The 72,089-nt window shown below is 40.1% G+C and overlaps 2 protein-coding genes across 3 annotated transcripts in view; both read left to right on the top strand.

Moving 5' to 3' along the window:
• PSMA4 (proteasome 20S subunit alpha 4) overlaps positions 1 to 3,055 on the top strand; it is a 7,034-nt gene extending 3,979 nt beyond the window's left edge. The window contains exons 6-9 of the mRNA XM_081227087.1: positions 1 to 24; positions 487 to 617; positions 1,412 to 1,535; positions 2,651 to 3,055. The exon at positions 1 to 24 is cut by the window's left edge and continues 65 nt beyond it. Of these exons, the coding sequence (XP_081083213.1) occupies positions 1 to 24; positions 487 to 617; positions 1,412 to 1,535; positions 2,651 to 2,805 (434 nt within the window). The 3' untranslated portion in view covers positions 2,806 to 3,055. The remainder of the gene's footprint in view (positions 25 to 486; positions 618 to 1,411; positions 1,536 to 2,650) is intronic.
• A 15,113-nt stretch (positions 3,056 to 18,168) lies between these two features.
• CHRNA5 (cholinergic receptor nicotinic alpha 5 subunit) lies at positions 18,169 to 70,870 on the top strand. 2 transcript variants are annotated; one of them, XM_081228549.1, is made up of 6 exons: positions 18,169 to 18,396; positions 57,136 to 57,287; positions 62,009 to 62,053; positions 63,617 to 63,726; positions 65,376 to 66,207; positions 69,252 to 70,870. In XM_081228549.1, the coding sequence occupies exons 1-6, from the start codon at positions 18,270 to 18,272 to the stop codon at positions 69,411 to 69,413; spliced, it is 1,428 nt and encodes a 475-aa protein (XP_081084675.1). In that variant the 5' UTR covers positions 18,169 to 18,269; the 3' UTR covers positions 69,414 to 70,870. The 2 variants fall into 2 exon arrangements, with proteins under 2 accessions (XP_081084675.1, XP_081084676.1); XM_081228550.1 differs by lacking the exon at positions 18,169 to 18,396 and having other exon boundaries at positions 57,187 to 57,287; positions 65,376 to 66,077; positions 69,252 to 69,401.
• Positions 70,871 to 72,089: the final 1,219 nt, after the last annotated feature.

Raw genomic sequence — 72,089 nt, 5'->3', positions numbered from 1 at the left:
AACAAGCTTATACGCAGTTTGGAGGTACTGAAACTTTTGGAAATTTTATTCCCAAAAGATAAAACGTTTTATGAGTAATAACCTTTTTGAGATGGTAAAATGAAATTGAAAATGAAATAAATAGACACTTTTCATACATTCTCACTTCATGAACTAACTGGCTTCCACTATGTAGACTGTCAAACATTTTATTAATAGACTATTGAAAGGCCAAAATAACATTTTCAAATCAGGAAACAAGTTGCTTTTTACATAATGATGAAATTTAGCGCTGGTCCTCTTTGTCTTTATTCCCTCTCCTGGCTGCATCCAAATCCTAGAAACAAAAGTGGAATTTTTGATGGAGCTTATCTATGGTGGCCAGAACACGGAACGGTTTATGAATGCTTAACTTCACAGAAAAGGAGTTAGCCACTGAGCTCAAGTAACCATAGTGATACTAAATTTAGATTGTGGTATGTTTAGCTTTTTTTTTCTCTGTTAAAGGAAAACGTCCCTTTGGTGTTTCATTGCTTTACATTGGCTGGGATAAGCACTATGGCTTTCAGCTCTATCAGAGTGACCCTAGCGGAAATTATGGAGGATGGAAAGCTACATGCATTGGAAATAATAGCGCTGTGAGTATTTTTGTGTTGCTATAGAATGTAGCAAAGGGTCTAGTAACTGCCATAGTGTTTTGTTTGTTTGTTTGTTTGTTTTATTCATTTATTTATGGCTGTGTTGGCTCTTCGTTTCTGTGCGAGGGCTTTCTCTAGTTGTGGCAAGCGGGGGCCACTCCTCATCGCGGTGCACGGGCCTCTCACTATCGCGGCCTCTCGTTGCGGAGCACAGGCTCCAGACGCGCAGGCTCAGTAGTTGTGGCTCACGGGGCTAGTTGCTCCGCGGCATGTGGGATCTTCCCAGACCAGGGCTCGAACCCCTGTCCCTTGCATTGTCAGGCAGATTCTCAACCACTGCGCCACCAGGGAAGCCCCGCCATAGTTTTAAAGTAGTGATGAGTGTAAACATTTTAAGGTAGCTGCAACAGCCTTAATGTGATATAAAAATATCTGTGATTTCTATTGGTGATGAAGTCACAGGTACTACTAATACTACTAGGGTTTATTGCCTACAGTAATAACGAAAGGAAGTGCTAATTTTCAGTTAGAAGTTGTGAAAATAAGATCTAGTTCCCCCGTCTCCCACATACTAGTTCACAGACCCCCTGAATTCTATCATGGATACCTGGGATTCATTCATAGATCATCAACATCCCTCCTTTGCACCCCTATCCCATGTCAGCCCTCCCTGCCATCAAAATTGTTTATGTTGGTTATAATGCCAATAATAATTCAGGCATTATTCATGTTCCTAAAAATCACAAAAATTTAAAGGAAATTCTCTTATGTTGATTCTTCCTTATGTTTTATAGGCAGCTGTGTCAATGTTAAAACAAGATTACAAAGAAGGAGAAATGACTTTGAAGTCAGCTCTTGCCTTAGCTATCAAAGTCCTAAATAAGACCATGGATGTTAGTAAGCTCTCTGCTGAAAAAGGTAATTTATGTCCACTCCTCTAATTTGTTTGCTTAGTGAGGGAATTGATTGAGTAGGCCTTTAACATGTTATCATAGTGCACTGAAACAGCAGCCTTATAAGTTAGGTGACCTTACAGCTATTTCCTAAGACTTGACCAAGGTCAACACTGACAAGTTCTGGAGCCACCGTCGCACACTACATAACAAGCTTAAGGACTTGAGCCTGAATGTTCTCAATATTCATAGTTAAATCTGATCCATGCTGTTTTATCGACTTCTTGACAATGATATCTGTGCTCATGTGTACATATAATAAAGAATATGAAAGTAATTATATGGTTATATATGTTTGGTGTCCTTTATCAGAGGTATAACATTTGCATGAGTTGTACCCTCTGTTCTTCTGAATCTACTGATCTCTTATGTTAAGCCCATGTTTGCAATTGTAAATGCTTTATTTAACTAAAGTTATATGACCATATAAAACAATATTTGTAAATAATGTTTTTCAAAAATTGTCGTAAATTAACGTATTGATTTAGTTTAGGATAACTTAGCTCCTGGTGTTGCTTTAAAAAAATGCCATTTACTTGCAGATTGTCCTCTTGTCTACTTCTACCTAATTTCAAGGAGGCACTACTCAATTTTCCCTTCTCAAAATTTCTCCTCCTTTTGGCATTAGTCTGCTTTTCTCATCCATAGTCATGGGAGCTGCTTTTCATGCTTTTGTTTTGAAAAGAGATTTGAAAAGTTCATGAAAAATAAGTGTAAGTACTGGTTAAAGATTTTGGCTGAGCCTTCAGAGGTTCTAATGAGGAAACTGGTTCTTTCTGGTCAGGCCAGCTAGAGCAATTGGCTGGTTGTGCTTTTTCCACAAAAGTAACAGAACAGCAGCTCAGAAAGTTAGTATGGATGAAGATAAAGATGATATTAAAGTAAAAATATTCATAAAAGCATTACAATATTGAAGGTATTTTGTTTCCATGAAAGTATTCATGAATACATTAAACAGAACACTTGGAAAAGTGGTGTACTAAGGCTCAAATGGTATGAAGAGATTAAACTGTGGTTGCTTATTAAGTGTTTTGGCTAAGTATGGCTGCCTATATTACAAGTGTGTGTGTTTGCTTCTAGTGGAAATTGCCACACTAACAAGAGAGAATGGAAAGACAGTCATCAGAGTTCTCAAACAAAAGGAAGTGGAACAGCTGATCAAAAAACATGAGGAAGAAGAAGCAAAAGCTGAGCGTGAGAAGAAAGAAAAAGAACAGAAAGAAAAGGATAAATAGAAGACAAAATCGGGGATTTTATAACTCATTTGGGGCACCATTTCAGTGTAAAAACTGTCCTATTCTTCCACATTGAGAAAGCTTTGACTTTTTTTTTTAACTTGTCTAGTGGGAAAATAGGATGGTACCAACTGAATTGGGTCCTTGTTATTGCTGTCCAGGTGAATATTGTAATGATGATTACCCTTTATGGACATCTTAATCACCCTCCCCCTTTTTTTTTTTGAATAAAACTTGGAAAGAATGGAAATGGTGAAGGAAAAAATTCTCTAGCAATAACTGTTAAAGATACCAGGATTAATAGGGCTGTGGTCTTTTCACGCTTTATGTATACTGTGGCTACTCTTGCAGTTACTTTTTTTTTTGGCTGCGTTGCATCTTCATTGCTGCGTGCGGGCTTTCTCTCGTTGGCGCCGAGCGGGGGCTACTCTTGCATTGCGGTGCCTGGGCTTCTCATTGCGGCGGCTTCTCTTGTTGCAGAGCGTGGGCCCTAGGCCACAGGCTTCAGTAGTTGTGGCACGTGGGCTCAGTAGTTGTGGCTCGCGGGCTCTAGAGCACAGGCTCAGTAGTTGTGCCATACAGACTTAGTTGCTCCGCCGCATGTGGGATCTTCCCGGACCAGGGATCGAACCCGTGTCCCCTGCATTGGCAGGCGGATTCTTAACCACTGCGCCACCAGGGAAGTCCCAGTTGCTTTTAAATAAGATGTTAAAATGGACAGAAATGTAAACATCATAAAAAGAGAAAGGTGGGAACTGTGCAATGAAGATTTTCTATTCATTGTTCCCCTACCATCTTGGAGAACCTGTAGCCCAATTTGAGCACAACAGAGAGCTGTCCTTCTCCTAGGCCTCATATGATATTACCCTATCAGAAGCCTATCTAGTGAAATAAGAGTCGTTCACCAACCTTTGATACTGATGGATGTTCATACTGGACTTAAAAATTGTGTGTGTGTGTGTGTATGCACATACATACGTGCAAACATAGTAAAACGTGAAAGGTAGAATTAAAATGAAAGCCCTGTGTATCCACTACCCAGCTTCAGAAACAAATTAATCAGTACTTTTGAAGCCCCCTGTGTGTCCCTTTCAGGCCTCATTCTTCTCTGTTTCCCTCTACCCCCGAGAGGTGACCACTGCCTTGAGCTCATCATTCCTCTAAGCTACGGGTTTTCCCCTCTGGTTTTCTGCCCCTCTACTCCAGGTGGTCCTGGTAGGTCTGTCTATCAGATAATCCCACTCCTTTCACAAAGGTGAGCGCATCACTCAGTCTGGCCAGATTACCATATCTGTCTTCAGGGATGGGTTTGAGAATGAACGTGTGGGCTGAGCCAAACCAGACTTGATATGTGGATGTGAGGAAAGAATACTGAGGGTCCTGCATTAGGACCAGCTCTCCCAGTCGTCAGGCCAAGCCATGTGGAAGGTTATGCAAGGGAAACTAAGGCCACAGAGGAAAAAGAACCAAAAGATGAGAATAATAGTTCAGTTTGGCCAAAGGGAGCTCCGCCGCTGAGCTTTGCTTAGGATACTGTCACTTAGAAGAGAAGCCTCTGATGGAAGTGCTCCAGGGCAGTGCTACTTAAAAGTGTGGTCTGTGGAGCATCACCTGGGTGTTTGCTAGAAATGCAAATTCTAGCGTCCCATCCCAGGCCTCCTGAATAAAAAACTTGGCGTAGAGCCCAGCAATCTTCTACCAAGCTCTGCATGTGTTTCTAATTCATGCTGAAGTTTGAGAAGTGCTTTGCTGCATATTGGAATCATCTGAAAAGTTTTTAAATTTCTTTGTACCCAGGCTATACCCCATACCAATTAAAGCAACCTCTGCAGTGGACCCTGGCATTACCATTGCTCGAAATCTCCCCGGGTGATGGACAGCCAGGGATGAGAACCAGTGCATTGAGCCATAGCAGCGTTGTCAATCAGATACGGGGTCCCAGCCTAATCCCTCATTAAGTGCTCTTAAGGAATAGCAGTGTCTTGGAGTTTTCTGCACGTGGTGGTGTTCAAGCTATTTCCAAGCCCCTTTGACATAGTGCTTTTTGAATCTTCTAAATTTCTCTTTATACAGTTGATTCTTGTTCGTGGTAGCCATGTTCTGTAAAGTCAGCATGAATGCTGAATTAGCAAATTCTGAGCCATTGCTCCTAGTGAAATAACATGTTAGGTTCCTTTGAGCCTCTGGTTACAACACTTTCATCAACAGATCAATACATAACCTTGTTTTATGTGTGTTTCTGTTTAGAGACATTTAATGTACGTTGGTACTTCATTATATTGAACTCATGGCCAACAGCACTTTAACTCATACCTAAATGAAGCTTAATTAATGCATATATTTTCTATGTAAGGCACATCACAGCCGCCTTGTGTTTAGGAACACTAGCAAGCACTATACTGAAGGGACATTTTAAAAAGTGAAATCACTAACAAAAAGCACAAAAATTCAAAAAGCATAGCACAAAAATGACCAAAAGAACACTTATTTACAGTATGAGCTGAAGCAAGAAGGCAGAGTGGCCCCTTGTTTGACTTCAGCTGGGAAAATGGACATCAGGCAACAAATATTTCCATGGCTCTGTGCCTGTCCACAGTGACCAGGAGAGCGCTGTGAGTATTGGTTTTGGGGTTAAAGGCAAACTTGCAAATGCAGAATCTGTACATAATGAGGGTTGACTGTATGTCATAAAATGACCTTTCAGTCTCGCTATGCACAGAAGTAGAGGTAGATGGAGAAGTGAACTGCTAAATCCTGTTGGCTTTATCTCCAGAATGTATCTGGAATCCAACCATTTACCACTGCAGGTACACTGATCCATGCCACCATTCTCTCTCACTTGGACTATTGCTACAGCCTCCATCTGCTTCCTTCCCTTCAGCCAATTCTCAACACAGCAGCCTTTCAAAATGTAAGATTGTGTTCCTGGTTTGCTCAAAACTCTCCAGTAGCTTCCCTTCTTGCTCAGTAAAAGCCAGATTCTTTACACTGGTTTACAAGGTGCCCCATATTCTGGCCCCTCTGCTACCTTCTCTTCCACCTTGTGCTCTCTTCCTCACTCTGTGTTCATCAGATGAGCCCCCTTGTTCCTTGAAATAACAAGCCCTCTTCCATCCCAGGGTCTTTGCACTTGCCATTCCCTCTGACTTGGGAATACTCTTCCCCTGGGAACATCAGTATGGCCCACTCATCTCGTGCAGGTCTCTCTTTCAATGTCACCTTATTTGGCTACTTCCTACAGAAGAGCAGTCTATTCCCCACACACTCACATTCTCCTTCTCCCTGCCGAGTTTCCTCCATAGCACTGAACACCATCTGGCCTGTTTACTGTCTGTCTACCCCACTGGAATATAAGCTTCCAGAGCAAGGACTTTGTTTTATTCAACAGCTATTTTCCAGTACGTAGAACAGAAACTGGTACCTATTAGGCAACAAATAAATATTGATGAAGGAATGAATAGTGGCTCTTGATATGGTGGAGTGAAATCCTAAAATACACCTCCTTTCCATCCAGGTCAGTAGAACTGGTGGGTTTTCCATATTCTGATCACCACTTCAACACGTGCTTCGGGTTGTGACAGCTTCAAAGACTGTAGTGGGTAAGACAGCATATTTTACCACCACATTAGAAGTAAGTCTTCAGAACTTCACCCAAAACATGGGCAAATTTTGACATATTCACCCTTTTGTTGAACTGATTTCATACTGTGGGGGAAAAGTAGAAGGTGGGGTTGCAGCATGGGCTATTCTATAACTGGGTTTTTTTCCTGCTCTTGGGCTGACTGCTAGCCTAGATTCTCACCCAGCTTCTTTTTCCTCTGTTCTCTGGTGTATTTTTAGCCCTAGATTGCAGACCCCTCTGGTTCCTGATGACGCATCCCAAATGTAAGTTTAGCAATCCTCATCTGAACAGGGGCACTCCTCCACCTACAGCAGGCATTTCTTCCTCTCACCTGGGCAAAACTTGTGGGTTCTCACAGGGGCACTACAGGTACAAGAGCACCTTAACAGAAACAAATAGGAAACCAAAAGGCTAAAAGTTTCAAATCTTGAGTCAAACTTTAAAATCAAAATCTTGAGCTGATTTCATTTTGGTGAGTTACAAATCACGTTTTTAAAAATAAATCGTGGAAAAAAATCATGTTCCTGCATATAATTTTATTGCTGGTGTTTTTCTTAATCAGAAAATAAGACTCGAACTTCTACAGTCCAGCACTTTGAAAGTTCCATGAAAGTATTTGATTTAGCAAATACTACATTCTGGAAAAAAATCAGAAAGTGGATTCATTTCTTTTTTTCTTTATATTTACCATGTTCCTGGTAATTTTAGGTGATGTGGATTCATGGATTAGTAAGACATGTCCTCAGTTCTTTTCTTTTTTTAATTGAAACTGTATTTTAATTGAAATACAGTTGATTTATAATGATTTATAATGATTTATAATGATTCAGGTGTACAGCAAAGTGATTCAGTTACATATATACATATATTCTATTTCAGATTCTTTTCCATTATAGGTTATTACAAGGCATTGAATATAATTCCCTGTGCTATACACTAGGTCCTTGATGTTTATCAATTTTATATATAGTAGTGTGTAAATGTTAATCTCAAATACCCAATTTAACCCTCCCCTCATCCTCAGTTCTTAATGTGCAGTCTTGCAGGAAAGGCAGGGCTGTCATCAACTACTTAACAATGTGGAGAATGTGCTAGACTCCAGGTGGCTGTACACTGAGGTTAGGGAGTAAAGGCAGAAGGAACTGCTTGTGTAAAGGCCTGGCAGTGGGAAAGCTTCACATTTTTATGGAAAATCAGTCTCTGAGCAGAGCTAGAGCATAGCTCGTTAGGGGAAGAAGAGGAACAAGAGATGAGGTTGGACACATATGCTAAGGAGAGAAGACAGCTTCACAGATCTTGGAGTTTGTGCTCGATACAATGCAGAGGCTGCTGAGATTCTTAGTAAATGAGAGAAACAATTAACACTCGAACTCTTCGAGTCCAGAAGATGGATTAAGTAGGAAGAGACATAAGGCAGGGAAACCAGATAGGAGGCTACCGAAATAGTCAGGCAATGAAGGATGAGGGTCTAAGAACAGAGAGGAGGGAGGCTCCCACACAGTGAGGGATGAGAGAGAGGGAGTAGAGGATGACTAGGGTCTCTAACTCAGGTAAGTAGTTGCAATCTAATTTAAAAAGACATTAAGTGAATATGATGAACTACTCTTAAAATTTCCTAACGTCTTTTTTCTTATTGCTGTTTTGGCTTAAAACCAATATCCCTGGGAGGGAAGCATTCTGAAAACAATATTGCACATTGCACAGTGAGTAAAACCATGTCAAATGCTTTATTTTTCTTTTTCTTCCAGGTATTGTTCATTTGTATTCTTTTGTGCAGTGTCCATCTCCTTTGCTCAGTTTTCTATCGGAGCATTTAACTTCTAAAAAATTCATTTTTGATGCAGGGATACTGAAGGCTTTTTGTGTTTATGCAGGCAAAACTATCAATCATTTATAGTTCTTGTTGTTAGTATCATGCATATAAAGTTGTTCCTCATGCCAAAGTGTATAACATACTTGTAGTAAATTTGTGGTTTTATCACTTTTATCATGTGCAATTTTATTTATTTATTTATTTATTGTTTGAATTTAATTTATTTTATTTTATTTTTTATTTTATTTTTGGCCACATTGGGTCTTGCTGCATGCGGGCTTTCTCTAGTTGTGGCGAGCAGGGGCTACTCTTTGTTGCGGTGTGCAGTCTTCTCATTGTGGTGACTTTTCTTGTTGTGGAGCATGGGCTCTAGGCACTTGGGCTTCAGTAGTTGTGGCGTGTGGGCTCAGTAGTTGTGGCTCGCAGGCTCTAGAGCACAGGCTCAGTAGCTGTGGTGCATGGTCATAGTTGCTCCATGGCATGTGGGAACTTCCCGGACCAGGGCTCGAACCTGTGTCCCCTGCATTGGCCGGCAGATTCTTAACCACTATGCCACTAGGGAAGCCCCTATCATGCGCAATTTTAATATATAATTGGTATCTATTTTAAAAAGGCACTATTTAAGTTAATCGTGCAACTTTAATTCCATTGTTCAGGCTAATTGGGAATTGTCCCTTCTTCTTTTTTTTGGCTAGATATTGTTTTAATGAGAATTATAAAAGACCAAAACCATTTTTTTACAAACTGCCCTTTTTTTAAACAAATGATTTGCTTTTAATTACAAATACTCTGTAAGACGATGCCTTCTTTTGCAAAACCAATAAGTACAAGAATAAATTTTAAACAGATGTTATTTGTCCAAGATATTTGGGGGGAGGAAGATAGCCTGATTTTTTTTCCGGTATTAAAAAAAATGAGTCTTCCCTAAACTTTCAAAGAAAAAGTTTGAAGTTATGACTCAACTGGAGAAAAAAAAGAGAGAAAGACCATCTTATAGCTGCTTTAAATAGCTTCTGATAATTCTTCTGATGTTACCTTTCCTTTCCAGAACTCATATCTTCACAAAATAGTTGAATTTAAAATATTTCTAATGAACTGATTAATGGGGGAAAAAGAAAATGAATGAATTCAGAATGACATGAAATAAGATAGTTATTTGCCTTTCTTGGTTTATTTACTTATTTATTTTTTGGTAACAGCTTTATTGAGATATAATTCATAGACCATACAATTCACTCATTTAAAGGGTACACATCAATGACTTTTAGCACAGTCACAGAGTCATACAACTATCACCACAATCTTAGAACATTTTCATCATCTGGGAAGGAAATCTTGTACCAATTTGCCATCACCCCCAGGTCCCTCCTCAGCCCTACACAACCACTAATCTACTTTCTGTCTATACAGAGTTGCCTATTCTGGGAATTTCATATAAATGGAATCATATACTATGTGGTCCTCTGTGACTGGCCTCTTTCATTTAGTTTAATGTTTTCAAGGTTCATCCACGTTGTACCGTGTATTGGTATTTCATTTCTTTGTTTACTAGGTGAGAGAAATAATAGAATGAATTCATCTCCTTTTATTACTGAATAATATTCCATTGTGTGATTATACCACATTTTATCTATTCATCAGTTTGGGGACATTAGGGTTGTTTCTGTTTTTTGGTTATTATGAGTATTGCTGCTTGAATACTCATGTATATGTTTTTGTGTGGACATGTGTTTTAATTTCTCTTTCTCTATATACCTAGTAGTGGAACTGATGGGTCATATCTTGGTTAATTTTTAATCCATATTTATACTATACATTCATATTAACAATTCAGATTTTAAAAGGAGTCTACTTTCCCCTATTTTCTCCTGTAAGAGCCCAATAAAAATGGGAACTGGATTGACCCCTTGAGTAAACGTACATATATGAGTTCATTAGTTATCCTTGAAGTAGGTCTCACAGTTGGAGAGGATTTTGGCTTCCTTTCATCCTGGCAGGAAGAATGTCTTCTCTAAGTTCCTTTATGCCTAACACTAGGAAAGGTCACGTCTTTGATTCTGTACCCAAGAGCCTTATATAATAACATTCCCTGAAAAAGTCAGTCCGAATGACTTTGAGAGAATACAGAATGAGAGAATCCGGGGTAAATTGTCTTCTGAGTCCTAAACAACCTAACAACTTGCTTTTCCCGATCACAAAAGCAGTACATGCTCACTTTGGAAAATACACAACAAATAAAATAATAATTGCCCTTACTATCTTGCCCAGAGTTAGCCACTGTTAACTTATTTCACTGGCCCAGTTTAGCTGCAGAATAAGTGTACTGGTAGACTCTGGCAAATTACAGAAAAGCTATTTTATTTATTTATTTATTTTAGGTTTAATGTGAGTTTTATTTATTTATTTTTAAATTAATTTTTATTGGAGTATAGTTGCTTTACAATGTTGTGTTAATTTATACTGTAAAGCAAAGTGAATCAGCTATATGTATACATATGTCCCCTCTTTTTTGGATTTCCTTCCCAGTTTGGTCACCACAGAGCACTGAGTAGAGTTCCCTGAGGTATACAGTAGGTAGAAAAGCTATTTTAAAATAGTCTTAAATGAGAATTTAAAATACGTTTTTTCCTTTTCATTGCTCTTCTAAAGCATTTTGCAGCCTTAGAACACCCTGTTTCTCAATACAACAGAGTAGAAGCTATCATTTGTTGAGTACACAAATGTGTCAGTTACTGTATATTTATCAGTGCTAATTCTCACTGTAACCGTGTAAAACATTTAGTATAATTGTAGCACTGAGGGCCTACAATGTGCTCAGTGATTTAGAGGCAAACTTTCTATTTATGTAGCTGAGAAAACCAAAGCTCAGAAGAGGTGAGTCACTTGTGCCAAGTCACACAGCTCCAGTGCCACCACTGCAGTGCAAGCCATTGCTGTCATCCCTGGCCTGTGCTTCTATGGGAGGCTCCCACACTTGTCCCTCTCCAGCCCTTTTCCCCTTAACTTCTAGAGTGTTTTCAATTTGTTGAAAACTAAAGAATACTTGAAGTCACCTGTAAGGAAAAGGATATATTTGATCCTTGGTTACATCAGATCTTCTCAGTCACTGGTGAAGCAGAGTTGAAATTGCTGTTGTGCTTTTGATGCCCATTTGATCTCTCCAACACTCTGCGAGATAGTAGATTGGGAAATACAGAAAGGTCTTGACATATTGGGGAGTGCAGTCTTTGGTCTTTGGTGTCAGATAAACACCAGTGTGAATCCTTTCTCTGTCACCTCCTAGCTATTCATTCAACAATTATTTGAGAATCAGCTATTTGTCAAGTTCTCAGGATGATACAGTGAACAAGATAGGTAATGTCTCTGCTTTCATGGAACTTACTGTCTAGGGGAGGAAAGCAGAAAATAAATAAGATTATTAATCAGGCGTGTTATAGAAGAGCAAGGAGAGATTGTGTCTCGTGTGAGACAGCTGTGGAACTGGAAATTACCAAATGATTTCCAGTTTTGAGAGACTTGGATCAGGTGGCTTAGAATTAGGTTAAAGAAAATCGATTCTCTGGAACAATCAGTGCCATACATTAACTTTCAGAGGGAGTTTTTTGTATTGCTAAAAGGTTGCTCATCTGGTCTTATGCGTATAGAAAACTTGACATCAATTAGTAATCACTAGCTAGATGAGAAAGTGAACCTTGCTAAATAAATTAGAGGAGCAGATAATTAGAACAGAGTCCCAAACATAGTAGAGAAACAGCTCCATTTTGGTTTTAATTTATCCTCACATCCCTAGACGCCTTACATGGCAGCTTACAAATTACAAATGGAAGAGAAATATATTTAATTTTGAATTTTTTGAATGCTTTTGAGGGTCATAACTTCTTACTATCCCTTGATTGAGGTGGGAGTAGTCTAGGGACAATTAAATTGGCAATCAATGAATTAAATTCTAAGAGGACAATTCTCCTGGTGCATAGCTACAAATTTCTGGAGCATTTGTGGTCTATACCTGCAGTATAATTTGTCCTTTGGATTTATTTTTGGTATATGTGGCAGTGTCTATAAATACCTCTCATTTCTAGAATAGAAAGAGAGTGAAATATAGGCTGTATATTTGATAAGAATATTTAAATTCTACCTTTTGCACGAGTCAAGCATTTGCAATTGCGTTTTGTGGTCATTAAGTAAGGGCATAAGTTTCTTTTTAAAATTTATAATAGTATGTCACCTATGAAGAACATTTCATTTAATGCAATCAATATTTACATATTTCTAATAAATTGTGTTGATCTAATACACAAATGTTGAGCCTTTGCATAGTAATTGCAAATCTGCTGAAGGAATTTATCTACAGAAATCCGTATTTGTGGGTTTTTTTACTGTAGAAATTATATTTTAGCAGCTTTATGGAGCTGTCATTGATGTATACAAATTTGATGTTTAATATACATATACATTGTGAAATGATCACCACAATCAAGCTAATTAACATATCCATCACCTCTACATAGTTACCATTTTGTGTGTGTGTGTGTGTGGAGAAGATTTAAGATCTATCCTTTTGCAAGTTACAAGTACACAATAGAGTATTGTTCATATTTGTCTTTAAAAAAATTCTTTCATAATGTGATTCATCACTTCCAGATATAAAAGTTTTCAACATTTAGAGGGCATGGGATATTACAGTGTACTTTCTTAAGGTGGAAAACAATATCTTCATTTATAACAAGAGCTGGTACTTATTCAGGACACATTATAATTTATTTTGTTTTGTAATGAACTGCCATTTCTTTGTTCTCTTGTGTTTTTCTATTGGTAATTGGGTCTGTGACATTGTGGTGTATATATTTACGCATATATGCTATTATTAAATTCTGTTGAGACAGCTCAGTTTTATACATGGTTTATACTTTTTGTGATATTTGATCTTATGTGCTATTTAACTATTACAATCTAATACAAATGTGGCCAATTAATTTTCTTTTAAAGCTCTCTGCATTAAAATATGTCTGCTCTTTTACATTTTGATCACAGCCAATGAAATAGCCCCTGAAAGGGACCTTTTATTTTTATATCATTTCTTTTGAAGAATTGGATTTTAATATCCTGTCAATACTTGCTTTTTTTCCCCTTTAATCTGTGAAAATGCATTTAACTTCAACAGTAAAATTGACAGCATCCATTTTTATCTTTAATTACCTTTTCAGTTTGTCTCTCCAAGGCTCACAGCAGAATTTATCACCAAGCCATAATGGAAAATGCTGAATGGAAGATTCAGAGAATCTGCCTAGCTCTGAATTTAGCTCAGTTGACCCCATTATAAAAGAGAAAAGTGAACAACAACATTGACATAAAAGACAACTCATTAGGTCATACCACTTGCAAACGACAATGTTTATTTTTGATTCCTCTTATTTATTTGGCCTCCTAATTCCCTTCTCATGTGCTCTTTTTTAACTCCAAAGCACCAACTCCCCTTTGCTTAAGGGTTTTGTAAGTGCAAAAGCACATCAGAGAATAACTGACACACAAATAATAATAGCTGCCAGCTATTGAACACTTGGACCCTGCAGCTGAGTGCTTGCTTTACCAGCTTTATGTCCTGCAAGGCAGGTTTTAAGGCTCTGGTTTAAAGATTAGGGATGGGGTCTACAGAGAGAGATTCAGTTTAGTTTGAAGTCAGGCCACCTGGGTTTGAATCCCTGCTCACCATTTTCTCCCTCACTAATGCAGAGATCTTGGGCAAACTACTTAACATTCATTTATTCATCCAACAAACATTTTGAGCATCAACTGTGTGCTCCATATACTGGGCACCCACCGGTGGATAACAGACACAGCTGTTGCCCATCTGGAGCTAATTTTCTATAGGGGGAATCAGGCACACTAAAATTAAGTCATTAAAAATTGTGACTAATGTGGTGAGGGGAGGGGACAGGGCACACTGATACAGAGTAATAGGCAGAGGGAGTGGAAGACCCGGCTTAGGTTGGTTTGTCTCTCAAGAGGTGACCAATAAGCTCAGTCCTGAAGGAGGAGTAGTAATTAGGCAAAGCAGGGGAGGAGGAGGGCTGGGGAGAGAATAGGGCAGGCAGAGCGAGCAGTTCATGTCAAGGCAGGACCATGCTGGCAGGTTCCAGAGACTGAAAGGGGCCAGTGACCCAGGAACACGGTGTGTGTGTGTGTGGGGGGGGCGGCGGGGGGGACATGTCAATGCAGGCAGCAGGGGCCACTCTAACGGGTGGCAAGGACTTGGGATTTTGGGTTTTGGGGTTTTTTTTTGCGGTACGCGGGCCTCTCACTGTTGTGGTCTCTCCCGTTGCAGAGCACAGGCTCCGGACGTGCAGGCTCAGCGGCCATGGTTCACGGGCCTAGCCGCTCTGCGGCATGTGGGATCTTCCCGGACCGGGGCACGAACCTGTGTCCCCTGCATCGGCAGGCGGACTCTCAACCACTGCACCTCCAGGAAAGCCCTGTTTCTGTTTTAAGACGATCACTCAGGCTGCCCTCAGAATGTGCTGGAGAGTGCAGGTGGAGTCTAAGCTAGAGATAAGCATGGACTTGACTATAGTAGTAGGAGAGGAGGATTGAGATATGGATTCCAGATAGATTCAAGGTAAACAACACTTAAGGTTGAATTAGACTTGGTGGGTGAAGCAGAGGGAAGAACCAGTGATGACCTCCAGGTTTTTCACTTGAATAATTAGTTGGATGGTGGTACCATGGATTGAGATGGGGAGACTAAGAGGACAAAAACGTTTTGGGACATAATTAACTGACATGTCCAAGTGACGATGATGTCACATACACAGAGACACAGAGTTGAGATTAGCACCTGAGTGTGAATCTGGTCATTGCCAGTATGTGGAAGGTATTTAAAGCCAGGGAAATGGATAAGATCACAGAAGTGGGGGGAGTAGGGTGGAGGCAGGGGCAGAGTGCACAGAGAAAGAGATAGGTCCCAGATTTCAGCCTGTGGAATTCCCAACATGCAGAGTCTGGGTGAAAGAAGAGGAACCTGCCAAGAGCAGTGAGAAGGAGAGGTCAAAACAAAACAAGGGTAATAAAAGTACCACACTTCTAATACTGCTGGAGTTTTAATGTGCTAGTATATTAAAAAGTGCTTAGATTATTATATTCTCCCACTACCTAGCAAGGTTAATATGATAATTATTATATTCCACTTTCTATGGCAAGGCACTGACTGGCTAGTGGGTATTATAAAGATGAATAAGACATAGACTCTAAGCCTAGGACCTCATTATCTAGTAGAGGACATAAGATGTATAGAGAAATGGACCAAAAGATGGAACGTGGTAAGTGCTGTGAGAGAAATAAAAGTGTTCTGGAAGTTCAGAGAAGGGAGAGGCTGTGTCTGGTGGGGGAACCAGGGTAGGCTTCAAGGGGCAAGCGGCATTTGAAATGGGTCTTGAAGAAAGGGTGGGTTTGGATATTCAGGGAAAGGGAGGAGTAGGATGGGCGAAGGCAGGAAAGTGTAACAAAAATTCCATAATCTTCAGAGGAAATGTGGTGTCTGGGATATGGGTGCACCGTAGACTGTATGACAGTCCCTTTGGTCAAATCTCAGAAAGTTGGTAGACAGATGCTACTTTAGGGAACCCTTGTAGGTGGTGGCCACAGCAACAGCACCAGTTTCCATTGTCATTTGATCAGCCAGCGTTTCCTAGCAGTGTGAAAACGCCTGTTATCCGAGTCAGGTGCTGCCACCATATCCAGCAACCGAGAGTAATTGGTGTATCATTCTAGAAAAAACCATCCAAGATGCATACATTATATTCTATAATTATTTGCTTGGATTTTAAAGTGACCAACAAATTATACACTTTGCCTTTCACTTAAGAACAGTAACAACAAGTATTATTTTTTCACAGATTATGTAAATAACTGTTGTTCTCATGGTTGTTTTTTTATAATTTTACCCCTTTAATCATTTTATAAAAATTATTTATTTATTTGTTTATTTTTGGCTGCATTGGGTCTTCGTTGCTGTGCGCGGGCTTTCTCTAGTTGTGGTGAGCAGGGGCTACTCTTCGTTGCGGTGGGCGGGCTTCTTATTGCAGTGACTTCTCCTGTTGCGGAGCACGGGCTCTAGGCACGCAGGCTCAGTAGTTGTGGCACACGCGCTTAGTTGCTCCATGGCATGTGGGATCTTCCTGGACCACGGCTCGAACCCGTGTCCCCTGCATTGGCAGGCAGATTCCTAACCACTACACCACCAGGGAAGTCCGTTCTCATGGTTATTGATATAACACTCTGGGGAGACCTAGGAGTCCCAATTATGCTTGCCATGGCTCAGCTAACAGCCATTTAATTCTATTTTTTCCACTGACAGGTGCTGTGACCTTCAACAGTTATTCAACCACTCAGTTTCAAATCCCCTAGCTGTAGAAGCAGAATAACACTTTACTTTCTCCAAATACCGTTAGGGTGAATTGCATAAGTGTCTACATGCCCCATAAATTCTTCAGAGAAAAATAGAAATAAGGGACAATAAGTACTGTCTTTCCTTCCTATGTAGAAGTGTAATTAGTGACAACCTGGTTATCATTTTCTGTGGCCCCTTTCTTTCCCTAAGTCCAGCTTAAGCAGACTAGTTTCAATGGATATTGTTTCCATTTTCCTGGTGGTACTTAGTCGGGGAAAAAAGTCTTAACTAATTTTCACCTTTGGATTCTTTGCAACCAGGTTTAGTTTTTAAACAGATTCAGAGTCTGGAGCTTGGAGTGATATTTCTGCTTACAAGGAGTCTTAGAGGTGTCAAATCCGTAAAGCTTTCTGTGAAGAATCAGAGAAACGCACTGCCATTGAAGTTCAAAGATGATTTGCCTGAATCTCTTCAGCCAGATGAAGCTTTCTAATCAATTACGAATAGAAGGGATGAAATGTATTATCTAGTGCGATTTGAGATGGAATTCTAGTAGTCATTATCAATCACCATCGGAATTGCTAGTGTCTGCGGCAGATGGAGTCACTAACATTTGCTAACGTTAACTGATGGCAGCATGGAGGGCGTTGTCCGCATTTGAGACACCGGCAAATCATTTCTGTGGATGGCTTGAATGAGTGTCAGAGCTGGACCTTCCAAGTCCTCTAGCTTATCCTCCTCCTTTTAAGGGTGAAGAAGCAGGCCCAGAGAGGGAGGGTGACTTGCCCAGTGTCGCCTCGCTGGTCTTCTGTTGGGGATCACTTGGCTCTCATAACAGCGTTTTGAGGCAGGCAAGCTGCGACTGGTATTTACCTCGCAAGGAAGAATTTAGTGGGCAGCAGTGTTGAGTGGAGAGAGCTTCAGCCAGGAGCCTAGGAGTAAGTGCCCTTCCACTATGTTTCAGCCTCCCGCCTGTTTCCTTTGCGTCTCTCATCAATAACTTTATTTATGTTTACTGGTTTTCTGTCTGCTGAGAGCAGTCTGTCTGTCTGGTTCCCCTCTTGGTGCTGGGCACGGAGCAGACATTAATTAATGGTAGTTATCATAGGTGTGCAGCGGCTTGCCCAAGGTTACTCTGTGGTTAGACTAAGGACCCGCCTGTGATGCCATCCTCTGGCCTTGCCCTTCCTGGGACTCTGAGCTCCAACATCTCACCCGCCAGGTGTCGGGCCTGGAGGCGGGGCCAGAGTGGTGAGGAGGGGCCAGGTGTGAAAAAGGTGGAGCTAGAATGGATAGTGTGGGGCCAAAACCCGGGCCTGGGGAACGACGGGGCGGAACGGAGGCGGGGCTATGAGTGGAGGGGCGGGCCAGAGACGACGAGGCGGGGCTGGGTGGAACAAGAGGTGAGAGGGGGCGGGGTTTGGGCGGGGCTAGGCTTCCCGAGCGTCTTCTCGCGCCCAGAGCCCTCCCAAATCCGGCGGGCAGTGGAGGCTTACCCCGGCTCCAGCTGAGGAGCCGGTCAGCCCCTCCGCAGCCGCTGCTAGCCTTTGGCTCCAACCCACACTCCCGGCTCGGTCCCTCGAGTCCGCGTTCCTCACGCGGCCGTCGCGAGACGGCTCCCTGCGTTCCCGCGCGGGTCCCGGGCAATGGCTGCGCGGGGGTCGGAGCACAGGGTCCTCAGCCTCGGGCCCCGCCCGCTCCGCTTCCTCCTCGTTTTTCAGCTGGTCGCCGGGCGCTGGGGTCCGGAGGGCGCGGGAGGCGGCGTGCCCGGAGGTGAGCCTGGGCGGCGGAGGGCGGTGCGTCTTCGGAGCGGGCGGCGGGGCTCAGGGCCGCCGGGGTGAGCCGGGCGGGGACCGCGGGGAGGCCGGGGCAGCTCCACGCCGGTGCCCGGAGAGCGGCGAGGCCGCGGCCCGCACCGAAAATCTTGTTATACGGAGGGCGGTTATATTTTTCTCCTGGGGGCTTGGGGGTGAGGTTTCAGTTTAAATGCTCAGATGTGTTCATTTAAATGCAGAGAAAAGGCCTCTGTGAAATTTGTTCCATGACCCGCATCACTGGAGACTGCTGGGTGACTTAGTGTGTACTTCGATACAACTTTTTCAATGAAGGATGCCGTCGTTATCCAGCAAGTCTTTCCTTTCTTGGTTTCAGCTGGGCTTCCCGCGTAGTTACTTTATTCACAGGCAACTATGAAGGCTCCTTGGACTTAATACTAGGGATTAGGATTTGATCTTCTACCCCTTGGCCCCGTCCTCCTCCCCAACTCACCCCTTAGCATTTGAAGTCTTCCTTTTTGCCCGAAGATGAAACATGTTAGCTGTAGAAGGCTGGGCAGCGGGCTAACCATTTGCATCCTAAATTCCTCCTTATCATCTTGGAATAGAGCTTTTTCCCAGCCTTCTCTATTTCAAAATGTTTTGGACAGGAATAGAAACAACAAAAGAAAATGCTTAGTACTTTTTAAAATTCAGAGCTTCAGAAAGTTTGAGTCTGCCCTCTCAACACATTGAAGAAAAATGCTACTACTTATGGAGCACCTATGGTGTGATCTAAACATAGAAAAGTAAGCCTCCTTTAAGCAAGAGGTAAAAGCTGAAGTTCACTACAGCAATATTTCAATTTTTATGAGTGAAGAAACTTTATTTGGGTATAGCAGAACCTTTTCTTGTCTTTCCTTCCTTAAGGTTTTTAAACTCTCATTCCTGATTCTGGGAAGTGATAATCTTGAAGGCTAGAATTATTTATTGCAGGGTGTATTGCTTAACGAAGACTGTAGAGAAAGAACGTGGAGGATGATTTAAACAAATAAATCCTGTGCAGAGAGATTCATAGTTTAACAGAAAGAAAGGAATGTGATTTTGGAGCCAGGCAAACCTGGGTTCAAATTATGACTCTGGTGTATCTTGACTTGGACAAGCTTGTCTCAGCGGTCCTCCTTCTTTGAAAAATGGGGATAATACTGCTTACCTCTGAGTCATTTTCAGGATTAAATAATAGGCGTGAAATGCCAGGCACTCTGCCTGGCACTCTAATAAACAGTAGTCTCTACTCCTTTTGGTGAAAGTGGAACTTTTTTCATCTGTTTTAATATAAAACATTGTAGCCAAGATTAATTGGTGTAAATAGCTATCTGTTCATGCTTGGTGTACAGTGTTACATCCAAACAATCAGAGCTGATTAATTCCTTTCTGCCCCCACTCTTCTTAGTGAATACCTCTCTTATAATAACCATCTTGTTGGATTACATTTATATATTTTTTTCTCTTGGTCCCACATGAGCTCCTTAAGAACTGTGATCTTATGTGTATCTTTGTATCTCTAAGGCCTAGTTTATTGCAGCAGTCCAATAAATGCTTGTGGATGAATGAATGGAACAGTAAGATCTCTCTGGATATCAGTTTCCTCATCTGTAAGAGGAGGGATCATGAAAGGCTTCCCTCTCAGACTCTAAAATCCCAAGATTCTGGTGCTCTTAGTAAGTGATCATTTGAAGAACAAAGTGATGTTGAAAGAATGATGGAATTGCACACTTGCTCCTAATTGTTAATATGCTTTTGTGTAAAACTGCTGAAGTACTGTCTGGAATTGGGAGACCTGCCATTAATTTGCTGTGTTTCCTTGGGCATCTTGCTTGACCTTGCTGAACCTTTAGTTCTCCATTTTTAAAATTAGAAGGTGGTTGTAGATGGATTTCAGGTCCTTCCAACTATAATTAATTTTATATTTACATTTTATTGTTTTCATATTCATCTCAGGATCTTAATAACTCTTCCTTATGGTTTTCTGTGAGCCAATCTCTAGGAAAAGAAAATGTCTAGTCTGCCAGCAGCTATACTTATTTGGCTGGTGGAAGGTTACAGAGCTGTGAAAGATACTCAGGAGGAAATTTTGTCTGTATCAAAGTATAGATAACTAACCTAGTATATTAAGATAATACGAGCCTTTTAAACTGACCTGACCATGATTACAAGAGTGATTTATGGAAATTAGATAGTCATCAGTCAGTTATATTTCTTAGCTGTGTAGTTGTGTGACATTTTCAATGGTTGAAACTTTATTATTAGTATATGTAGGGGCTGAGTTCTGTTTCATTCAAAGGAAAATAAAATAATTATTTCATAGAAAATGAGAGCTATGAAAGATTCTTTTTCTTCTCACCTTTAGTCATTTTCATTAACATCTTAAGAAGCTAATAGAAATACACATATAGCGACTGTCCTCTCTACTTTTGTTATGATTATATCCGAAAGAGTATCTGGATGCCTTATGTAAGGATATAAACTTTTCATGCAGTTTAATTTGAAATTTAAAATTATTTTTGTTTCCTTGCAAATACTACGTATGCTTTATGAGCTAGACTAAGCACCTGGAAGATAGGGTTTTATTTGTGTATCTCCTGATACGTTTCAGATGAGTTTGTAAATGTAGCCTATGGATGGAACTTCGAAAAAGTTTTCAGTCATTTCTCAGAATAGGGTTTTTTTTTAACCTATAATCTACAAATTAGATCTAGTAGGTAATTTTTATAATTAGGATATGAGATTGTAGTACAGTAATTTAAGTACAAAACATTTTTCTTCTAATAGCATTATTTTTCTCCCCTAAGAATTGCAATTAAATTCTTTCAGATGTAATTTTAAGTTTAATATTAAATAAGCATGTCTTGACAATGAGAGTTGGTAAATACTGGAATAGTTTTGGAAAAAAGTTTACAATTTGTTTCTTTAGAAAACTGCTCTCCAGAACAGCATAGGTATCGTTTTATAATGACAATATAAAACTAGTCTGCTCTGTGACTAAAATTTTAATTTAAATGTTCTGTTTCCATTTTGGGAAAGGATGATATTATTTCTCCTGTGTTTAACTCAGTGACCTCATGTTCTTTTCTTCTAAAGAAGAATTATAAAATATAGCCTTTTACCAATAAAGATAGGAATTAAATATGAATATTTGAATTCTGACAAAAAGGACAATATGAACTTCTGATATTATATTTCTTTTTATTTTACGATCAACAGTGTATATATGGAGTTGGGCAAAACTGCTTTTCCTCTCAGTCAGTGCTTCTCAACCTCTGACGTTTGGGGCTGGATATTTCTTTGTTATGGGAGATTGTCCTTTGCCTTGTAGGTTGTTTGGCAGGATGCTTGGCCTCTATCCACGAGATGCCAGTAGCAGCCACCAAAAAATACCTCCAGATATTGTCAAATGGGCCTTTGGGGACAAAATTGTCTCCCTCTTCCCCACCCTTGAGAATCACTGCTCTAAGTCTTGTAGACCAGGGCCCCTCAAACTTTAATGTGCACAGGAATCCTCTGGGGATGTTGTTATAATGCAGGCAGTGGTTCAGAGGTGGGGCCTGAGGTTCTGCATTTCTCACAAGGCCCTGAGTGATATGGATGCTGCTGCTCAGAGTACCACACTTTGAGTAGCAAGGTTGTAGACAGTTTCCCATTCATATGAATTGGATGGATTTTTAAGAGGATCCATTGATAGTAACTATGGAAACAGAGAATTTACAGTGAACTATAGCCCAAACAGGATAAGGCCAATAGAAACTAAGCACTATCCCACCAGCCTAACAAATAGAGCTGTCTTCCCATTTCCATGTTTCCTTCCAGTCCCCACTATTCATTCATATTTGGACAATCCTAAGGAGGAAATTTGCAAGAGTCTTTTTTAAAAAATATTTTATGTTTATTTATTTCATCTTATTTGTTTTTGGCTGCGTTAGGTCTTCGTTGCTGTGCGTGGGCTTTCTCTAGCTGCTGCCAGCGGGGGCTACTTTCGTTGCGGTGGGCAGGCTTCTCAGTGTGGTAGCTTCTCTTGTTGTGGAGCATGGGCTCTAGGCGCGCGGGCTTCAGTAGTTGTGGCTCACGGGCTTCAGTAGTTGTGGTGCATGGGCTTCGTTGCTCCGCGGCATGTGGGATCTTCTTGGACCAGGGCTCGAACCTGTGTCCCCTGCATTGTCAGGCGGATTCTTAACCACTGCGCCACCAGGGAAGCCCTGCGAGAATCTTAATCAAGGTCACACAGGCTATAGTGAACTGAGGCAACTTCATGTTCCATCAGGTGTTTTAGTTCATGACACTGTAAATATACTAGCTCATAATATGTATTTATTGCCCGTTGAGAGGTGTCAAATTACGATAGTGAACTCTGCATTTATTCAGTCTGATGATGCTTAAACTTTTAAAGTGTGCAAGTTGTCTCTTCTTGAAAACTATTGACTGGACCTAAATTTAACACTGCCTAAGGTCATTTTCTTACTGCAAGTGTTCTGAGAGGGCAAGATGTTAAATTAGGTTTACTAAAGCATATCAGTTACAGAGAAACTTTATCTGATAATTCTGTGATAAAAATCAATAGAAAATATAATGAAAATCCTAGAGTGAAAAAAAAAAGCCCCTCTGCATTTCATCTGTAACACTTAAAATAATGACTGGTAAGCATACCTATTTGCCACATTGAAAATGTTGGATATAGTATGCATTTCTTCTCATTTACAAAATGGTTGGTTATGTTCACTTTTTTATCTTGCTATTGCTTAAAATAGCCCTCCTAGCACTGCTGCAGAGAGGATCTTTTAAAAAGGTATACAAGACACTTTTTGTTAACTTAAAAAACATACAAGCAGACTTGTAGGGAAAGATTACTCCAGGAATGCCTTAATTATTAATTGAGTATATATAATATATATCACTGTTACAAACCTTTTAGATACGTTATCTTATTTCTTCCTATGGTGACCTGTAAAGGAGAAAGGGAAGGCTATTGGCAGTAACCAGCAAAATTTACAACATGAATACCTTGACTCAGCAGTTCTACTCCTGCGAGTTGGTGTCATAGAAGTCCTTGTACAAGGATGTTAACTACAGCATTTTTCCATTGTAGCATGGTTAGAAATAACCAAAAACTAAAGACTGTATAAATGCCTACCAGTGGTGAAAGTTTACATAAATTATGATACACCCATAACCCAGACTGCTTTGTGGCTTATGAAGAAAGAGTGAGATGGATGGATGTACATTGACCTAGAGAATTGAATGACAGACAGAAGCAAGTCGCAGAAGTTAAAAAGAAAACATTTGTTCTTCCCCTGTGTGTGTGTGTGTGTGTGTGTGTGTGTATTTTAAGATGTGTACACAACAGACTTGACAGTGGTTAGCTTTGCAGGAAGGGAGATAAGGAGGAGGAGAGGGAGATTTCCTACTCTTAATGTGCTTTTGGTTGGAATCTTGACAATGATCATACATTACTTTTGTCATTAAAGTATTATTTTTTTTAAGATTTTTAAAAAGTCTACTGAATTTGTTACAATATTGCTTCTGTTTTTTATGTTTTGGTTTTTTGGCCACGAGGCAAGTGGGATCTTAACTCCCTGACCAGGGATTGAACCCGCACCCCCTGCATTGGAAGGCGAAGTCTTAACCACTGGATGGCCAGGGAAGTCCCTAAAGTATTATTCTGAGAACAGAAACAAATCTGGGTTCTAGTTCTACACCTGCTGCTTACTAGCTACTGTTAGACCAGTGACTCTCAACCAGGGGCAGTTTTGTGCATCCCTCCCTCCCCCCAACCAGGGGATATTTGGCGATGTTTGGCCATGGTTTGGGTTGTCACATTGAGGGGGTGTTATGTGCAGTGGATGGAAGCTAGGGATGCTGCCAAACATCCTGTAGTGCATGGGACAGCCCCCTGTAACAAAGAACTCTCTAGCCCAAACTGTCAAGAGTGTTGAGTTGAGAAATTCTTTGTTAGACTTCAGGGCTGCAGCCATGTTCACATATGCAGGGGGTGCCCTTCACATTGTGGGGTGTTCTCGGCATAGCCATACAGTTTATAATTATGATATGATGAAAGTAAATAAATACGCAAACTTGTCCCCAGGAAGGCAGGCACCAGAGTTTTCTGCTTTACCTCTAGCACCTAACAGAGGCTGGCATGGGAAGCAGGCACTCAACAATTGTTGAATGAATGAATGAGCTAAACTAGGTATTACATGTTAGGCTCTAATATACTCAGGTTGTAGCAGATGCTAAAGATTTAAGAAGAATTTATGGAAGAAACTTAAAATTATAGCGGGTGTTGTCTGTTAATTTATCTTTATCTAAATATTGGTAAAGGGCTACTATTATTCATATTTAGTTGCAGAACACCTTGGCTGACTTTTTTTTAATACTTTTTGATAAGAAAATCATGATTCTTCATGGAAGAATGCCAATAGAGGACACTATTGTGTCTTATCTTCCTAGAATTGGTTTTTAAAATCCTTATCTATTTAGCTACCCACCGAATTTAGTGGAGCAAACTTTAAAAAGAGTTTTCAACTACCTTAGACACTACCTGACATAGTGAGATAATGTACTTTTTCATTTTTTCCGCATAACAGTGAGGCAGCAAAGCAGAAGTTATCCTTTTTATTAATGTTTTATAGTGGAAAAACTCAAACATACACAAAAATCCTCAAGTATAACAAACTCAAGAGTTCTTGCCATTTAACAGTTTTCAACATTATGCCAACAGATATCCTTATTTCTGTAAATTAGAAAATGGGGGGACTTCCCTGGTGGCGCAGTGGTTAAGACTTTGCGCTCCCAATACAAGGGGCCCAGGTTCGATCCCTGGTCAGGGAACTAGATCCCAAATGCATGCCAGAACTAAGGGTTTGCATGCCACATCTAAGGAGCCCACTGGACGCAACTAAGGAGCCCGCAAGCCGCAACTAAGACCCAGTGCAACCAAATAAATAAATAAGTAAATATTAAAGAAAAAGAAAAGAAAATGGGGAAATTGGGAAATATGGGAAAATGGGGAATTTAACACCTATTTAGTGGTGCCGAGTGTTCAAATTATGGTTTTCAGCTTTGCAGTTTTGTGCCGTTTCTTAATCACCATACTAAAATTAAAGATCAAGGTTACATTTCTTTGAAAATGTATGTGGTTTCAGTAAGTGACTTAAAAGTGAAATTTCTTCTATAGGTCATTCTTTTAATTCCTCAAACTTGAGACAATCCCAGAGTAATGATACTTGGAGTTACAAATGGATTTGTAAAACCCAAATTTAAATTTCTCAGAGAGTTAATGGCAGTATATATATTTGCACTTTTTACATATTCAATTTAGTTTTTCTCTTGTATTTTTAACTACTTCAGAAGAATTGCCCATGAATTATTTTTGTTGTTGTTCTTGTCCTGTTTTCAGTGTGCTTCACAGCTTGGTTCTCTTTGTTTTTCTGAGATATGTGATTTATGTGCTATTAGTAGGTTGGTATTCTAATTATTATTATTAGCTGTACAGGATATAGACTTGAGGAGAGCTATTCACTGAACTGTCATTGCACTGTGTTGAGAGTGCCCGGTGCCACAGACATGTTCTTCCTTCTTTTTTTTTGCAAAGTCCTGTTGTCTAGAGTAATCTGTAGGTAGATGATCTTTCTTGGGCTATCGTGGAAGTTTTAGGTAGAAATCAGTAGCTCTGCAGGCAGTGATTGCTTTGTGGTAATATTTTTGTGTGTTTGCCTTTAGAGGTCTTTCAGTTATCATTACTTTAGCAATCATTTATGGACTAATAAGAATGACCCTGTGGTGGCATTTATAGGAACAATTTTATTTAATCCTCACAATAACCTTATTAGGTAGGTATTGTTTTAGACCAGTTTTACCGATGAAAAAACTAATAGGCCAAGAAGTTAGGTAACTTGCCTTCAGGTCAGACAGTAAGTATTAGAGGCTAGATAGAACCCAACCTGTGGACTTAAAATCCTGAGTCCTTAGCCAGTATGTTATATTAACTCTCTTCATATTCAAATCTGAGTAAGACAAGGTCTCTCTAACTTCCAAGAAGCTGTCTAGTGACTCGTAATCCTTAACAGTAAAATTGTGTATCTCTTGTGACAGTTGCTTTCACAACCAATGATGAAATTCTGAGTTATTAGAGATAAATGGGAATCATCAGATGGTACTGACTCCTTTACCCATTCATATATTCGTTCAACAAATGGAGCATCTACTATGTGCCAGTATGTTGTTAGGTGATGGGGTTATGATGGTGAATAAAACACAGTACCTGCTGCCATTAGTTTCCACCACAGTGGGGAAGACAGACTTTAACCAGATACATCCAAGATTGTATAATTACACCCCAGATAAGGAGCATGGTTCTCTGCAGAGGAACCTAATGGAGACTTTGGGGGCAGGACAGGGTCCTGAAGAATTTGAGATCTGAAGGATGAGTAGGAGTTAGCTAGGTGAAGGGGAGGGAGGACATCTCAGAAGGGAAGAAGAGCACTCCTTACAGGAGGGACTAGTGTGGTGTGTTTGAGAAGCTGAACCGGCCGTGTAGCTGGGGAGAGCAAGGGAGAGAGGCTACAGGGGACAGATCGGGCAGCGTTTGGCCTTAAGGATTTTGGTCTATCTTAATGGAACGCTACAGAAGGATTTTAAGCCAGGGCATAATATCAGATTTGTGTTTTGAAAAGATCACTTGTGTATCAGTGCAGAGAACCAATTGGAGGGGGCTAAGAAATTGCGTGGATACCACTTAGGGTAGTAGGCTTGCCCTCGTCCTGATGAGAGGTGCAGATAGCATGTGCTAGGATGGTGGCCATGAGGCTGTTAAGAAATGGCTGGATTTGAGAAATATTTAGGAGGTAAAATCAATAGTTTCCTTGTGGATTGGCAATGCAGGTGGTATGAAAGATAACTCCTAGGTTTTTAAGTTGTGGAACTAGGCAGATGCTGGGACCACTCATTGTGATGGGGAATACCGTCAGGGGACCATTTGGGGGAAGATCATGAATTTGGTTTTGTGCATGTTGATTTCATATAGATTAGAGAACTGTGACATATGGAGGTTAACAGGTAACTAGTGGTGCTGAGTATTCAAATTAAAGCTTTCAGCTTTATGGTTCTATGTCCCTTCCTCTTCACCATACTAAAATTAATGAGCGAGATTACATTTTTTTGAAACTATGTGTGGTTTCACTAAATGACTTGAAATTTTTTTGGGAAATGGGTATTCAGGTGTGGACCGAGAGGAGAGGTCTGTATAGGAGATACAGATTCCATGAAGGCAATCTCTCTTTTTCCTTAAGCTTATTTTAGTTGTTGTACCCTTCGAAATGACCTTTTGGGATTCTCTGTTGTAAATAAATGGAGAACTAGAGTAGAATTTCTAGAATCTGCATTGTTGAGTGCAATTTTATAAGCCTCCTGAAAAATTACTAAAAGTAATTGTTGGGTACCCTAAAAAAATTCCCTGCCAAAGTAAGGATTAGATGTGCTTAAGCCAGTAGTTTCTGAAAGACTATGCTTGATTGGTGTTTCTGAAAGTGTGTCCTGAAAACGCAAAGCATCCCTGAGGTCTATCAGGTGGTCAGCACTGGAATAATATTTTTTGCATACATTTTACATACTTGAAATGTAAGATTAATTGTGTTTTTTTAAAGATGTGTGTGCCATTGTGTTCTTAATGTTTGCATTTTTAAAGAATGTATATGTAACGAATTGTCCTAGCTAACATGTTAATGTTGTGGAGCTTCGCCAGGCTTCATGTAATTTAAGGGTAGTTATTGACATTAGCTATTGCATTATATTCCATTTTTAAAAAATGGATCAGTGGCTCAAAAACAGTGATGATGAATAATAATGTACGATTCAGAATTCTGCTATAATGTAGTGTGTGTACAGAGTATAAATCTATACGTGTTGGGACAAATGTATCTGCAGATATGGTGATTTCACATATACTCCCCCCAAAGGAAAGCAAAACAATGATTAGCTGGCAATCAGATTTCACCCTATCAGTAATCCATTCCCTAGTACCCAGGGGTTATTTTATGGTGAAACTTTGTCAAATAATGGCAGCCTGGAAAGCATTTGTGACATTTTCAAAGGATAGCGGCCTCTCTGGTGAACCAGTTATTTTCTTGAATAAATATAAAATAACTTTACAGTACAAAATTGATGAACTTTGTTGCTGAAGAGGCCAAGATCCCAGAGATGACATTCAGAGTAGAATGAGTTCCATGCGCCCAAAAGGGCTTTAAGGCTTGCTAGTGGTAAGCAGCTTGTGACTCCAGGCACAAGTTATTCTGCTAGAAGAGAAAGCAGAGTGACTATTACTAAAGCCCCTTTATTAAATGACAGTGCTAGGGACTTCCCTGGTGGCACAGTGGTTGGAAATCTGCCTGCCAGTGCAGGGGACACGGGTTCGAGCCCTGGTCTGGGAAGATCCCACATGCTGCAAAACACCTAGGCCTGTGTGCCCCAAGTACTGAGCCTGCACTCTAGAGCCCGCAAGCCACAACCACTGAAGCCCGGGCGCCTAGAGCCCGTGCTCTGCAACAAGAGAAGCCACCGCAATGAGAAGTCGGCGCACCGTGACAAATAGTAACTCCCACTCGTCGCAACTAGAGAAAGCCCGCGCACAGCAACAAAGACCCAGTGCAGCCAAAAATAAATAAATATATTATAAGTAAATAAATAAATTAATTACTGACAGTGCTAGATGTCACATGGTCTTAATAGCATGCCAAGTGGAAGAGCTATTACTATCACTTGTGTGCTTTCAGGTATTTTGCTTTTTTGTTAGACAAAACCCCTAAACGCAGAGCACGAATCACCCTCTGGTTTATGCCTGGTACGTATGAGGGAGGTGTGCCGGGTGGCATTTTATTTTCATCCCTGGGGACTCAGGTTACAGAAGAAGAGATGTTACGTTTATTTTGGATCCTTTTGTGATCTCTGATGTAGACTGGAAAAGTGTTTTGCGAACAGCCCTGACAGCACCAACTCTGTGGGCAGCAGGGAAGGGTGTAGCTCTGCAAGTAAGCGGTGTTGCACGGCGTGGCCGGGTCCTGCACTTCCATTCACAGAGAGCAGCTGGTGGGGACAGCATGCTTCCTGACCTCGGTTCAGTGTTGAAGGGGATATTAAACAGTTGTGAATAAGAGCAGATCACAGGCACCAGGCGTGTCTTTCAGCCTGGTGCATGAAGAAATGGGCACTCTGTGTAAGCCTCTGCTTTTCTGCATTGCACTGTCCTGGTTCTCAAGGGGAAAAGTGCACACATGAGTTCTTAAACTTGTGGGATTTGGGCTTCCCTGGTGGCGCAGTGGTTGAGAGTCCGCCTGCCGATGCAGGGGACACGGGTTCGTGCCCCGGTCCGGGAAGATCCCACATGCCGCGGAGCGGCAGGGCCCGTGAGCCATGGCCGCTGGGCCTGTGCGTCCGGAGCCTGTGCTCCGCAACGGGAGAGGCCACAACAGTGAGAGGCCCGCGTACCGCAAAAAAAAAACAAACAAAAAAAAAAAACTTGTGGGATTTGAGAGAAACATTTTTTTCATGACATTAATAATGCCATTTTTTCTGATTTCAGATGTTCTCAAGTAGCATAGCTCCTTGGTACAGTCATATCTTGAACAGTTAGAAGTGATCTATCAAATTTAGTTTTGAGGATGTCGATGTGACAAGATAATATTTTTGAAATATTAATGCCCTCTTTACGTTGTTCCTGGTTTTTCCTTGTACCTCTTGGCTCTTCCCCCTACCTGCTCAAGCTGGCTAATTCTGTGCTCGTACTTTAGAGAAGGAACGTGATGTGCCAGCAGACAGTGGCTCTAGGAGTTCATTTTTGCCTTTTTCAGTTTCAAAAACGTGGACCGTAGAGGGCAACTTAGCATAGGCTACATAATGTTAGAGCACAGCTTTTCCTTAACAGGAGGAAATAATTCCCTGGGCTTGCAGAGGAGGAAAAGACAGAAGCGATGGACAAGAGAAAGACTCAGTAGGACTCAGGGTGAAGGGACTGGGCTTGAAGGACACTTGGATAGAAGCCCATATAAAGCCCATATGATGCAGCACTCAGGTCTCTCTTCAGTTCCCTGTTTTTTGTTTTTTTAATATTTATTGATTGATTTGGCTGCGCCTTGTCTTAGTTGCGGCACGCGGGATCTTCTTTGCCATGTGCAAGACCTTCATTGCAGCATGCAGGATCTTTTACTTGTGGCATGTGGGGTCTAGTTCCCTGACCAGGGGTCGAACCTGGGGCCCCTGCATTGGGAGCGTAGAGTCTTAACCACTGGACCACCAGGGAAGTGCCCAGGTCCCTGTTTAAGTTGAATTTCCGGATCTACCAATGCTTGCTGCCATTCCTGAGAGCTAGGATTTTCTTAACTAGTAGAAATGAAAAATGAGAAATCAGTTAACCAAGGGGCCTGACCTATGGCTCAAGCACCAATCATAAAGATAGATGGTGAAAGATGATAGCACCATCCACCTTACTACTAAGGTCCAGTTCTTACGTAAAAATATTTTTTCGTGGGGCTTCCCTGGTGGCGCAGTGGTTGAGAATCTGCCTGCCAATGCAGGGGACACGGGTTCGAGCCCTGGTATGGGAAGGTCCCACATGCCGCGGAGCAACTAGGCCCGTGAGCCACAACTACTGAGCCTGCACGTCTGGAGCCTGTGCCCCGCAACAAGAGAGGCCGCGATAGTGAAAGGCCCGCGCACCGCGATGAAGAGTGGCCCCCGCTTGCCGCAACTAGGGAAAGCCCTCGCACGAAACGAAGACCCACCACAGCCCTAAATAAATAAATAAATAAATAAATAAATAATCCTTTCCTCTACCCAAAAAAAAAATATATATATACATATATTTTCACTTTTATTCCAATAACTAAGTAATTTCAAAACTTTACCTAATGTCAGCAGTCTTCCTGTGTGCTGAACGCACACTGAGATGTGGGAAAGTTTAAGAAACTTGTAGCCTATCTGAGGAGTATGGCTACTTGAGAATTATTTTTTTCATTGAGTTTGGTATTTTCCCCCTTTCCTTTTTTGTACTCTCCCTTTCCCATCTCTTCTCTCTCCCTCCTTCCCTAACCTACATCAATATCCCCCCATATAACCCGTGTTAATTACCCTTGTTGATTTAGTATGCAAAATGCCATAATTTTCCTCAGGCGTATATAATTATATAGGTAGATAGATATAGATAGATTTTAAAAATTGATTATTTTACAAAAGTAGGATTACATTATAGTCTTTTCTATCCCTTTTTCCCTTTAACAATACCTCATGAAAATCCTGAAGCCTTTTGCTGTGTTTTGTTCAGTTCAAGTTTTTATTTGATGCAGCTTATTACAAACCCCTTGTTTTGTTGTTGAAATTTCAGATGCCATCTCTGTGGGTGATAGTTTCAATTGTAGTTTTTTTTAATAATTAAAAACTTTAATGGTGGTTTAAAAAATACATAGCATAAAATTTACCATCTTAACCATTTTTAAGTTTAGTAGTATTAAGTATATTCACATTGTTGTGCAACAGATTGCCAGAACTTTTTCATCTTGCAGAGCTGAAGCTCTATGCCCATTGAACAACTTTCCATTTCTTTCTTCCCTCAGGCCTGGGGAACCACATTCTACTTTCTGTTTCTGTGAGTTTGGCTACTTTAGATACCTAATGTAAATGGAATCATGCAGTATTTGTCTTTTTGTGACTCGCCTATTTCACTCAGCATAATGTCCTCAAGGTTCACCCATGTTGTAGCCTGTATCAGAATTTCCTTCCTTTTTAAGGTTGAATAATATTCCATTCTGTGTATATATCACATTTTGTTTATCCATTCATCTATAGATGGACATTTGTATTGCTTATACCTCTTGTAAATAAAGCTGCTATGTACATGGGTGTGCTAATATATCTCTTTAAAATCCTGATTTCAGTTCTTTGGGAAATATACTCAGAATTGGAATTTGTGGATCATATGTAATTCTATTTTTAATTTTTTGAGGAACTGACATATTGTTTTCCACAGCAGCTGTACCATTTTACATTCCTACCAATGCTGTACAAGGGTTCTAACTTCTCTACATCCTTGCCAGCACTTGCTATTTTCTGTTTTTTTAATAGTAGCCATCTTACTGGGTTTGAGGTGATATCTTGTGATTTTTCTCTTAAAGATGGTGTAGCTATCTTTTTTTTTTTTTTTTTTGGCTGTGTTGAGTCTTCGTTGCTGCACACAGGCTTTCTCTAGTTGGGGCAAGCAGGGGCCACTCTTCGTTGCAGTGCGCAGGCTTCTCATTGCGGTGGCTTCTCTTATTGCAGAGCATGGGCTTTAGGCACGTGGGCTTCAGTAGTTGCAGCATGCGGGCTCAGTAGTTACGGCACACGGGCCTTAGAGCCCGCAGGCTTCAGTAGTTGTGGCACATGGGCTTAGTTGCTCTGCGGCATGTTGGATCTTCCCAGAACAGGGATCAAACCCTTGTCCCCTGCATTGGCAGGCAGATTCTTAACCACTGTGCCACCAGAGAAGTCCCCATCTTGTGACTTTTCATTTACGTTTCTCTAATGATTAGTGATGCTGAACATCTTTTCATATGCTTGTTAGTCATTTTAATGTCATCTTTGGAGAAATGTGTATTCAAGTCCTTGGCCGATTTTTTAATTCGGTTATTTGGGGGTTTTGTTCTTGTTGAGTTGTAGGAGTTCTTTACATATTCTGGATATTATCTCCTTATCAGATATATGATTTGCAAATATTTTGTCCCTTTCCAAATGTTGATTGCAAAGAGACCGTTTTGTATTATTATTATTTTTTACATCTTTACTGGAGTATAATTGCTTTACAATGGTGTGTTAGTTTCTGCTTTATAACAGTGAATCAGCTATACGTATACATATATCCCCATATCTCCTCCCTCTTTCCTCTCCCTCCCACCCTCCCTTTCCCACCCCTCTAGGTAGTCACAAAGCACTGGGCTGATCTCCCTGTGCTATGTGGCTGCTTCCCACTAGCTATCTATTTTACATTTGGTAGTGTATATATGTCCATGCCACTATCTCACTTCGTCCAACCTTACCCTTCCCCCTCCCCGTGTCCTCAAGGCCATTCTCTACGCCTGCCTCCTTATTCCTGTCCTGCCCCTAGGTTCTTCAGAACCATCTTCTTTTTTTTTTAGATTCCATATATATGTGTTAGCATACAGTATTTGTTTCTCTTTCTGACTTACTTCACTCTGTATGACAGACTCTAGGTCCACCCACCTCACTACAAATAACCCAATTTCATTTCTTTTTATGGCTGAGTAATATTTCATTGTATATATGTGCCACATCTTCTTTATCCCTTCATCTGTCGATGGACAGTTAGGTTGCTTCCATGTCCTGGCTACTGTAAATAGAGCTGCAATGAATACTGTGGTATATGACTCTTTCTGAATTATGGTTTTCTCAGGGTATATGCCCAGTAGTGGGATTGCTGGGTTGTATGGTAGTTCTATTTTTAGTTTTTTAAGGAACCTCCATACTGTTCTCCATAGTGGCTGTATCAATTTACTTCCCACCAACAGTGCAAGAGTGTTCCCTTTTCTCCACACCCTCTCCAGCATTTACTGTTTGTAGATTTTTTGATGATGGCCATTCTGACTGGTGTGAGGTGATACCTCATTTGTAGTTTTGATTTGGATTTCTCTAATGATTAGTGATGTTGAGCATCCTTTCATGTGTTTGGTGGCAATCTGTATATCTTCTTTGGAGAAATGTCTATTTAGGTCTTCTGTCCATTTTTGGATTGGGTTGTTTGTTTTATTGATGTTGAGCTGCATGAGCTCCTTGTAAATTTTGGAGATAAATCCTTTGTCAGTTGCTTCGTTTACAAATATTTTCTCCCATTCTGAGGGTTGTCTTTCTGTCTTGTTTATGGTTTCCTTTGCTGTGCAAAAGCTTTGAAGTTTCATTAGGTCGCATTTGTTTATTTTTGTTTTTATTTCTGTTTCTCTAGGAGGTAGGTCAAAAAGGATCTTGCTGTGATTTATGTCATAGAGTGTTCTGCCTATTTTTTCCTCTAAGAGTTTTCTACTGTCTGGCGCTACATTTAGGTCTTTAATCCATTTTAAGTTTATTTTTGTGTATGGTGTTAGGGAGTGTTCTAATTTCATTCTTTTACATGTAGCTGTCCAGTTTTCCTAACACCACTTATTGAAGAAGCTGTCTTTTCTCCATTGTATATTCTTGCCTCCTTTATCAAAAATAAGGTGACTGTATGTGCGTGGGTTTACCTCTGGGCTTTCTATCCTGTTCCATTCATCTATATTTCTGTTTTTGTGCCAGTACCATATTGTCTTGATTACTGTAGCTTTGTAGTATACTCTGAAGTCCGGGAGCCCAATTCCTCCAGCTCCATTTTTCTTTCTCAAGATTGCTTTGGCTATTCGGGGTCCTTTGTGTTTCCATACAAATTGTGAAATTTTTTGTTCTAGTTCTGTGAAAAATGCCAGTGGTAGTTTGATAGGGATTGCATTGAATCTGTAGATGGCTTTGGGTAGTAGAGTCATTTTCACATTATTGATTCTTCCATTCCAAGAACATGGTATATCTCTCCATCTGTTTGTATCATTTTTAATTTCTTTCATCAGTGTCTTATAGTTTTCTGCATACAGGTCTTTTGTATCCCTAGGTAGGTTTATTCCTAGGTATTTTATTCTTTTTGTTGCAGTGGTAAATGGGAGTGTTTCCTTAATTTCTCTTTCAGATTTTTCATTACTAGTATATAGGAATGCAAGAGATTTCTGTGCATTAATTTTGTATCCTGCAACTTTACCAAATTCATTGATTAGCTCTAGTAGTTTTCTGGTAGCATCTTTAGGATTCTCTATGTATAGTATCATGTCATCTGCAAACAGTGACAGCTTTACTTCTTCTTTTCCAATTTGGATTCCTTTTATTTCTCTTTCTTCTCTGATTGCTGTGGCTAAAACTTCCAAAACTATGTTGAATAATAGTGGTGATAGTGGCAACCTTGTCTTGTTCCTGATCTTAGTGGAAATGGTTTCAGTTTTTCACCCTTGAGAATGATGTTGGCTGTGGGTTTGTCATATATGGACTTTATTATGTTGAGGTAAGTTCCCTCTATGCCTACTTTCTGGAAGGTTTTTATCGTAAACGTGTGTTGAATTTTGCCAAAAGATGTTTCTGCATCTATTGAGATGATATCGTTTTTCTCCTTCAATTTGTTAATATGGTGTATCACATTGATTGATTTGCGTATATTGAAGAATCCTTGCATGCCTTGGATAAACCCCACTTGATCATGGTGTATGTTCCTTTTACTGTGCTGTTGGATTCTGTTTGCTAGTATTTTGTTGAGGATTTTTGCATCCATGTTCATCAGTGATATTGGCCTGTAGTTTTCTTTGTGACATCTTTGTCTGGTTTTGGTATCAGGGCGATGGTGTCCTCATAGTACTAGTTTGGGAGTGTTCCTCCCTCTGCTATGTTTTGGAAGAGTTTGAGAAGGAGAGGTGTTAGCTATTCTCTAAATGTTTGATAGAATTCGCCTGTGAAGCCATCTGGTCCTGGGGTTTTGTTTGTTGGAAGATTTTTAATCACAGTCTCAATTTCAGTGCTTGTGATTGGTCTGTTTATATTTTGTATTTCTTCCTGGTTCAGTCTCAGAAGGTTGTGCATTTCTAAGAATTTGTCCATTTCTTCCTGGTTGTCCATTTTATTGCCATATGGTTGTTTGTAGTAATCTCTCATGATCCTTTGTATTTCTGCAGTGTCAGTTTTTAATTCTCATTTTTCATTTATAAATCTATTGATTTGAGTCTTCTCCCCTTTTTTCTTGATGAGGCTGGCTAATGGTTTATCAATTTTGTTTATCTTCTCAAAGAACCCGCTTTTAGTTTTATTGATCTTTGCTATTGTTTCCTTCATTTCTTTTTCATTTATTTCTGATCTGATCTTTTTGATTTCTTTCCTTCTGCTAACTTTCAGGTTTTTCTGTTCTTCTTTCTCTAATTGCTTTAGGTGTAAGGTTAGGTTGTTTGTTTGAGATTTTTCTTGTTTCTTGAGGTAGGATTGTATTGCTATAAACTTCCCTTTAGAACTGCTTTTGCTGCATTCCCTAGGTTTTGGGTCGTTGTGTTTTAATTGTCATTTGTTTCTAGTATTTATTGATTTCCCCTTTGATTTCCCCCTGTGATCTCTTGGTTATTTAGTAGTGTATTGTTTAGCCTCCATGTGTTTGTATTTTTACAGATTTTTTCCTGTAATTGATATCTAGTCTTATAGCATTGTGGTCAGAAAAGATACTTGATACAATTTCAATTTTCTTAAATTTACCAAGGCTTGATTTGTGACCCAAGATATGATCTATCGTGGAGAATGTTCCATGAGCACTTAAGAAACAAGTGTATTCTGTTGTTCTTGGACAGAATGTCCTGTAAATATCAATTAAGTCCATCTTGTTTAATGTATCATTTAAAGCTTGTGTTTCCTTATTTATTTTCATTTTGGATGATCTGTCCATTGATGAAAGTGGGGTGTTAAAGTCCCCTACTATGACTGTGTTACTGGTGATTTCCCCTTTTATTGCTGTTAGCATTTGCCTTATGTATTGAGGTGCTCCTATGTTGGGTGCATAAATATTTACAATTGTTATATCTTCTTGGATTGATCCCATGATCACAATGTAGTGTCCTTCTTTGTCTCTTATAATAGTCTTTATTTTAAAGTCTATTTTGTATGATATGAGAATTGCTACTCCAGCTTTCTTTTGATTTCCATTTGCATGGAATAAGTTTTTCCATCCCCTCACTTTCAGTCTGTATGTGTCCCTAGGTGTGAAGTGGGTCTCTTGTAGACAGCATATATATGGGTCTTGTTTTTGTATCCATTCAGCCAGCCTGTGTCTTTTGGTTGGAGCATTTAATTCATTTACATTTAAGGTAGTTATTGATATGTATGTTCCTATTACCATTTTCTTAATTGTTTTGGGTTTGTTATTTTGGTCTTCTCCTTCTCTTGTGTTTCTTGCCTGGAGAAGTTCCTTTGGTATTTGTTGTAAAGCTGGTTTGGTGGTGCTGAATTCTCTTAGCTTTTGCTTGTCTGTAAAGGTTTTAATTTCTCCATCGATTCTGAATGAGATTCTTGCTGGGTAGAGTAATCTTGGTTGTAATTTTTTCCCTTTCATCACTTTAAATATGTCCTGCCGCTCCCTTCTGGCTTGCAGAGTTTCTGCTGAAAGATCAGTTGTTAACCTTATGGGGATTCCCTTGTATGTTACTTGTTGTTTTTTCCTTGCTGCTTTTAATATTTTTTCTTGGTATTTAACTTTTTTTTTTTTTTTTTTTTTTTTTCTTTTTTGGCGGTATGCGGGCCTCTCACTGTTGTGGCCTCTCCCGTTGCGGAGCACAGGCTCCGGACGCGCAGGCCCAGCGGCCATGGCTCACGGGCCCAGCCGCTCCGCGGCATATGGGATCCTCCCAGACCGGGGCACGAACCCGTATCCCCTGCATCGGCAGGCGGACTCTCAACCACTGCGCCACCAGGGAGGCCCGGTATTTAACTTTTGATAGTTTGATTAATATGTGTCTTGGCATGTTTCTCCTTGGATTTATCCTGTATGGGACTCTCTGGGCTTCCTGGACTTGATTGACTATTTACCTTCCCATATTAGGGAAGTTTTCAACTGTAATCTCTTCAAATATTTTCTCAGTCCCTTTCTTTTTCTCTTCTTCTTCTGGGACCCCTATAATTTGAATGTTGGTGCATTTAATGTTGTCCCAGAGGTCTCTGAGACCGTCCTCAATTCTTTTCATTCTTTTTCTTTATTCTGCTCTGTGGTAGTTATTTCCACTATTTTATCTTCCAGGTCACTTATCCGTTCTTCTGCCTCAGTTATTCTGCTATTGATCCCTTCTAGAGAATTTTTAATCTCATTTATTGTGTTGTTCATCGTTGTTTGTTGACTCTTTAGTTCTTCTAGGTCCTTGTTAAACGTTTCTTATAGTTTCTCCATTCTATTTCCAAGATTTTGGATCATCTTTACTATCATTACTCTGAATTCTTTTTCAGGTAGACTGCCTGTTTCCTCTTCATTTGTTTGGTCTGGTGGGTTTTTGCCTTGCTCCTTCATCTGCTGTGTGTTTCTCTGTTTTCTCATTTTGCTTAACTTACTGTGTTTGGAGTCTCCTTTCTGTAGGCTGCAGGTTCATAGTTCCCGTTGTTTTTGGTGTCTGCCCACAGTGGCTAAGTTTGTTTCAGTGGGTTGTGTAGGCTTCATGTTGGAGGGGACTGGTGCCTGTGTTCTGGTGGATGAGGCTGGATCTTGTCTTTCTTGTGGGCAGGACCACGTCCTTTGGTGTGTTTTGGGGTGTCTGTGACCTTATTATGACTTTAGGCAGCCTCTCTGCTAATGGGTGGGCTTGTGTTCCTGTCTTGCTAGTTGTTTGCCTTGGGGTGTCCAGCACTGTAGCTTGCTGGTCGTTGAGTGGAGCTGGGTCTGAGCGTTGAGATGGAGATCTCTGGGAGAGCTTTTGCTGTTTGATGTTACGTGGAGCTGGGAGGTCTCTGGTTGACCAATGTCCTGAACTCAGCTCTCCCACCTCAGAGGCACAGGCCTGACACCCGGCCGGAGCACCAAGATCCTGTCAGCCAGACGGCTCAGAAGAAAAGGGAGGAAAAAGAAAGAAAAAATAAAGTTTTTAAAATAAAAAAATTTAAAAAGTATTAAAAAAATTGAAAAGTAATAAAAAAATAAAGAAGAGAGCAACCAAACCAAAAAACAAATCCACCAACGATAACAAATGCTAAAAAATATACTAAAAAAAGACAACCCCCCCCCCCCAAAAAACAGACAGACAGAACCCGAGGACAAATAGTAAAAGCAAAGCTATACAGACAGAATCACACAAAGAAGCATACACATACACACTCACAAAAGGAGAAAAAGGAAAAAAATATATATATATAAAAGGAAGAGAGCAACCAAATCAATAAACAAATCTACCAATGATAATAAACTCTAAATACTAAACTACGATAAACATAAAACCAGAAACAAATTAGATGCAGAAAGCAAACCCCCAAGTCTACACTTGCTCCCAAAGTCCACCGCCTCAATTTGGGGATGATTCGTTGTCTATTCAGGTATTCCACAGATGCAGCGTATATCAAGTTGATTGTGGAGATTTAATCCACTGCTCCTGAGGCTGCTGGGAGAGATTTCCCTTTCTCTTCTTTGTTCTCACAGCTCCTTGGGTTCAGCTTTGGATGTTGCCCTGCCTCTGCGTTTAGGTCACCTGAGGTCATCTATTCTTCACTCAGACAGGACAGAGTTAAAGTAGCAGCTGATTAGGGAGGTCTGGCTTGCTCAGGCCAGGGGAAGAGAGGGGTACAGAATGTGGGGCGAGCCTGCGGCGGCAGAGGCCAGCATGACGTTGCAACAGCCTGAGGTGCGCTGTGTGTTCTCTCGGGGAAGTTGTCCCTGGATCATGGGACCCTGGCAGTGGCGGGCTGTACAGTCTCCCGAGATGGGAGGTGTGGATAGTGCTCTGTGCTTGCACATAGGCTTCTTGGTGGCTGCAGCAGCAGACTTAGCGCTTCATGCCCGTCTCTGGTGTCTGCGCTGAGAGACGTGGCTCACGCCTGTCTCTGGAGCTCATTTATGCGGTGCTCTGAATCCCTTCTCCTCGCACACCCCTAAACAATGGTCTCTTGCCTCTTAGGCAGCTCCAGACTTTTTCCCGGACTCTCTCTGGGCTAGTTGTGGCGCACTAGCCCCCTTCAGGCTGTGTTCACGCAGGTAACCCCAGTCCTCTCCCTGGGATCTGAACTCTGAAGCCGAAGCCTCAGCTCCCAGCCCTGACCCACCCCGGCAGGTGAGCCGACAGGCTTCTCAGGCTGGTGAGTGCTGGTCAGCACCGATCCTCTGTGCGGGAATCTCTCTGCTTTGCCCTCTGCACCCCTGTTGCTGTGCTCTCCTCCGTGGCTCCAAAGCTTCCCCGACCCTGCCCACCCGCCATCTCCACCAGTGAAGGGGCTTCCTAGTGTGTGGAAACTTTTCCTCCTTCACAGCTCCCTCCCAGATATGCAGGTCCTGTCCCTATTCTTTTGCCTCTTTTTTTTCTTTTTCCTTTTGCCCTACCCAGGTACGTGGGGAGTTTCTTGCTTTTTGGGAAGTCTGAGGTCTTTTGCCAGTGTTCAGTAGGTGTTTTGTAGGAGCTGTTCCACATGTAGATGTATTTCTGATGTATTTGTGGAGAGGAACGTGATCTCCACGTCTTACTCCTCTGCCATCTTGAAGGTCTCCTTGTATTATTTTTGCTAATACCCTTTTGAAACTAAAAAGCAACTATATGAATCCTGTGAATTAATTTATAAGTAGAGTTGTTGAACAGTTTTGGAAATATATGCATCTTATAAATCAAAGCCTATTTAGCAAGTAGGTTAATTTTTTTAACATCTTTATTGGAGTATGATTGCTTTACATTGTTGTGTTTGTTTCTGTTGTATAACAAAGTGAATCAGCTATACGTATACATATATCCCCATATCCCCTCCCTCTTTCCTCTCCCTCCCACCCTCCCTATCCCACCCCTCTAGGTGGTCACAAAGCACTGAGCTGATCTCCCTGTGCTATGTGGCTGCTTCCCACTAGCTATCTGTTTTACATTTGGTAGTGTATATATGTCCATGCCACTCTCTCACTTCGTCCTGGCTTACCCTTCCCCCTCCCCCTGTCCTCAGGTCCATTCTCTACGTCTGTGTCTTTATTCCTGTCCTGCCCCTAGGTTCTTCAGAACCATATTTTTTTTAGATTCCATATATATGTGTTAGCATACAATATTTGTTTTTCTCTTTCTGACTTCACTGTGTATGACAGACTCTAGGTCCATCCCCCTCACTACAAATAACTCAATTTCGTTTCTTTTTATGGCTGAGTAATATTCCATTGTACATATGTGCCAGGTCTTTATCTATTCATCTGTCGATGGACGCTTAGGTTGCTTCCATGTCCTGGCTATTGTAAATAGTGCTGCAATGAACATTGTGTTACATGACAAGCACGTTAATATTGTATTAGATAAATTGTTGTTTTATGGCAGGTATTAACGCATTCACAGTGTTTCAGTTCAACTGTGAATTGTTGTTTTTATTTTTTTTATTTTTATTTTTTGGACCTCAGTTTCAATGAGGAGACGGTAGAGTGTTCTCCCTCATTTTGTTCAGATTTTCCAAGGAATGCATACAAGGGGTCATCATCGATCCGAGCACATGCTGGGACGCTGCAGAACCCGACAGGGCAGGCTGCGTGGCTCCGCGGAGGAGCCATTGACCCTCGAGTACTCCAACAGCCTGGGGAATCCACAGCCCCCAGGCCACTCAGCAAGAGGAACGGTCAATCCATGCTTGCAGCCACTGGGCCCATCTGCGGAAACCCTAATATCCAGTGGCACATCTTGGGGTGCTTGAAGGCCTACCGTCCTGAGGTATCCACAGCCACGCTCGGCACCCTGGGCCTACCTCACTTCTTCCAGGTCTCCCTACCACCTCCAGTCCTCAGACCACACGAAGGTCTTCTTGTGTTTGCCGACAGCCAGCCTTGCCCAGCAAGTGCACCTGAGAAGTAGACAGAAATCACACAGGCTTCAGAATTGGACCTGGGTCCTCAGAGAACACGATTCATGCCAACATTTACCTGGGCGTGAGCCCTGCACCTGCTTCCCGAGTACCTCTATCACTTAGGAGAACTGTATGCATGTCTGACAGCACAACTGTAGGAAGGTAGGCACGTAGGTGGGCCCGCGTGTGAGAGGGTGTATGTGTGCGCGCGTGCGTGCGTCTGTGATTGCACGTGAGGACGTGCTTGCGGGTTTCTTTGTGTGCCTCTGTATCTGCGTCTTGGTCTCTGTGTGTCCCTTTGCTCCTCTGCAGAGCCTCGAACAGTAAAAGCCACCCCTTATTCACAGAGCCCTGGCCTCGCACCCTCCCACTGAATGGAGAAAGACCCCAGCCGCCTTCAAGAGGCTGCATGCAAACTTTGACCCCGATGGGCTGTTGAAATAGGCCACGGGCTCCCACTCTCCAGCAGCCCCGCCTTCTGACCAAAGCACATAGACTTGAGGGACTGGCCTCCTGGCCGTGGGTATGACATCTATGTGGACCTGGAGACCCTGCCAGCTATTAGCACATCTGATGTGCACTTGGGGCCACTCCCAGCGCTTCCAGGAACAAGGGGGCCTCCCATGAGCAGGCTGACACCGCCCTGCAGCTGGCTACAGGCAAGATGCAGCCTGTCTTCCTCTCAAGGGGCCAAAGGAATTCAGTCCAGGTGCCACTTCAGGCCAACTAGGCCAGATCACCTTCCGGGTACCTGTAGGGACGCCGACCACGGGAAGCAGTGGTCTTCAGCAACCATGACCCAGGGTCAAACCCCACGGCGGAAACTAGGCCACGTTCCCGGCCACGTTTCGGCCAGCTTCCCATCCGGCGGGATTTGCGGCCCTGACCCCTGAGGAAACGCTCAAACACTCAAATGCTCGACAGCCTTGTCCCACGTGCCCTCCTCCTGCTCGCAGGGCGACTCAACCCAACTGAAAGGCACAGATGCCATGCAAACACGCGGACACTGAGCACCAGGGAAGACAGCAAGCATGTCCGCTTTGATGACGGTGACCCCACCCCATGCATCCTGGCAGCTCTCCTCCAACAGAGCGACACTACTGAGGACCTCACAGAGATCCAAGGCACTGTCCACGAGGACCACAGAAAGACTTCAAATGGAAGACCTCTGCCACGCAAGGGGACCTGGAACCCTGAAAGGGAGCAAGTGGCTGTCCACGGCAGCTGTGAATTGTTGTTTTTACATGACACAGTATTGTTTTTCAAACCTAGCTCAGTTTCTATCCATAGCTTCCCTGAACTGTACAAAGACTTCATTCAGTGACCTGTGGAGAACAAAAATATTTATTTTTGTCCCAATGAATTGAGACTGCTTGTACACTTTTGGAGAAATATGTGAATTTATAAAGATTTTGTATATACTTGTTTAGAAAATTGATTACATCCTTTGATGTACAGAAGTTTTTAAGTTAGATATAGTCTCATTTGTCTATTTTTGTTTGTATTGCTTGTGCTTTGGTGTCATTTCCAAGAAATCATTGCCAAATCCAGTATCATGAAGCTTTTCCCCTATGTTTTCTTCTTGGAATTTTATGGTTTTGGGTCTTAAAATTAAGTCTTTAATCCATTTTTAGCTGATTTTTGTATATGGTGTTAGGTAAGCATCCAACTTAATTCTTTGACATGTGGCTAACCAGTTTTCCCAACACTATTTGTTGAAGAAACTGTCCTTTCCCACATTGAGTGGTCCTGGCACCTTTGTCCTGTAAGCCTTTTAATGACTTCATAATATTTCATGTAATGGATATGTTATACTCTCATTGTTTGTTTTGTTTCCAGATTTTTGCTACAGTGTTTACTGTGGTAAACATTCTTGTGCATATGTCATTATGTACTGGTGCTTTTATCGCTATGGGAGTTAGGTGTGGGGTTGCTGAATCAAGGGAATATATACTTTTATTTTTTGATAAATTTTGCAAGATTAAAATGTTACAGTATTACTTTTCCAAAAGGCAGTAACACTTTACATTTCTATCACCAGTGTTTGAGAGCAGCAGATTCTTCTTTTATCCTAGGACCATTGGTATTAGGAAAGCCTCTCCCAGGGGAGGGATCACATATATGACTAAGAAAAATAAATATGTTTCTCTATATTGTTATATATGTTAGTGCTTAACATTTAAATGCATAAAGAGTCCCCTATTCTCATTTTCCATAACCTCAAGAAACCTACTGAGTAAGGGGAAAGAGGATTGATCTGGGTTGCAATTAGAGTTCTGTGATTAACTGGCACTTAACCTATAAAGGTGGAATCACTTGATATGGAAAAACCATGGACTTGGGTGACAAACCTGGCTTCAAAGCCTTGTGACAAGTCAGCTTCCCAGCCTTTTGCTGTATGAGCCTGGGCAAATGACATCCTTTCAGAACTTTAGTCTCTTCACTTATAAAGGATGTTCGCACATTTGCTGTTGACACTTTAAAAATGTACTGTTGAGGTTTACAAAGAAAAAAATGTGCAGTTGATATTTCTCAAATGCTGGCTTAGTCCATTTGGGCTGCTATAGCAAAATGCCACACACTGAGTAGCTTATACATGACAGGAATTTATTTCTCACACTTCTGGGGGCTGGAAGTCTGAGATCAGTGTGGTTGGATGAGGGCCCTCTTCCAGGTCTCAGACTTCTTGTTGTGTCCTCTTATGACAGAATGTGCTAGGGAGCTCTCTGGAGCCTCTTTATAAGGCTCTAGCCCTGTTCATGAGGACTGCACCCTCATGACTGAAGCACCTCCCAAAGGCCCTACCTACCAATACCATAACCTTTGGAGGTTAGGATTTCAACATGAAATTTGGGAAGAAACAAACATTCAGACCATTCAAGTACCATAATCTATTATTAAAATTGTTATCAAAATAGACTATTAAAGGCAAAACCATGGAGACAGTAAAAAATTCAGTGATTGCCAGGGGTTGAAGGGGGAGAGATGAATAGTCAGAGCACAGAGGATGTTTAGGGCAGTGGAAATACTCTAGGATGCCATAATGGTGGGTTCATGCCATCGTAAATTTGCCCAAACCCATAGAATATATAACATCAAGAGGCAATTGTAATGTAAACTATAGATTTTGGTGATAATGATATATCAGTGTAGGTTCATCAGTTGCGAGGAATGTTCTGCTCTGGTGGGGATGTTGATAATGGGGGAGGCTATGCATGTGGAGGGGGCAGGGTATATAAAAATCTCTGTACCTTCCCCTCAGATTTGCTATGAACCTCAAACTTCTCTAAAAGGTGTTATTTTTAAAAATTGTTTATGATCACCATAGTAAGTCTGGTTAACATCCACCACCATACAGAGTTACAAATTTTTTTCTTGTGATGAGAACTTTCAAGATTTACTCTGTTAGCAACTTTCAAATATGTAACATGATTTTATTAACTACAGTCACCATGCTGTACATTACATCCCCATGACTTATTTTATAACGGGAATTTTTTACCTTTTGAGCCCCTTCACCCATTTCTCCCACCCCCCACTCCCTGTTCCTCTGTATCTATGAACTGGGGTTTTTTTTTTGTTGTTTTTCCTATTTTTTTTTAAAGATTCCACGTATAAGTGAAATCATATAGTATTTGTCTTTCTCTGTCTGACTTATTTCACTTAGCATAATGCCCTCAAGGTCCATCCATGTTGTCGCAAATGGCAGGATTTCCTTCTTTTTGATGGTTGAATAACATTCCATTGTGTGTGTGTGTACACACGCACACGCACGTATTATGTGTGTGTGTGTGTGTGTGTGTGTATATCACATTTTCTTTACTCATCCATTGGTGGACACTGAGGTTGTTTCCATATCTTAGCTATTGTAAGTAATGCTGCAGTGAACCTGGGTTACATATATCTTTTCGATTAGTGTTTTTGTTTTCCTTGGGTAAAGCCCCTGAAGTAGAATTGCTGGATCACATGATAGTTATATTTTTAATTTTTTGAGGAGCATCTATACTGTTTTCCATAGTGGCTGTACTGATTTACATTCCCACCAATAGTGCACAAGGGTTCCCTTTTCTCTACATCCTCACCAGTGCTTCTCAGTACCTTTTCATGTACTTGTTGGCCAGCTGTTTATCTTCTTTGTAAAAGTGTTTATTCAGATCCTCTGCCCATTTGTTAATTGGATTGTGTGGGGTTTTTTTTGCCATTGAATTGTATGTGTTCTTTATATATTTTGGATATTAACCCCTTATCAGATATATGATTTGCAAATAATTTCTCCCATTCTGTAGGTTGCCTTTTCATTTTGTTGGTAGTTTTCTTTGCTATGTAGAAGCTTTTTAGTTTGATGTAGTTCCACTTGCTTATTTTCACTTTTGTTGGCTTTGCTTTTGGTGTCAAATCCAAAGAATCATCACCAAGACCAATGTCAAGGAGCTTACTGACTATGTTTTCCTCTAGTTTTATGGTTTCAGGTCTTATGTTCAAGTCTTTAACCCATTTTGCATTAATTTTTTTGTGTATGGTGTAAGATAGTGGTCCAGTTTCTTTCTTTTGCAAATGTCTGTCCAGTTTCCCCAGGACCATTTATTGAAGAGGCTGTCCTTTCCCCATTGTGTATATCTATCTATCTATATACATTTTTAAAATTGAAGTATAGTTGACTTACAATATTATATTAGTTTCAGGTGTACAATGTACTGATTCAATATTTTTATAGATTACACACCATATAAAGGTATTGACTATGTTCCCTGTGCAGCATATTACATCCCTGTGACTTATTCATTTTATAACCCATTGTATATTCTTGTCTCCTTTATCATAAATAAGTTGACCATATATGTGTAGGTTTATTTGTGGGATCTCTATTCTGTTCCGTTGATCTGTGTCTGTTTGTATGACAATACCATACTGTTTTGATTGTTATAGCTTTGTAATGTAGTTTGAAACCAGGGAACGTGATCCCATCAGCTTTGTTCTTTCTCAAGATTCTTTTGGCTATTTGGAGTCTTTGGTGTTTCCATACAAATTTTAGGATTGTGTATTCTATTTCTGTGAAAAATGCCATTGGAATTTTGATAGAGATTGTACTGAATCTGTACATTGCTTTGGGCAGTGTGGACATTTTAACAATACTAATTCTTCTAATCCATGAGCATAGTATATCTCTCTCTTTATTTGTGTCTTCTTCAATTTCTTTCATCAGTGTCTTATAGCTTTTATTCTACAGGTTTGTCACCTCCTTGGTTAAATTTATTCCTAGGTATCTTTTTCTTTTTGATGCAACTGTAAATGGGATTGTTTTCTTAACTTCTCTTTCTGATAGTTTGTTATTAGTGTATACAAAAGCAACAGATTTTTGTATATTCATTTTGTATCCTGCAACTTTAAACTGAATTCCTTTATTCTAAAAGTTATTTGATGGAGTCTTTAGGGTTTTCTCTCTGTATAATATCATGTCATCTGCAAATAGTGACAGTTTTACTTCTTCTTCTCCTATTTGGATGCCTTTTATCTCTTTTTCTTGCTTAATTACTCTTGCTAGGATTTCCAATACTATGTTGAATAAAAGTGGTGAGAATGGGCATCCTTGTCTTGTTCCTGATCTTAGAAGAAAAGCTTTCAGCTTTTCACCATTGAGTATGATGTTAGCTATGGACTTGTTGTATGTGGCCTTTATTATGTTGAGGTATGTACCCTCTATATCTGCTTTGTTGAGAGTTTTTAATCACCAACGGATGCCAAATTTTGTCAAATGCTTTTCTGCATCTATTGAGATGACCATATGATTATTTTGAATGATATTTTTATTCAGCAGGTTCTTATTAGTTATCTATTTTATACATATTAGTGTATATATGTCAATCCCAATCTCCCAGTTCATCCCACCAGCACCACCCAACACCCCGCTTTCCCCTCTTGGTGTCCATACATTTGTTCTCTACATCTGTGTCAACCATATGATTTTTATCCTTCATTTTGTTAATGTGTATCACACTGATTGACTTCTGGATATTGAATCATCCTTGCATCCCTTGAATAAATCCTGCTTGACCATAGTGTATGATTGTTTAAATGTATTGTTAAATTTGGTTTGCTAATATCTTGTTGAGGATTTTTGCATCTATGTTCATCAGGGATATTAGTCTGTTATTTTCTTTTCTTGTGGCATCCTTGTCTGATTTTGGTATCAGGGTAGTGTTTGCCTTGTAAAATGAGTTTGGAATTGTTCCTTCCTATTTTTTGGAAGCGTTTGAGAAGGACTGGTATTAATTCTTCTTTAAATGTTTGGTAGAATTCACCAGTGAAGTGCTTGTTTGGGCCTGGACTTTTGTTTGTTGGGAGAAACAAAGTCTTAATTTTTAAAAAATAGTCTATTCCTGGGAAAGTTATAAAACATCAAAAAGAAATAAGGAAAGTAAATGCAGTGGCATTGCACATTAAGTTTTATGTTTATTAAGAACTCTTATAGGGTAATTGTTCAAATAGCTTTTCTAAAGTTTATACCTATACTGTTTGTTATATTTTCTCAATTCTGATTTACTACTATATTTGTACATATATTTCTCAGTCATTAGTTAGTCATAAAGAGGTTCTCTTTTAATAACAGCTTTATTGAGATACAATTTACATACCATATAATTCATCTATTTAAAGTGTATAATTCAGTGGATTTTACTGTATTCACATGTAGCCATCACCACAGTTGATTTTAGAACATTTTCATATCCCCCCCAAAGCACTCCCTCTCTAGGCAATCAAAAATCTGCTTTCTGTTTCTATAGATTTGCCTATTCTGGATATTTCATGTAAATGGAATCATATAATATGTGGTCTTTTGTGACAGGCTTCTTTTATTAGCATAATGTTTTCAAGGTTCATCTAAGTTCTAGCATGCATCAGTAATTCACTCATTTTATGTCCAAATAATATTCCATTAGATATACTATGTTTTATCCATTTATCGTTTGCTGGGCATTTGTGTTGTTTCTACTTTTTGGCTATTATGAATAATGCTGCTATGAACATTCATATACAAGTTTTTGTATGGACGTCGGTTTTCATTTCTCGTGAGTATATACCTAGGAGTGGAATTGCTAGGGCTTTGGTCACCCTTTAGCTCTTTAGGAACTGCCAGACTGTTTTCCAAAGCAACAATACCATTTTACATCCCCACTAGCAGTGTATGAGGGTCCCAATTTCTCCATATGTTTACCAGCACTCGTTATTATCTGTGTTATTTATTATAGGCATCTTAGTGCGTATGATGTGGTATCTCATGGTTTTGATTTGTATCTTCCTGATGGCTAAAGGTTTTGAACATCTTTTCATGTACTTGTTGGCCTTTCTTCTTTTAGATAACTTACCTATTTTTAAATTGGGTTGATTAGGTTGTTGGGTCTTTTATTATACAAGTCCCTTGTCAGATGTATGATTTACAAAAACTTTCTCCTGGTTCCCTCTTTTTTTTAAATTTTATTTCCTTAATTTTTTTATACAGCAGGTTCTTATTAGTTATCCATTTTATACATATTAGTTTATATATGTCAATCCCAATCTCCCAATTCATCATACCACCACCCACCCCCACCACTTTCCACCATTGGTATCTATACGTTTGTTCACTACATCTGTGTCTCAATTTCTGCCCTGCAAACCGGTTCATCTGTACCATTTTTCTACGTTCCACATACATGTGTTAATATACAATATTTGTTTTTCTCTTTCTGACTTACTTCACTCTGCATGACAGTCTCTAGATCCATCCACGGCTCTACAAATGACTCAATTTCGTTCCTTTTTATGGCTGAATAATATTCCATTGTATATATGTACCACATCTTCTTTAATCGTTCATCTGTCGATGGGCATTTAGGTTACTTCCATGTCCTGGCTGTTGTAAATAGTGCTGCAATGAACATTGGGGTGCATGTGTCTTTTTGAATTATGATTTTCTCAGGGTATATGCCCAGTAGTGGGATTGCTGGATCATATGGTAATTCTATTTTTAGTTTTTTAAGGAACCTCCATACTGTTCTCCATAGTGGCTGTACCAATTTACATTCCCACCAACAGTGCAAGAGGGTTCCCTTTTCTCCACACCCTCTCCAGCATTTGTTGTTTGTAGATGTTCTGATGATGCCCATTCTAACTGGTGTGAGATAATGCCTCATTGTAGTTTTGATTTGCATTTCTCTAATAATTAGTGATGTTGAGCAGCTTTTCATGTGCTTCTTGGCCATCTGTACGGCTAAGACATTTCTTTGGAGAAATGTCTATTTAGGTCTTCTGCCCATTTTTGGATTGGTTGTTTGTTTTTTTAATATGGAGCTGCATGAGCTGTTTATATATTTTGGAGATTAATCCTTTGTCCATTGATGCGTTTGCAAAAGTTTTCTCCCATTCTGAGGGTTGTCTTTTTGTATTGCTTGTAGTTCCTTTTGCTGAGCAAAAGCTTTTAAGTTTCATTAGGTCCCACTTGATTATTTTTGTTTTTATTTCCATTACTCTAGGAGGTGGATCGAAAAGATCTTGCTGTCATTTAAGTCAAAGAGTGTTCTTCTTATGTTTTCCTCTAAGAATTTTATAGTGTCCGGTCTTACATTTAGGTCTTTAATCCATTTTGAGTTTATTTTTGTGTATGATGTTAGGGAGTGTTCTAATTTCATTCTTTTACATGTACCTGTCCAGTTTTCCAAGCACCACTTATTGAAGAGGCTGTCTTTTCTCCATTGTATATCCTGCCTCCTTTGTCAAAGATTAGTTGACCATAGGTGCATGGGTTTATCTCTGGGCTTTCTATCCTGTTGTATTGATCTATATTTCTGTTCTTGTGCCAGTACTGTATTGTCTTGATTACTGTAGCTTTGTTGTATAGTCTGAAGTCAGGGAGTCTGATTCCTCCAGCTCTGTTTTTTTTCCCTCAAGACCACTTTGGCTATTCAGGGTGTTTTGTGTCTCCATACAAATTTTAAGATTTTTTGTTCTAGTTCTGTAAAAACTGCCATTGGTAATTTGATAGGGATTGTATTGAATCTGTAGATTGCTTTGGGTAGTATAGTCATTTTCACATTATTGATTCTTCCAACCCAAGAACATGGTATGTCTGTCCATCTGTTTATATCATCTTTAATTTCTTTCATCAGTGTCTTATACTTTTCTACATACAGGTCTTTTGTCTCCCTAGGTAGGTTTATTCCTAGGCATTTTATTCTTTTTGTTGCAGTGGTAAATGGGAGTGTTTCCTTAATTTCTCTTTCAGATTTTTTGTCATTAGTGTACAGGAATGCAAGAGGATTTCTGTGCATTAATTTTGTATCCTGCAACTTTACCAAATTCATTGATTAGCTCTAGTAGTTTTCTGGTAGCATCTTTAGGATTCTCTGTGTATTGTATCATGTCATCTGCAAACAGTGACAGTTTTACTTCTTCTTCTCCAATTTGTATTCCTTTTATTTCTTTTTCTTCTCTGATTGCCATGGCTAGGACTTCCAAAACTATGATGATTAATAGTGGTGAGAGTGGACATCCTTGTCTTGTTCCTGATCTTAGAGGAAAATGCTTTCAGTTTTTCACCATTGAGAATGATGTTTGCTGTGGGTTTGTCGTACATGGCCTTTATTATGTTGAGGTAGGTTCCCTCTATGCCCACTTTCTGGAGAGTTTTTATCATAAATGGTTGTTGAATTTTGTCAGAAGTTTTTTCTGCATCTATTGAGATGATCATATGGTTTTTATTCTTCAATTTGTTAATATGGTGTATCACATTGATTGATTTGTGCATACTGAAGAATCCTTGCATCCCTAGGATAAATCCCACTTGATCATGGTGTATGATCCTTTTAATGTGTTGTTGGATTCTGTTTGCCAGTATTTTGTTGAGGATTTTTGCATCTATATTCATCAGTGATATTGGTCTGTAATTTTCTTTCTTGGTAGTATCTTTGGTTTCGGTATCAGGGTGATGGTGGCCTCAGAGAATGAGTTTGGGAGTGTTCCTTCATCTGCATTTTTTTGGAAGAGTTTGAGAAGGATGGGTGTTAGCTCTTCTCTAAATGTTTGGTAGAATTCCCCTGTGAAGCCATCTGGTCCTGGACTTCTGTTTGTTGGAAGATTTTTAATCACAGTTTCAATTTCATTACTTGTGATTGGTCTGTTCATAGTTTCTGTTTCTTCCTGGTTCAGTGTTGGAAGGTTATACCTTTCTAGGAATTTGTCCATTTCTTCCAGGTTGTCCATTTTATTGGCATAGAGTTGCTTGTAGTAGTCTCTTAGGATGCTTTGTATTTCTGCAGTGTCTGTTGTAACTTCTCCTTTTTCATTTCTAATTTTATTGATTTGAGTCCTCTCCCTCCTTTTCTTGAGGAGTCTGGCTAAAGGTTTATCAATTTTGTTTATCTTCTCAGAGAACCAGCTTTTAGTTTTATTGATCTTTGCTATTGTTTTCTTTGTTTCTATTTCATTTATTTCTGCTCTGATCTTTATGGTTTCTTTCCTTCTACTAATTTTGTGTTTTGTTTGTTCTTCTTTCTCTAGTTCCTTTAGGTGTAAGGTTAGATGGTTTATTTGAGATGTTTGTTGTTTCTTGAGGTAGGATTGTACTGCTATAAATTTCCCTCTTAGAACTGCTTTTGCTGCATCCCATAGGTTTTGGATCATTGTGTTTTCATTGTCATTTGTCTCTAGGTTTTTTTTTATTTCCTCTTTGATTTCTTCAGTGATCTCTTGGTTACTTAGTAACGTATTGTTTAGCCTCCACGTGTTTGTGTTTTTTACGGGTTTTTCCCTGTAATTGATTTCTAATCTCATAGCATTGTGGTCAGAAAAGTTGCTTGATATGATTTCAATTTTCTTAAATTCACTAAGCCTTGATTTGTGACCCATGATATGATCTATCCTGGAGAATGTTCCATGCGCACTTGAGAAGAAGGTGTAATCTGCTGTTTTTGGATGAAATGTCCTATAAATAGCAATTAAATCTATCTGGTCTTTTGTGTCATTTAAAGCTTGTGTTTCCTTATTAATTTTCTGTTTGGATGATCTGTCCATTGGTGTAAGTGAGGTGTTAAAGTCCCCCACTATTATTGTGTTACTGTCGATTTCCTCTTTTATAGCGGTTAGCAGTTGCCTTATATATTGAGGTGCTCCTATGTTGGGTGCATATATATTTATAATTGCTATATCTTCTTCTTGGAGTGATCCCTTGATCATTTAGTGTCTTTCCTCGTCTCTTGTAACATTCTTTATTTTAAAGTCTATTTTATCTGATATGAGTATTGCTACTCCAGCTTTCTTTTGATTTCCATTTGCATGGAATATCTTTTTCCATCCCTTTATTTTCAGTCTGTATGTGTCCATAGGTCTGAAGTGGGTCTCTTGTAGACCACATATATATGGGTGTTGTTTTTGTATCCATTCAGCAAACCTGTGTCTTTTGGTTGGAGCATTTAATCCATCACGTTTAAGATAATTATCGATATGTATGTTCCTATTACAGTTTTCTTAATTGTTTTGGGTTTGTTTTTGTAGGTCCTTTTCTTCTCTTTTGTTTCCCACTTAGAGAAGTTCCTTTAGCATTTGTTGTAGAGCTTTGGTGGTGTTGAATTCTCTTAGTTTTTGGTGGTGCTGCATTCTCTTAGCTTTTGCTTGTCTGTAAAGCTTTTGATTTCTGCATGGAATCTGAATGAGATCCTTTCCTGGTAGAGTAATCTTGGTTGTAGGTTCTTCCCTTTCATCACTTTATGTATATCATGCCACTCCCTTCTGGCTTGTAGAGTTTCTGCTGAGAAATCAGCTGTTAACCTTATGGGAGTTCCCTTGCATGTTATTTGTCATTTTTCCCTAGCTGCTTTCAGTAGTTTTTCTTTGTGTTTAATTTTTGCCAATTTGATTACTATTTGTCTCGGTGTGTTTCTCCTTGGGTTTATCCTGTATGGGACTTTCTGCACTTCCTGGACTTGAGTGGCTATTTCCTTCCCCGTGTTAGGGAAATTTTTGACTATAATCTCTTCAAATATTTTCTTGGGTCCTTTCTCTTTCTCTTCTCCTTCTGGGACCCCTATAATGCGAATGTTTTTGCATTTAATGTTGTCCCAGAGGTCTCTTAGTCTGTCCTCATTTCTTTTCATTCTTTTTTCTTTATTCTGTTCCGTACCAGTGAATTCCACAATTGTGTCTTCCATTTCACTTATCCATTCTTCTGCCTCAGTTTTTCTGCTATTGATTCCTTCTAGTGTATTTTTCATTTCAATTATTGTATTGTTCATCTCCATTTGTTCTTTAATTCTTCTAAGTCTTTGTTGAACATTTCTTGCATCTTGTCGATCTTTGCCTCCATTCTATTTCCAAGGTCCTGGATCATCTTCACTATCATTATTCTGAATTCTTTTTCTGGAAGGTTGCCTATCTCCACTTCATGTAGTTGTTTTTCTGGGGTTTTGTCTTGTTCCTTCATCTGGTACGTAGCTCTCTGCCTTTTCATCTTGTCTATCTTTCTGTGAATGTGGTTTTTGTTCCACAGGCTGCAGGATTGTAGTTCTTCTTGCTTCTGCTGTCTGCCCTCTGGTGGATGAGGCTATCTAAGAGGCTTGTGCAAGTTTTCTGATGGGAGGGACTGGTGGTGGGTAGAGCTGGCTGTTGCTGTGGGCAGAGCTCAGTAAAACTTTAATCTGCTTGTCTGCTGATGGGTGGGGCTGGGTTCCCTGCTTGTTGCTTGTTTGGCCTGAGGCGACCCAACACTGGAGCCTATGCAGGCTCTTTGGTGGGGCTAATGGCAGACCCTGGGAGGGCTCACGCCAAGGAGTATTTCCCAGAACTTCTGCTGCCAGTGTCCTTGTCCTCACGGTGAGCCACAGCCACCCCCCGCCTCTGCGGGATACCCTCTAACACCAGCAGGTGGGTCTGGTTCAGTCTCCTATGGGGTCACTGCTCCTTCCCCTCGGTCCTGATGTGCACACTACTTTGTGTGTGCCCTCCAAGAGTGGAGTCTCTGTTTCCCCCAGTCCTGTTGAAGTCCTGCAATCAATTCCTGCTAGCCTTCAAAGTTTGATTCTCTAGAAATTCCTCCTCCCATTGCTGGACCTCCAGGTTGGGAAGCCTGACATGGGGCTCAGAACCTTCACTCCAGTGGGTGGACTTCTGTGGTGTAAGTGTTCTCTATTTTGTGGGTCACCCACCCAGCAGTTATGGGATTTGATTTTATTGTGATTGCGCCCCTCCTACCATCTCATTGTGGCTTCTCCTTTGTCTTTGCATGTGGGGTATCTTTTTTGGTGAGTTCCAGTGTCTTCCTGTTCATGATTGTTCAGCAGTTAGTTGTGATTCTGGTGCTCTTGCAGGAGGGAGTGAGAGCACGTCCTTCTACTCCGCCATCTTGAACCAATCTCCCCTCATTTCCTCTTTAAGCAGTGAGGGAAGAAAAACTACTCTTAAGTAACTACTGTGATCAGTACTAAGTATTATACTTTAGGAATGCCAAACTAAAAAATGATTCCTACATTCCAGGATATTGGTTTCTTTGGTGACCCAAGACTTATGTGACGTAATTGAAAAATAATGCAGAACAGTATGATATAAATGAGAACAGTATAGTATAAATGCCCCTGGATTCCAAGGAACCTAGGTTGAAAGTGATTGATTTAAAGTATTTATTTTGAGTAGGATGAGCACATGTTAACTATTCACAACAACTTTTTTTTTAATATATATAAATTTATTTATTTTTGGCTGCATTGGGTCTTCACTGCTGTGCACTGGCTTTCTCTAGTTGCGGCAAGCAGGGGCTAGTCTTCGTTGTGGTGCGCGGGCTTCTTATTGTGGTGGCTTCTCTTGTTGCAGAGCACGGGCTCTAGGTGTGTGCGCTTCAGTAGTTGTGGCACGTGAGCTCAGTAGTTGTGGGCTCTAGAGTGGACTCTAGAGTGCAAATTCAGTAGTTGTGGCACACAGGCTTAGTTGCTCCATGGCATGTGGGATCTTGAACCAGGGCCCCAAGCTTCGTCCCCTGAATTGTCAAGCGGATTCTTAACCACTGCACCACCAGGGAAGTCCTCATAACAACTTTTAAAGTATAATTTTTTAGTTTGATTCAGTTTCTATAGAATTTAGCTTATATACAGTATCACATTTTCGGAGCCAGTCCTTACTACTGGGCTGTAAATGTGGATGCTGTCTTTGATTACCAGTGTATTTCCAGCATCTGGCATGGTGCCTGATACAAGGCACATTCTGTTAAATGTTTGTTGAATGAATGAATGAACAAACACTGGTGTGGGCTTGAGGTATCAGCATGTAATATTAAGCTCTTTTAGAAAGTTGTCACAAGGTGGAAGATGTTAGGGTGGAAAGAGCAAAAGGTAGAGGGGAGGCCTTCAGAGCTCTGCCACTGATGAGCTCTGTAGCACTGGCCTTTCTGGTCATATATCCTCATTTGTGAAGTGAGGGAATGTATTGGATCATCTCCCTCTTAATATTTTGAGGTTTTTGAGCAGTATAAACTTAAAACATTTAGAACCAGCTAAAGAAACATGACCTCTAAGTATAATTTGAGTGCACCATTAAGGTTTTGTGCTAAAATACCACTGACCTTTGCACCTGGCAAATTTTATCTTTTTTTTTTTTTTTTAAAGTCTTAGGCCCTAAGGTAATTGTATACAAATGTATAACAAAGAAATGTATGACAAATCTGAATAATTTGTTCAATATTTATATATTTGTATATTAAAAGTATGTAAATTAAAGCATGTTTATTTTACATTTATAGTTGATCAATAAACTTTAATATGTCTGTTTTCTAGGTTTGGAATTTTATGACAAGCAACCCCCTAGCCCTGGTAATTTAAAAGCTTTTGTTACTTAGATTTTAAATTACTCTGTGTTAAGTACTGAGTGCTTCTTTCGGAATTCAGCATATTTCCATGTGAATAATCTGATTTAACTAAGAAATATATCTGAACCAGAGTGTCCCTTATTGATCACAAACATTTTAAAATTGCCTTTGACAATAGCCTAAATAATACTTTGGTTCATTAGTAATGCAAAACTTTTTTAAAGTAGAGGTATTTGGTGGGAGAGAAGCCAATTCACTAACTTTTAAAAATTTGTTATACAGGATTAGCTGAACCATCCTTTGTCGCCAAACATGAAGATAGTTTGTTTAAGGATTTATTTCAAGACTACGAGAGATGGGTTCGTCCAGTGGAACACCTGAATGACAAAATAAAAATAAAGTTTGGCCTTGCAATATCTCAATTAGTGGATGTGGTAGGTGTGCATATCATTCCATATTCAATTTCACACAGATCTGTGGAGAGCCTGTTGTGTGCCCAGGCACCGTGCTCGGCTGCAAAGATTACAAAGGTGAATGAACATAGTCCTTTTCCTTCAGGAACTCACCAGGGAAAAACAATTATTGCACCACAGACATAGGAATACTGTATGTTTATATAATCTTGTGTAGTTTAGAAATCATTTTATCTCATTTGGTAATTAAAATAGGTCTATTTTTTAATAAATTCAAAGATATTAAACCCTTTATATGGAAGTTTCTCCTTAAATGTGTTAAAAAATATGACCAAAAAGTCAAAAATTTGAAAAGAAAAAAAACCAAGAGTTAGAGTTGTAGATTTTTAGGACCGAAAAGGGATCTCAACAGATCATTGCCTCAGTATCACACTTAAAACATTTCTTGGGTTTTTCCATGTGACATTTACCAGGTAGTAAATTCCCCATCGTAACTTGTTCTTATTGTCAAGAGATTATTTCTATTTTAAACTAAAAGGTTCACACTAATTTTAAAACTAGTTTCTTCTTTTTCTGATCATGTCAATCAATAATTGTTTCCCTGTTGTGTTCCCAGAATAGTCAAATATGTGTGTGTGTATGGATGGATGGATATAGATAACATTTATAGGTGTGCCTTTATTTTCTGATTAGAGAAGCAATGCATGATTTTTGGAAAGAGTTTAGAAAGTTCAAAAAAATACAAATAAGAAAATAAAACTTGACTGTAATTCTACCACCCAGAAATGACCATTGGTAACATTTTATTGTGTTTCTTGCCAGTTTTTTCTTTGTGAATATGTTACAAAATTGAAATATTATTTTAGATATAATTTTGATTACTGCTTTTTCCCCTATTGTTACATGATGAACATTTTCTTATGTTATTACATAATCTTCAAATGTAATTTTTAATGGCTATATTTCATTTATAATTTATTTAAACATTCTCTTATTGTTGGCAGAAGTTTGTTCCCAATTTTTCCTATTATAAAGGACGATGATGAATATTTGTACATAAATGTTTGAATTTCTCCTTTCCTTAAGAAAGGTGATAAATCGAAGGATATACATTTTTGAAGTCTGTTGACTGATATATGTAACCTAATTGCTTCCAGAATGATCAATGAATATGGACTCTGTGCTTGATCCTTTGCTAGGCAATACAGGAAGATTTTAAATATAAATTAAACATAGCGAAGTAGGAAGTAAGTTAGTAGGGCTTGCTTTCAATTTTTCTTTCTAGCTGGGACTGTCAGCATGTAAATGGAGTAAGTGTAGAATGCTGCAGTACTAAATCGTGATGTCACAGAGATCTGGGATTTCAGATCTTGATGACTGAGATTATCAAAGAAGCCTGGGTAGAAGAAGTGGCACTTGAGCTGGGCTTGTGCTAAGTGTAGGATCTGGCATGCAGAGAGGAAAGAACTTTAATAACAAGGAACAGTATAATCACAGGTACATAAGCGATACTGAGCCTTTTTGTTCAGCTGTTTAGATTGATGATCTGACTGGATGGTAGAGGAGGTGAGGAGTGATGCCTGTGTGCCACTGTGCCTTTGCCCCTGCCGTTGCTTCTGTTTGGAGAACTTTCCTTCTCAGCACAAGCCATTTATCCTTCAAGGCCAAATTCATCTGTCAGACTCTGAAATCCAAACTTCCTAAGACAGTCTCTCTTCTGTTCCAGTTACACTGACTGGCACTCATGTGCTGGCAGGGCTGCCTCAAAGCAGAATGAGCTTTAGTCCTTGTGCCTGTCCCAGAGCCTAGCATGGTGTCTGGCATGTAGTAAATGCTGAATGAATGAGAGATCTGATGGGTAACAGACATGGTAAAAGCAGTACTTTAAGAGGATCAATAAGATAGTTAAATACGTGGCTTCAAAGAGTGAAAGAAGCTTGAGAGGCAAGTTAGACCAAATATAAGAAGGAACAGGACTTGACCACTGAATATGGAGGGAGGTGTCTTATTTTGAAGCCTAGGTGGTTAGAAGGGTAACCAATTTGAAAGAGAAAATTGGTTGTTATGGGGGCAGGGCAGAAAAGACAATGGGTTTGCTTTTGGTATGAGGTCATTGTGGTACATTCAAAAGAAAATGTTCACTGAGGCCCTTGGAAGGTCAAGACTGGCTCTGAGGTGAGAGATGAGGCTGAGGATGTCAGTTTGGAATTGCTGGCCTGGGGGTGATTGTTGAAAACTTTGAATTGATGCAGTTTTAAAGCAGAGAGAGCAGGAGCCTGATCCTTGAAGAACATTCATAGAAAGTGGTAGAAGCAAGGGTTAGCCAAGCAGAGACATTGAGGAAGGGCTGCTTCTTGAGAGAAGGGCCCAGAAAATATACGGTCAGTGACAATGAGAGGGGAGGAGGACTGGAGTCAAGGAAGATGAGGGTCAAGGGCCCTGGACATTGATAGAAGCTTCACTGAATTGCTTCTCAGTGGGTTCATGTTCCTTTTAATCGCTAAGGTCTTTGCCCCGCAACCTTGTGATCATGTTTAGTGGCTCTTCCTTGAAGTTTCCTCAGATTCCTATCTTATTTCCTACGTGTTCTCGCTCTGTCTTTTTAAAATATCAGTGTTGGCTTGTTTGTTTTGATTTTATTTTTATGGTCAGGTTAAAAAAAACCCTATTACCCCGAAAACTTTTCTGCTGTGCTTATGAGTAGTTAACATTTCTTTATCTGTGGTTTCCTCCTGAGTATCATCATACATTTGTCTTCACTCAGTTTGGGTTTTTTTTAAATTAATCAATTTATTTATTTATTTATTTTTGGCTGCGTTGGGTCTTTGTTGCTGCACGCAGGCTTTTTCTAGTTGCGGCAAGAGGGGGCTACTCTTCATTGTGGTGCGGGGACTTCTCATTGTGGTGGCTTCTCTTGTTGCGGAGCGCAGGCTTCAGTAGTTGGGGCTCATGGGCTCTAGAGCGCAGGCTCAGTAGTTGTGGCGCAAGGGCTTAGTTGCTCCGCGGCATGTGTGATCTTCCCGGACCAGGGCTTGAACCTGTGTCCCCTGCATTGACAGGTGGATTCTTAACCACTGCGCCACCAGGGAAGTCCCTCAGTTTGGTTTTTGTTGCATCCTTCACTGTGTTGAACACATGATAGATGCTCAAGGGATACTTGAGGTTAAAAGAGGTTGTATCCCCTAAGGCAATGGCTAACCCACATCTTTGGGGCCAGTTGTGAACTCACGGGTTTTTCTTTTATCTCTGTTACTATTAAAGATACTAAGTATGGACTAGGTCCTAGCTCACAGAGCAAAATCTATGTGTGTTCACATTTTTCTGGTGAAAAGTTCTATAATTTTCATTAGATTCTCAAAGACAGCCTACTGCCATGCAGCATCACAGGTAATATGTTTACCAGAACTTTCCTAATTTTTAATGCCTCTGGTTAGAACTTTTGTCTGAAAGGCATATTCTAATACAGGGCTCAGCAGTTATTCTGGATGGTGTGTGACTTTGGGGTGGACAGTAGAGCTGGTGGCGTAGCGTTTAAATTTAGGAGTTTTGAGTTTTAGAATCGGTTTTACCACTAATTGGTGGTGTGATTTTAAGCAAGTTGCCTCACTGGGCCAGTTTTCATATTTGCAAAATGAAGGGATTACAGTAGATAAAATCTCTAGGTCCTTTCCAGCTCTAGTGTTTTAATCAAGGAAAATTGCTCATTGGAAGACACAGTGTAAGAGGGATGGCCATGCTGTATTTCCTAGGACCCATTCTTTCCATGCAGGGACCTAACAGCTGTCTTTGTCCCTAGGGATGTGCTTCCTTCCGGCCTCCTCCTTTCTCCTAGGTCATTCACCTGTTGTTCGGATGGGATAGGGAATGGAAACACTCCAGTCACCTAAGCTATTTATATCCCATCCTCTCTACCCAACTGTAGGGATTGCCTCGTGCTTCTGTGTGTCTGTGTGCTCTGAGCATTGTCTCCTACACAAGGTCTGTTTGTGGTTGATGATCATGATGATCTTTTACTAGTTCAGTTGGCTCCATGATATTTCAGTAAAACTTAATGAAAGAGTTATCACTTTAATTAGGCCTTGAAAATTCAGTGAAGGACTAGCATAAGTGAAGGTAAGACAGCAGGAAGATGTAAGTAGCAAGGACCCCTGGTCCTCTAGAAAAGTAGGATGTAAAAGCTTTATGAAGTTGCCATTCAAGGCTCTGACCTCCATATTTTTTTCTATATAACAGCTCTATGGAGAGATTCAAATCTGTGCCTCAGCAGAAGCAAATGACAAGTTATAGTCCCTCAAGAATGCACACATTGTATCTCACTGATTGTAAGATGCACATTTTTCCACACTTTAGCACTTCTGAAGTCAAGATGTTTTACAATTAATGACAACTTACAATTCATTATCAGCCTTTTTCTTAGTGCTAAGTACATAAAATAATGTTATGATTCTTAGACTGCATCTTAGATTTGAGGAAATGTAGTAGCTGAGACTATTAATATTAAATCTAAAAATGCTAATGGTGTCCTTTCAGGCAGCTTATCTGAAATACAGAGTATGTTGGAAGGAATAATGTGAAATTAGGCTGGTGAAAAGATCCTGCTTTTCTAGAGAACCGGATTGATGAACAGAACGTAGGTATTATGTAGACAGGAGTGTTTATATAAAACTGAGAAAATTCTTATTTAAACAATTATTGTTTCCGTAATTGAAATAATCAGCCTTATTTAAATTTTTATTTCATAGGATGAGAAAAATCAGTTAATGACAACCAATGTCTGGTTGAAGCAGGTATGTATAAAATTCAAAGGGCCACCCAACTGTTGACTGGTGCCACTATTACTACAGGGTTTGTAGCATGAGTATCTGGTCTTGGTGGATTGGCAGGAGGCAGAAGGAGGAGATAGATAGAGTCTTGTATTCATTCAGTTAATATTATTTGAGTGCCTGCTATATGCCAGGCACTGTTCTGGGCACTGGGGAAACAGCAGTGAACAAAACAGACAAAAGTCTAGGCCCTCAAGGAACTTCATTCCAATGGGGGGAATAAATAGGAAGTTGTATAGTACCTTTCAAGCTGATAAGCTTGGAGAAAAATACACTGGGAAAGCAGATAGGGAGTGTTGGGGACTGTACTTTTAAATAGAATGGGTAGGGGAAGTACCACTGAGAAGGTAATATTTGAACAAAGAGTTGAAGGAGGGGGAGAAGCAAGCTATGTGAGTATCTGGGGGAAGACTGTTCCAGGCAGAGGGACACAAACGTGAAAAGGTCCTGAGGCTGGAGGGTGCCTGGCGTGTTCAGGGAGCAGCAAAGAAGCCAGCTGGCTGAAGGTGAGTGGCCATGGGACGGGTGTAGGAAATGAGGTCAGTGAAGCAACAGGAGGCCGATGGGTGTTCCTAGCATAGGTTATGAGTAGTGGCTTCTAGGCCACTCTAGGGTTTTGGCTTTACTCTTAAGTGAGATGGGAACAGGCAAGAATGTAATGATTTATTTTTATGTTCATAGTCTCTCTTATATAAAGGACTTCTTTTCTTTCTGGGCCAGATGTCCCCAACTGCTGTTGAGTGCTTCCCTTTGTTCTTTATTATTGCTGATTTTTAATACCTACTGCCAGTTTCCTAACCCCCAATTCCTAAAAGACATGTGTGCTTTCCTTGGGGTGCAAGTCTTTTTTTTTTTTTTTTGCGGTACGTGGGCCTCTCACTGTTGTGGCCTCTCCCGTAGCGGAGCACAGGCTCCGGACGCACAGGCTCAGCGGCCATGGCTCATGGGCCCAGCCGCTCCGTGGCATGTGGGATCTTCCCGGACCAGGGCACGAACCCGTGTCCCCTGAATCTGCAGGCGGACTCTCAACCACTGCACCACCAGGGAAGCCCGGGGTGCAAGTCTTGACGTTGTCACAGAATTGTTACTGTGTGGAGGTGGGACAAGGTGTTTAACTATGTGAAATGTGTAATAAATCCAACTGCTCTTTGCATGGACCAGTCCAGCCAGTCATTGACAAGACAGCTAGAAAAGAGAATGTTTCCCTTGAACTTGGACTTTAGGTGCCCATGGCTGCAGCTCCTGGGCATGGTCAGCTGGTGGGAGAAGAGGTGTTGAGCAGATCCATGAACGTACGCAGCTCTGGTCCTCGCCTGTGTCTCCTGAGGACCATGGCTAGAGCCACCACATGAGGGGACAGGGCTATATCCTCCAGTGCCCATAAGAAGGACGTGGAGGTGAGTTTTCTTTATTGGGAGTAGAGGTGACTTCGTGTCAAAGTGTCTGGATTTGGCAAAGAGAGTATAGCTTTCAGTGTTTTTGACTGTTAATTTTATTGAAATTGAGTCAGGTTTCTTTGTTTTAAAGGAATGGATAGATGTAAAACTGAGATGGAACCCTGACGACTACAGTGGAATAAAAGTTATACGAGTCCCTTCAGACTCTCTCTGGACTCCAGACATTGTTTTGTTTGATAAGTAAGTTATATCCAGAATACCATTTTCTGTTTTCAAAAGAAAGCAACTGTATTACTATTAGGCACTAGTCATTTTTCTTCCTTTTGAAAATTGTTTAGCTATAAAGTCAGAGGACTTAATCTTGTGTTCTCTCATTTCATGAACCTACAAATAGGTTCTGTGGATCCTCTCCCTTTTTTGGTATATTGTTTTCTGATCATAAGTGTTCTTGGATTTCAAAAATTTGTAAAACATTTGGGAAGTCCAAAAAGGTATCAGGAAGTTGGGGGGAATATAACCAATCCCGTTATACCATCACTTGGTGGCAACCACTGTTATAAACTTACATGTATGGTGGACTTACTCTGTGCCTGGCATTATGCTCGGTGCCTTATCTTTATTCATTCAGTTCTCAAGATTACGATCACATCTATTTGACAGATGAGAAAATGGAGGCCAAAGATAGTTACACTTGTCCAGGATCACACAGCTCACACGTGGTGCGTGGGGAGTAGCCTGACATCACCATTTACACTCTTATTTTCTAGACTACATATTTGGCAGACTGCCTTCCAGATTTTTTGGTAATGGTTAAAAATAGTTAAGGTCATCCTTTATGTTTAAATGTGCATCCTTCTAATTTTGCTTTAAATACTGTATAATAATTTCCCACAATAAGGAATGTTGGATTAATTATTAACTCATATTTGTAGGTATTCTACCTAAGTGTGTTTTGAGGATGGTTTTTAACTTAGGGGAGAGGATACTTCTGGATGCCAGTTTCATTTTTTTCTAGGACCAACCACTCCAGGACATTTCTGGGAATTTGTGCTTATCCTAATGCACTTTGTCTTGTTTGCAAGAAGGCATTGACATGAGGACAGAGCAAATGCTAAGCAAAAAATATCTCTCACTTTTCAAACCTTTACCTCCATGCTTCTCAACATGGAAGGAGTGAACAAAGCTGCATGCAAGGAGTGAACAAAGCATGATGCAGCTTCCTGGAGCAATATTTTACTCTAAGTCATTGCAAACATTTTTATATTTAACATGGATATATTACATAGGAGTGTGCAAAAGTCACATGAATTTTAAGATACAGAACAATATTTCGAAGATAGCTCATGTTGGTGGTGATGTTTCCTGCTAGACTTCTCCAGTGCGTGAGTTCACATGATGGCAGAGTTGGAGAGGGATGGCTGTTTTCCAGGGCTGTGCCCAGCTTGGGGCTGTTGTTCTTTCCCTGTCAGTGTAGGAAGCATCCAGTATCTGTCATGGAGGGATAAGAGCACTGAGGGGAGAGGGGGGCGTCTAGGAATGTGGACTCAGGTTCTGGCTCTGTGCACATCCCTTGTTATCAATAGCCTAATTCCATTTTGTGTGTAATCAAAGTGAAATCATTTCAACCACTTGAATCTCAGGCTCCTGTGAATATAGATCTGTCAGTCCTGGAGTAGATATGGAAATAGGGGTTTAGTTTCAATGGAGTTAGATATTTAAGGGCAGTGTCCTTAAACTAGAGTCCCCTACGTGGAGCAGGTATATCTCAAGTGTAATAATTTAAAAAGTATTTCATGCTATGGTATAGGTTTTCTTTTATATTAGGCTTGTAAAACACATGCCCGGGGTGTTTAGTCTCTGCATTGTTACTGTGCATGTGTGTATTTTAGTGCAGATGGACGTTTTGAAGGGGCCAGTACGAAAACTGTCGTCAGGTACGACGGCACTGTTACCTGGACTCCACCGGCAAACTACAAAAGTTCCTGTATCATTGATGTCACATTTTTCCCGTTTGATCTCCAAAACTGTTCCATGAAATTTGGTTCTTGGACTTACGATGGATCACAGGTTGATATAATTTTGGAGGAACAAGATGTTGACAAGAGAGATTTTTTTGATAATGGAGAATGGGAAATTGTGAGCGCAACAGGAAGCAAAGGAAACAGAACCGACAGCTGTTGCTGGTATCCTTACATCACTTACTCCTTTGTAATTAAGCGTCTGCCTCTCTTTTATACCTTGTTCCTTATTATACCCTGTATTGGGCTCTCGTTTTTAACCATACTTGTCTTCTATCTTCCTTCAAATGAAGGTGAAAAGATTTGTCTCTGTACTTCAGTACTCGTGTCTCTGACTGTCTTCCTTCTTGTTATTGAAGAGATCATACCCTCATCTTCCAAAGTCATACCTCTGATTGGAGAGTACCTGGTGTTTACCATGATTTTTGTGACACTATCCATCATGGTCACTGTCTTTGCTATCAACATCCATCACCGTTCTTCCTCAACACATAACGCTATGGCTCCGTGGGTCCGCAAGATATTTCTTCAGAAGCTTCCGACGCTGCTTTGCATGCGAAGTCATGTAGATAGGTGCTTCAGTCAGAAGGAGGAAACTGAGAGCAGCCGTGGACCAAAATCTTCTAGAAACACACTGGAAGCTGCACTTGATTCCATTCGCTACATTACAAGACACGTCATGAAGGAGAATGATGTCCGTGAGGTCTGTGACCGCGTATATTTACAAATGCAGATCTGTTTTCATTCTAAGTTGGGCAAACAGCATGACCCTTAAGACTAAGCATAGCTTGAGGGCCAGAGATGTTGACACACTGTTCAGTAAAAGATCTTTACTAAAATTTCAGTTAAAATATCTGCAAAATGTGGCATGTACACAAATCTCACGTCTCCTTTTCCCCCATCAGCATCTTGGATGACTTTTGAAAACACTTTGTGTTATGCTGACTGTTCTGTTATTCTAAGGCATAGTAATCCTGCCGTTTGGTTTTTGGCTCTGACGTGATTAACTGTTTTAATTTGATCTTCAGTAACTTTGTTTCTGGATTCTATAGTAATCTGCAGGCACAACTGCATTATAGTTTATCAAAAGTGATTTCATTTTTTAAAGAATGAGTCTAATGGAGCCTTTATAAATACAGCCAAGATATTTTTCTAGAATAAGTCTTTTTGTTGTTCACTTATAAGAATGTTAGCGAAATCAAAAGCAGTGAGGTATTCTCAGGTGTTATATATTATACATCAACATGTACAAGTGAAGCTTAGTGTAGTACTTAATAATATGCTTAATTTGCTTAAAAACAAAAATTTGCTCAAAACTTTATTATAGAAAAATAACTCACTGGCTCCTTATTTAAGGTTAATATTTAAAATGCAAGAATTGAACTATGAATACATTTTATTAATGTGATCATATTGAACTGGAGTTTTCTTTCAAAACATGTAATATTTCAGTCTTGTCACTGTTCTTTATTTCTAGTGTGTAATTTATTTATTTATTTATTTATTTATTTATTTATGGCTGCGTTGGATCTTTGTTGCTGCACGTGGCTTTCTCTAGTTGCAGCAAGCGGGGGCTACTCTTCGTTGCGGTGCACGGGCTTCTCATTGCGGTGGCTTCTCTTGTTGCAGAGCACAGGCTCTAGGCGCATGGGCTTCAGTAGTTGTAGCATGCGGACTCAGTAGTTGTGGCTCGCGGGCTTAGTTGCTCTGAGGCATGTGGTATCCTCCCAGACCACGGCTCAAACCCGCATCCCCTGCATTGGCAGATGGATTCTTAACCACTGTGCCACCAGGGAAGCCCTGTGTAATATTTTTAAAGCTATGACTATAGTACTATTTTCATAATTGAATTTACTTTGAATAGTTGCACTAAAATTATATGAATTCTCTCACAGATATAGAGAACAAACTAGTGGTTACCAGTGGTGAAAGGAAAGAGGGGGGAAAGGTAGGGGCAGGGGACTAAGAAGTACAAACTACTATATATAAAAAAGCTATCAAGATATATTGTACAGCACAGGGAATATAGCCAATATTTTATAATAACTTAAATGGAGTATAATCTATAAACATTTAGAATCACTGTGTTGTACACCTGAAACTAATATAATCAAAAAATAATAAAATAGTACTCAGAATAAAAAATGTATATGGATTCTAATCTCTAAAGCCTTTTTAAATGGAAAAATTTCTAGCAGGCGTGGTAAGCAGGTGGAATGAATCCGGCAAAATAACAGCCCTCCCCCAAAGGGACATTTGACATATGTTTCTAATAAACTTTAAAAAAATTTTTATTGAAGTATAGTTGATTTACAATGTTGTTTTAATCTAATAAACTTTTTTTTTGTGTGTGTGGTACGCGGGCCTCTCACTGTTGTGGCCTCTCCCGTCGCGGAGCACAGGCTCCAGACGCAGAGGCTCAGCAGCCATGGCTCACGAGCCCAGCCGCTCCGCGGCATGCGGGATCCTCCCAGACCAGAGCACGAACCCGCGTCCCCTCCATCAGCAGACGGACTCTTAACCATTGCACCACCAGGGAAGCCCTCTAATAAACTTTTAATGCTTGTGGATCATAAAGTTTCTATTTGGTGTAAGTATAATTAGTTTATAAGGTGAAGCTATCAATGGAGTCTTAAAATATACAGATATTAGGGGCTTCCCTGGTGGCGCAGTGGTTAAGAATCCGCCTGCCAATGCAGAGGACACAGGTTCGAGCCCTGGTCTGGGAAGATCCCACATGCCGTGGAGCAACTAAGCCCGTGCTCCACAACTACTGAGCCTGTGCTCTAGAGCCCACGAGCCACAACTACTGAAGCCCGCGTGCCTAGAACCCATGCTCCACAACAAGAGAAGCCACCACAATGAGAAGCCCGTGCACCACAGTGAAGAGTAGCCCCCACTCGCCACAATTAGAGAAAGCCAGTGCCCAGCAACGAAGACACAACACAGCCAAAAATAAATAAATAAATTTTAAAAAATACAGATATTAGATAATGATATGGATTGAGATGGGATTTAATGAATGTCTGCAAAGTGTTGTGCAAAAGGATCCGGGCTCCTTCCAAGAGGGCCAGTAAATGGGGTTTATTTTCAGGGGAAAAACTTATAAGTAGAGAAGCAGTAGGGTGTTTATAATCCTCTAAACTCTATATTATCCTGAAACTTGGGGCACAGTTCCTGTAGAAGACCTGGTGCTTCATAGAGAACAGGGGCTAGGGAAGCTCGTGGTCAAGGAAGTGGCCTGGTGGGAGGGAACCTCTGGTGCTCGAGGCCTGGTCTCAGCCTGCCCTTTCCTTGAGGTCACTCACACCTGCTGAGCCAGCTCCCTGCTTGGGCTGCGAAAACAGGGAGGGAATGAGCTCACCAGAAGCTCTGAGCTCATGAGCTTAGGTTAAAATGGTCCCTAGGAAATCCTAGGAAAATAAAGCAGGTGAGGTGAGGAAGAAGATTAACAGCTGTTGAATACATATTATTCTGAACCAACTTTTAATTTGTCATGAAATTAACTTCAGGCTGGATTATCTTCAAAAATTAAAATAAGTAAACACTACTGGGCCGAACAAGTAATAAAGATAACTGTATATAGTAAGAATTTAAAAGATGTTTTAAAGTTTATTATAAAATATCTAAGTACTATATTTTATTAAAATTCTATCAAAATAACCCACTTATATTACAAGTTGACGTGTAAATTTATGAACTTTGTGTCTTAATTATTTAACATGGGTATTTTGTTTTTTGATACAGGTTGTTGAAGATTGGAAATTCATAGCCCAGGTTCTTGATCGGATGTTTCTGTGGACTTTTCTTCTGGTTTCAATTGTTGGATCTCTTGGGCTTTTTGTTCCAGTTATCTATAAATGGGCAAATATAATAGTACCAATTCATATTGGAAACGCAAATAAGTGACACTTCCCTAGGGGCTGTAGTAGGAATTTAGTTAAAAGGCACATATCTCTTATGGCACCTATAAAATTATGAAAATGTAAATTGTGTTTAAAATTTGATGCAAGCTTCAACAGATTAACAGACACTAACATCAGTTTATCTTAATAGATTGCCCATTAGAACATCTACCTGCATGACTGAAGTAATAACTGGCTGAATAACATTTGATCTTTTAAAAATAGCAGCACACAATATTATCTAAACTGTACTAGTAAAAATCTAATGTTTGTATCCTGTCAATTAATTCTGCTTTGTAATTAACAGTTAAGTTCATCTTTTGACTGTGCTGGAAAATTCCTGTTGTATTTGAAGACTGATTTCATTTGGTAAAGGTACACATTTAAAAATTCTCTCTGTCCTGTATTCATTGGGTAAGAGCTAATCTTAAGTATAATATATTGCTGTATTAAATAAGCTGACTACTTGGTATGATAATGATTGAATGTGATGCTGCTTTTCTATAACCAACATTTTTTAAAAATGAAAAATGGGAATTGGAAACTCCTTTAAGGCTTACTTTATTTTGTAGACGTGTAAACTGAACAATTATTAACTATTTTTACAGCCTACCTTCCATTGTGAAATCATACACTAGATAACTCGTGTTGACATGCAGTAGCATATCCTTAACATTCATTTCAATCCTTTTGTCCACTTTTCCCCACAATTAATAGAACCACCTTCTACATAAATTCTGGTAGCATCTTTTTATCTTTGATCTTAGAAGTGTCCATGACAACTAAGTGAATCCCATTTTAAGAACACGTCTGTGGATACTACTAAATTGTTCTGTGAGAAAACCATCTTCTAAGATTAAAGGTGGTATTGTAATTATGTATAAGCATATTGTTACATACCTGTGATGTTTCAATTATATCTCTTTCATTCCAACAGTTACAGTACTAGAATATTAGTGTTGCAAGGGCCTTTAGACGTAATCTGGTCTTAGCCTATTACTACTTACTTATTCAATACAGTATCATGTATCACAGGTAGACAAGTTAAAATTTCATCTCTACTGTCATACAGAGTGAAGTAAGTCAGAAAGAGAAAAACAAATATCGTGTATTAACGCATATATGTGGAACCTAGAAAAATGGTACAGATGAACCGGTTTGCAGGGCAGAAATTGAGACACAGAAGTAGAGAACAAACGTATGGACACCAAGGGGGGAAAGCAGCGGCGGGGGGGATGAATTGGGCAATTGGGATTGACATGTATACACTGATGTGTATAAAATTGATGACTAATAAGAACCTGCTGTCTAAAAAAATAAACAAAATTCAAAAAAATAAAAAAACAAAAACAGAAAAAAATTTTTTTTCATCTTTAATGTCCCTGACTCAGCTATGACCAGGAAGAAAATACGGACAGAAATCTTGTATTCGATTTTGAACTCTTAGCTCTTGAGAGAACAAATGCCTTATTTATTTATAGTAACAGGTCTAAGTTCAATTCAACACTCTTTGGAAGGCAGAAGGGATCCTGTCTAATTTGCCTTTTATTTTAGGCAGGTGTTTAATGCTATTTAGTGAGTGAAAGTCTCCTCGTTCGATGAGTTTAAATTGCCAGTTGGCTGTCATAGCATGTATATATCCCCGATCCCTCTTATTATATCTCCACTACTATTACTTTAAAATTTTACATGTAAACACATTTTATAGAAATCTTCTTTCGGCTTACTGAAACATGAGCCACAGTGGGCTGCAATTTTGTCAGTTTTAGTTTTGCATAGGAAAACCATCATAATGACTAATGAGAAGATTAAAATGGTCTCTGTGAATCATCATCTCTTGCCAGTGGTTATTCAGATTCAGAAGTGGAGTATGGGATACTCTCTCCTTAATAATTTGTCTAAAGCAATGGTTCTCAACCAGGGGCAGTTTTGCCCCTGAGGGGCTATTTCTGGTCGTCACACCTGGCAAGGGATGGGGGTATGTTATTAGCATCTAGTGGGTAGGGGCCAGGGTGCTGCTAAAGATCCTACAACGTACAGGACAGACCACCCCCCCCAACACGGAATTATCTGGCCCAAAATGTTACTAGTGCTAAGGCTGAGAAACCCCGTTCTAAAGGTTCATTAACAATGACTGTGTGACTAGGCATAATTTCTCATAGTATAATAATTTAGAATTATGCAAGATAAATAACTGAGGCCATCTACAATGAGGGCATGGTCCTTAGACTCTTGAAAAACAGTAAAAAAAAAAAAAAAAAAAAAAAAAAAAAAGGTGCATGGTAAGAAATGATAGTAGTGAGACCTTACTGAAATAGTATAAACTGCAAGGAGATTGTGAGCTAAATAAGAAAACCATTGGGGGCTTCCCTGGTGGCGCAGTGGTTGAGAATCTGCCTGCTAATGCAGGGGACACGGGTTCGAGCCCTGGTCTGGGAAGATCCCACATGCCATGGAGCAACTAGGCCCGTGAGCCACAACTACTGATCCTGCGCGTCTGGAGCCTGTGCTCCGCAACAAAAGAGGCCACGATAGCGAGAGGCCCGCGCACCGCGATGAAGAGTGGCCCCTGCTTCCCACAACTAGAGAAAGCCCTCACACAGAAACGAAGACCCAACACAGCCAAAAAATAAATAAACAAATGTGGGTTTAAAAAAAAAAAAAAAGAAAACCATTGGGA

This window comes from Mesoplodon bidens (assembly GCF_964165515.1).
Source record: "Mesoplodon bidens genome assembly, chromosome: 3".
NCBI lineage: Eukaryota > Metazoa > Chordata > Mammalia > Artiodactyla > Ziphiidae > Mesoplodon > Mesoplodon bidens.
This window is presented reverse-complemented; position numbering and strand designations above follow the sequence as displayed.

What these genes read in the sequence shown, in the direction of transcription:
- CHRNA5 (XM_081228549.1), top strand. Translation starts at nt 18,270, where the DNA reads ATGGCTGCGCGGGGGTCGGAGCACAGGGTCCTCAGCCTCGGGCCCCGC. An exon ending in GGGAGGCGGCGTGCCCGGAG is followed by an intron (nt 18,397 to 57,135) that starts GTGAGCCTGGGC and finishes TTTGTTATACAG; the next exon opens with GATTAGCTGAACCATCCTTT. An exon ending in TATCTCAATTAGTGGATGTG is followed by an intron (nt 57,288 to 62,008) that starts GTAGGTGTGCAT and finishes TTTATTTCATAG; the next exon opens with GATGAGAAAAATCAGTTAAT.